Raw genomic sequence first — 72,089 nt, forward strand, 5'->3', positions numbered from 1 at the left:
ATGCACAGACATTCATCGGATCTGCCGAGAGGAGAGTATGGCGGCCAGCATCCCCCAAGGTGGCCTCCAGTGGTGCTGCCTCCAGGTATTCACATCCTGTGTGGTGTCTCCCACACCACTAGGGACGACTTATGTAACCAGTAGGATATTGCTGAAATGATAGAATGTGACTTTTGAAACTAGGTCATTGAAGACACTGCGGCTTCCCCATCCTTTCCCTTTGATCACTCGCGTGTTATGAAGACACTCAAGCAGTCCTGTGGTGGGGTCCTCATGGTGAAGAACCGAGGGCTCCTGCCAAGGACAGTGGCAGTGAGCCATCTTGGAAACAATCTGGTTACAAAGAATATGTTCCCTTTAGGTTTCCCACAAACAATGTCCACCAGCTTCTTTTCAAGGAAATGATACTGTAAGATGCCACTAACAATATGATTTAAGACACTGTGTGCAAAAGTCTGCCTTATTACTTTATAGCCATGCTTCTTGTTTTCCAGGGAAATAGTTTGAGCCTCCTTTTAACTTTTTGTCCCCCATCCCACATTTTTCTATAGATAAAGTTTTATGGCACGGGACAACCCATATAAAATGCATCCACAATAATTCCTTTAAGTGGGTCAATTTGTTCAGGCCACCTGGAATTACTGGATGATGTCCAAATGGCATAAACCTTTTCTGAAAGACAACTGCAGTGTCATCACGTGATCCGAATCTGTTTGACTGAAAAAAAATGGAGGCATGGCTGCATGGCCCTGCCGGAGTTTTCTGACATTCACTTCCTTTGAAGAACAAAACTGTGTGTGGCATTTGCAGGGCGAGCTGAGTTTTCTCTATTAGCTTCGTCCAGACCCAGACCCTCCCTTTGCCTTGTGTTTCCCTGGCTAAATCACATCCCTGATCCACTCTAAGTCATGAATTAATAAAGAATCAACCAACTGCCCTATCTGGAGAAGCCTGTTTAATCTTTCATGGCTGGCGCCAGGAAGGATGCCCTTTGAATCGTTATTTCTTTTCTTTTTATTCCATCCCCCTGAAGAGTTGATCAAAACAAATGCTGTCTCATTTTCTTATTTTGTTTTGTTTTTTTCAGGTAATTTTAAAAATACTTGGTTTTACAAAATGAGAAAGGAGGGGAGGAAAGCAAACATTCAGGGCTGCTGTATAGGTTGTGCACTTTACAAGACTTGCAGTAAAGGAGGGATGTGTGGCTAAAATCCAGACCCCACTCCACTTGTCCAAATGTGGGCCCTGGCCCGGGGCCATGTCCATTGAGAGGAGAGGCACCTATTGGCGAGTCACATGGAAGCCTGTCTCGGGTAACACCGGTCCCACCAACATCATTTCTTTCCTCCTTCTTCTCTTTGTCTTCTCTTCTCTTTTCACCTTAGCAAAAATCCTATATGAAGTCTCTTGTAATTTGTTTTCCTCCCTGAGGAAAGGTTAATTCTTGTAGCCGTAATTCATTTACAGGAAATTAGACACAGGAGCAGTTGGACGTCCGAGATAATTTGAAAAGCCCCTTTGAAGATCTTTCCTTCAGGTTCACTAAAGGCCCTGTCCCCAGCCTGAATTCCTGATGGGGCCTCAAGGCATCACACAAGTGTGTACCCTGTGGCGAGACTGGTATCCAGGGAAGGGTTGACTGGGGCAGGACACCCACGTTGGAATGTCTGGGGGTAACTAGACAGGACTGGGGTTTAGAACTGACTTTTCTCAGTATTCCCTGCTCTTCCCATCCTCAAACTCTTCCTTCCAAGGGTTTTAATGAAGCTTTTTAATGTTTGGTGTCAGCCCAAGATGTTGGGTCATTTTTCATATTCATATAGCATCACTATCTCCAGTTTATCTGTCATTAATAGGGCCAGAGGACAGAAATCCACAGATAATTCAAAAGTTCTTGATAAAGGAAAGTTTTCATTTTCTCGCCTATATTTCTTAGTCAGAGCAGGCACAAGCCATGGAAATGACACATTTGAGTTTTATCCTGGTCCTTCTCCATCTCCTGTCATGGCGAGAGCCGTGGGCTAATTTAGGAAGGTTGCTGTATTTTATTGTCTTCACGACATTATACTTTCTTCTCTTAAGAGCAGCATTATGTAGAATGGTCTGGAGTCGATTCCTCATTTTAATTTTCCTCACAGGCTTGGAAATGTGAAAAGGCTTGACTGTGACCAGGGGCTAGTCATACAGCAGAAATGCAAAGTCTAAACTCCATGCGATGTTGCCGCATTTTGTTTGTCTAGTCCGCCCCCTCCTTCCACTCCCGCCATTTTCCCCTGTGTGATTGGAGTTGCTCGGAGCACAGGAACCACCTTCATGAAATGCTTACTGTCCCGCACAACGTGATGTAGTAGCGATGACAGGTGACTGGTCTCTAAGCCAGTATCTAAGGTTGTGCTGGCTTCAAAACTTTCTTTTCGGCTTAGCAGTATTAGTTCCTCATCTCTTTTCTAAACTCTTTGGCAGGGAAATTATTCTTAAAAGTTCTCAAGGACAGCCAGACATTGGAATATTATTCAACACTGAAAAGATACGCGTTATCAAGCCATGAAAAGACATGGAAAAAACTTAAATGCATATCACTAAGTGAAAGTAGCCCATGTGAGAAGACTACATACTGTATGATTCCAATTATAGGACATTCTGGACAAGGCCAGACTATGGAGACAATAAAAAGATCAGTGGTTTTCAGGGATGGGATGGGGGAGGGATAAATAGGCAGATCAGAGAGGATTTTTAGGGCAGTAAAAATACTCTGTGTGATATAATAATGTATCCATGTCATCGTACATTTGACTAAACCTATGGAGTGTACAATACCAAGAGTGAACCCTAAAGTAAACTTTATGGACTTTGGGTGATTATGATGTATCATTGGTTCATCCTTGGTAAAAAATGTACCATTCTGGTGAGTGGTATTGATAATGGGGGGGGGCGCTAGGCGTGTGTGCAGGAAGGGGGGTATGAGAAATCTTTGCACCTTACTTTCAGTTTTATTGTAAACCTAAAACCACTCTAAAGTGTTGTCGTAAAAAAAAAGTGTTCAAGGAACTAAAGCTAAAGGACATCTACACTGTGGCTCAGGCCACACCTGGGTACATGATGACAGAAGTGAGTGCCTGTGTCCACAAGAATGTCCACAGAAACTTGATTCGTAAGAGCCAAAAGCTGGAAACAACCCAAATGTCCACTGACAACAAGAAATTGTGCTAGATGTGCAATGGAATACTACACAGCAGTGAAAATGAACAGATCATTGCTACAAGCAATACTGTGGAAACACCTTGCAAACACACTGAGCAGATTCCCAGTGGGCTTGTAGCTTTGCCTTTAACCCGGGTCCACTGCTGGAGGCACTGATGCCATACCTTTCTCTCACCAGCATCTTTCCCCCAGGTGCCTGCGTCTCATCTGCCACACCCACAGTCATGGAGCATCATATGGACTGATCTTCTTGAACCATGTTGGTGTGACCTGCCTGAGAAAGCCCACTACCTGGAGCCTCTTATTGTCATGTCCATTGCTTGATGGACCCCCTGATTGCGAGCAGGCCCCTCTGACACCATATATCCATATATTGCACTTCTGGGCCTCTGAGAAACAGCCCTACAGGTGGGTCACTTCACTTACGTACTGGCCTCAGCTTCCTCTCACTCCCCATTGTGTCATGTTGACAAGACCCCAACCACACAGTGCACTCCCCCACCCAGATTGGGACAGTTTACCCCCACCAGCTGCTGTATTTCTGATATGCCCATTATCACTCAGAGTACTAAAGAAAACCCAGATCTTTCGTTAAACACCATAAGACCTAGAGTGTACAATGAAATGTATATTAACACTTTCTTTTGAGCTCTTTCTTGTGGCATTTCTTTGGAGAGGAAAATCTCTTTTGCAACTGCCCATTAACCATTCATGTTTTGAGGCACGGGGAGAAAAAGGAGAAAGGAGAAAAGATAAAGGGATAATGCCCATGAGACAGTCCACTGGACAGGTTCACCACGACGTGAAGCGTTTCAGACATGTTCGATCTGCCTCTACAATTTTGTTATTCATGAGACATAAAGGGAGTGAGAGAGCAAAGTAAACACAGCTACTTAGGAGATGGATGGAGCACACAAAGAGAAACGAAGCCACAAAACACAGCAAAAGAGCAGAGCATTATAGGCAGAAAAATTACATCTGGATTATTCTGCTTAAATAGAAGAAACATAAATCACACCAAGGGGCTCATGCAATGTGCACTGGAGTGATAATGAACAGAACAGCCCTGTCTGCCCTCTCTCTTCCTTGCTGAGTTGAATCTTCCCCCTCCTGTGTGATCTTGCAGAAGTCCTGGGAGCCAGCCACGGTCCCCATTCTCCTGCTCAGTCCTGCCCAGTCCTGTCCCATCCAGCCCTGTCCACTGTGGTCTTGCCCCCGCTCTCCACTCCGTCACTGACTATTTTCTGCCCCTGCTATTATGCTTCCCTACTCATTCCATTAGTTATCTTTGAATATGTTTTCGTCTTTGCTTCTGTCTCAGACTGCAAGCCTCTTGAAGGTCCTTGTGTCTTTGTACCTTTCTTCTGTGCCCTGGGCTAAAAATTCTTCCATCTAGCAGGTACACAGTATATTTGTATACTTAAATGTACTCATGTATTGGTTGGTAAATTAATTTCAAGTGCTAGTGACTACATTTTTCTGCAGTCGGAGCTGTGAGCAGAAATTCTGCATGCACAGCACCTTTGGAGGCAGATGGTTAATGATCACTGAGCCACCTACTACAGGACACTATTTGGGCAAACATGTCCACTTATAGCAGCTGTTACTCTTAAAATACCTTCAGTAGATTGACAAAAACAATGCAACAGGGTCAAAGATTTTCAATAGTAAATATTTTTGTCTAGATTTCACCAATTAAGTATATTTGGAGAGTCACTGAGATTTGAGAACCGATGTCTTTTACCCAATAAGGATATCATAAAATTAGTGATCTGTTTACTCTACTAATCTTTTGAAATGTCTCAATTTCCTTTGAATAAGAAATAGCAGAAAGGCTGAATTGTGTGATTCTATCTGGGTTCTGAAGTCATTGTAAATCAGAAATATCCTATATTCCCCCTCAGCCTACAAAAGTTGCATTCATCCACTTATCTTTTCTAAAAAAATATTTATTTATTTAGGCTGCTCTGGGTCTTAGTTGCAGCACGCAGGATCTTTAGTTGTGGCATGAGGGATCTTTTTTCAGTTGCGGCATGTGGACTTCTTAGTTGCGGCATGCATGCAGGATTGAACCCGGGCCTCCTGCACTGGGAGTGTGGAGTCTTACCCACCAGACCACCAGGGAAGTCCCTCATCCACGTTTCAATTTGAATAGTCAGTGATACCTAGAGGGAAATGTGCATTTTAAAATTCCAGACATGAGTCACACATTGTGTTTATCTCACGTGTATGGGGCAGTGAGTGTAGAACCTTTTCTGTGCCTGCGTTTCGTCATTTATAAAATGAGGATAATAGAACATCGAAGTGTTGTTACGAGGGTTAAATTAGTTAATATTTAATATGTAGTCTTAATGACTGACACGTGGTAAGCACTATATAGGTGTTTGCTGAAGAAATAAAAATAAAATAAATTTAACTCTCATGGCAATGCTTTGTGGTCAGTGCTTTCCAAAGTCCTTCTGCCAAAAATAATTACAAACTTTCATTTATTTTCTATCCTTAGATTTACAAACAGTGGATATCACCAAGCAATCTTCTCTAACCCTTGGTGGTAACTATTTGTACAGCCTAGCTGACTCAACTTTACTTGTTTTGAATAAACAAATATAATTATGTCTGTTCTCAAGGCCCCTAGAAACATTTTTCCAACACCAAGAGTGAACAGATACACTGCCATCTTTTTCTGGAACTGGCTAAGTCAGTTTCACACTTGACAAAGGAGAAGCTTAGTGGAATGGGAAAATGTCTTAAAATATTAATTATATATTACTGAGTTTCATAATTTTTTTAATTTTCTGAAAGGCACTAACAACAAGAACCTGTAATGACTCCAGGGAAATGACACATTTGCATTTTATTAGTTAAAATAGAGCAGTAATACTCTAGTTTTCTGACTGTCACTGAAAAATGGACCATTTAATGTGTATACATTTTTCAGACAACTGTATCTTGGTCCTTCAACTGTAAAAACTGATCATTTTAACTTTTTTTTTTTTAATGATGGGAATAATCACTCACTTTCTATCTTTCAGATCGTATTGGAAAATATAAAAAATGCTGAACATAATGTTAGCTTTTTTTGTATGGGAAGCAAGGGTCAACATTTACTTTACTAAACAGTATTACAGTAACGTCTTCAGATATCTTGAGGCGTGAGAGGACTCTTTGCCTCTGCACTGAATGGCCCCACTGTTGATGCCTTATTAAATGTTGTGCTGGGATTTTATGTTTTTATTAGTTCACAGAACACTTATTGGGTTTCACTTGTGAGGTATCAGTGATTGAAAATAATTAAAACTATTAGTTTCTGGGGATTAAGAAAAAGAAAAAGTAAATCAAGTCGGTGTTATAAGGGTGCATACTTAGGACCACCTGCTCAACAGCAAGAGTAGGTGCTGTTGGTGATTAAAAAGAAGGAAGATAAGAGGGGAAAGGGGGGGAGAGAAGGAAGAGGAGAGGCAAAGGGTATCTGGAAACTTCTCTTTCCCACCTGTGACTGGTACAACACGGAGACTGAACCTGCCCCAGAGCTGGGAGGTCCGATGGAGACGATGGAGGGTGCTGGGTTCTGGAGAACCTGGATCCAGAGGGGCGCCACAACACAGACTCAGCTCCAGAGAACACGTTCTGGCTGCTGGTGGGTGCACCCATGCACCCTTCCTTGGTGACACCATATGGATTAGGAAAATGAAACTGCCTTATCCTTCCATCTGGAAGGGAGTCCAAGCTATTTTAGACATTCTAGAATGTTTTCACCAAAAAGAATAGTCTTGCCCAGAAAAGTCAAATTCTGCCAGCCTTCTAACACATTGCTCACAAAAGCTATTTATTGATCAGGCTGAATTTTAAAAGTTAACGGCAGTGAGTTTTTTGAGTTAGAAAAGAAACAAACAAATGTGTAAACGGCCTTAAATAATATAGGAAAAATTCTGAGCATCTGACCTTGCTGTGTCCCACTTGCAGCATTAGTTAGCAAAGCTGACCTGGTAAGGCTTACCTGGGATGCTCGGCCACGTGGTTCTTCCTGTCTCATACAGTTATCGCTGCATTTCCCCAGGTCTTTGAACTGATCGTGCCAAGTCAGGAGCCCACAGACATTACTGGGCCCCCAAGAGCATCTTGAGAATTGAATAATGACTACAGACATGTCTTTGGGAGAAACACAAATGTAACAGAGTTGGTTTTGACATTCATTTTTATTGGTACTGTGATGATGATCATGGTCTGTCCTTGTATCTGATCTAATTGCTTTCTAAAGCCCTCTCCAGGTGTTAATTTCTTAGCACGGGGCAACTGCTTGGGTTGGAGTCAGCCAAAGTCTTCTCCTCAACCCACTCCTTCTTTAAGGAGAAGGAGGCAGTATATTTTCCTAAGAGAAGATTTTGCTAACTCTATTCCAGATATCTGCTTCTGTGACCACATCAGAACTTCATGACAAAGAAATTTTGCCAGGTATTGAAATCCAATTAACTGTTATAATCATGCTAATGGCTAACATGTGCTGAACACTTATGCAGTAGCAGGCGTGGCTCTGAGCAGCGGAGGTGCATTAATTCACTGAGTGCGGGCTTCCCTGGTGGCGCAGTGGTTGAGAGTCCGCCTGCCGATGCAGGGGACACGGGTTTGTGCCTCGGTCCGGGAGGATCCCACATGCCCCGGAGCGGCTGGGCCCGTGAGCCATGGCCGCTGAGCCTGCGCGACTGGAGCCTGTGCTCTGCAACGGGAGAGGCCACAACAGTGAGAGGCCCGCGTACCGCAAAAAAAAAAAAATTCACTGAGTGCTCCAGCAACTCCATGGTGCTAGTGTCGTCTGGTCCCAGGAGACGAATGGAACCCTGAGCAAGCAAGCAGCTGGCTTGGGGGGGTCACAGACCCTGGACCTGCCCTCCTGCTGCCTCATCATCATGTCTATTAGGAGTTGACCTGTGTCTCAAAATCAAGTCCAAAACAGAGGTGAGAACCCAACTGCAAGTTAAAATTACCTGGGGTGAGGGGAGGGGTGATGTACAGAGTGTATAAAACTTCATACCCTTCGCCCCGTGTCTATAAATCTTGAAACCGTGTGCTTTGCTGAGTCCGGCATGCAAGATAAAGTGGATTGTGGGATGTCCCTACAAGGGCAGGAATTTTGTAGAAATACAACATATACGTGAAAGAAGCCAGTCACAAGGGATCATGTAGTGTATGATTCCATTTGTATGAAATGTCCAGGATAGGAAAATCCATAGCAACAGGAAGTGTATTAGTGGTTGCCAGGGGCTGGAGGGAGGGGATTGGAAATGAGGAGTATTTGCTGGGGGTTGTGAGTTTCTTTGGGGGATGATGAAAATATTCTGTTGATTGTGGTGATGGTTGCACAACTCTGTGACTACTGAAAGCCATTGAAGGGTATGCTTTAAATGGCTGAATCGTATGGGATGTGAATTATATCTTAACAAAGTAGTTATTACTAGTAAAAAACCCTCGAAGTGTTGTCTTCCAAGTATCTCAAGGCAGACGGAGCTCAGGAGAACTCAAGCACATGTGGATTTCATAGAAGTCGCTCATTAGAGGGAGAAATGGCTGATTAATTAAATTTATATAAATAATTTATGTTGATCATAAAAAATTAAAAGCAGCCATAATCTTGACACTTAGAAATAATCATTGTTAACATTTTCAGGTTTATCCTTGAGGATTTTTTTCTGCGCATATATAAGGTACACAGAGACACTGGATCATGCTACCTCCACTCTGTTGTAATTTGCTTTTCTCACTAAGCAACGTGCTATCATGGGGGCCCTCAAAGTGTGATGCCTGGGTCATCAGCATCAAAGTCACCTGGGCACTTAGAAAGCAAATTCTAGAACCCCATCCCAGGTTTGCAGAATGAGAAATTCTGGGGGCAGGGCCACCCATCTTTTTTTAACAAGCCCTCCAGCTCACCCTGATGCACACTCAAGTTTGAGAACCCCTGCCCTACCGTAACTGTGTGCCTGTAAATATATATGGATTTCTGCCATAATTTTTAGTGACTCATATTCCAGTCTTTGGCTACTATAAGTAATGCTGCAAAGATCATCCTTGTACAGTCCTTCTGCACGTGTTTAATTATTTCCTCCACTACACTTCCAGAAATGTATTTACTGGGTCTAAGGTTTAGGATACGTACTTCCAAATTGCCCTCCAAGAGACCTTAATTTATGTTCCTACCTACAATGTATGAGAATGCCTATATGTTGTCTTACATTTTTGACAACTCTGCCTATTCTTTTTTAAAATTGATAATAATACAATAAGTAAAAAAGGTAGACCGTTGTGTTTTAGCTTATATTTCTTTGACTACTGGTGATATTGAACATTTGTATGTGGTTATTGACTATTTCTTCACTTGTGAATATCTTGTTTATGTCCTTTATCCAAATTTCTATTGGACTTTTTATACACATATTTCTGGTGAAATTTAATATATTTTTAAATAGTAAGGATACTAGCCCCTGAATAGCACAAAAATTGAAAATATATCTTCTGTTTTTTTCCTTATAACTCTTTTTGCCATTTAGAATAAGTTTTAAATTTTAATGTCATAAAATTTTATTTTGGTGCCATTCTTTCGAAGCAGTTTCTCATCAAGTTTTATAAAAATATTTATGTATCTTTTTGTTAGTACTTTTACATTAAATTGCTTAAGCCATGTGGAATTTATGTTGGTGTAAATTGTCTTTTTTCCCCAAATGGTTACCCCTAGATCCTTTATTGAATAGTCTTGGCTTTCCTGCTTGGTCTGAAATTCTAACCTTATTATGTATAATTTTTTTTTTATATGTTTGGGTCTGCTTCTGAATTTTCCAGTCTATTTAATTAATCTGTCTCTTTTGGAGTCGGTTTTGATTATCAGAATTTTAATACATTTTAGTAAATGCTTACTCATTAGTATTTTTCTTTTTCCAGATTTTTTTCCTGGTTCTTCTCACACACCACAGTCTTCAAATAGACTTTAGTCAGGTTTGAAAAGAAGTATTGGAATTTTGACTTGGATTATGTTAAATTCATAGCATGATTTGTCAGTATGAATATCTTTAAATATTAGGTCTTTCCATCATGAAACATGGTATGTCTTCTGCGGTCATCCAGCTATCCTTTTGTATTTCTGAGTAGAGGTTTATGGTTCTTATCATACAGATTGTAGTCAGTTTTTGATAAGTTCCTTTCAGGCATTATATTTTTATGACAGTTATAAAGCATGTCTTTTCTAAGTGGTTATAGACACATTGTTGATTTCTGTAAACTAAGTTTATAACCACCAACCTCATTGAAGCCTCTTATTAGTTCTAATATTTCCTCATGGGTTTTCCAAGTAGACAGTGATGCTAATTTTTGTCTGCAGTTTCCAGCCTTTATTCCTGCTGTTTCATGTTATTTTCTATCAGTTGGTACTCCTAGAACAACGTTAAGCAGTCATAATGAGTAGGTATCTTTGTTTTGTTCCTTTTAATGGCAGTGTCTTCCATTTTAAAGTTAATCGTGATACTGGCTGTTAGTTTGAAAAAACAAATTATAGATATATGTATATGTATACATATAGGCACACCCATGTACATATACACACACATACACACATCCATCCATTCATCATATCTGCTACTAGCTTATATTCTTGGTTGACTAAGAGTTTATTCTGGAAAAACATTAAAGTGTTATGGACATTACAGTTATCAAAAGTCCTTCAGGATCTATCGAGATGATAATGTGTTTTGCTCTCATTGCCCTATTTAACACATTTTCAATTCAACATTTGTTGAGCATCTACTATGTTATTAGTCATTTTAATAAAAAACAGACACACACTATAAACTATAAACCAGAAAAGCTAAGTTATCTGGGTTTCCACTCTTAGCAAATTAGAAGCTGCCAGACGGAAAGCAGGTTGGCCGTCCAGGAAATGCCAGTGGACCCGCACGAAACATGGATTTCTGTGGTTCACACTCTGGCCACTCACTGGTATCATTTGGAGGATCTCTTAAAAAAAACAAACAAAAAACTGTGCCTCAGCCCCCTAAATCAGTTTGTGTGTGTATATGTGTTCCGGGGGTGGAGTGTAAATCAGGCATCTGATTGATAAACACAGTAGTGAAAATGATGGTGCAATTTAACTGACTGATGTCCTCAGGTTTCCTGCAGTGGATGCTGTGATTTTTATTATTGCTGTCATTATTACAATTAGGCTATCCCTATGAAACTCAATTTTATAGGTAAAATATGGTCACATGTCAGCAATTTCACGTGATCCAACCTAACATTATTATTTATAATGACCATTTATTGTCTCTTATATACCAGCAACAGTATTAGTATTTTCTACAGGCCATATAATTTTATTTCCATAACAACAACTCCATGAAGTAGGGACTATCATTCCAATCTTCAGATGAGATGACAAGCTCAGAGAGGGTAAGGAAGTCAATAAAGTCACACAGCTAGTAAGTAGTAGAGCCTAGAGGCAGATTCAGGTCTGTCTGACCCCAAGTCTTATGTTTTTCTCTTTGATAAAGGACAGTCTTGGGTCTGCTTTGCTCACTGGTTTTCACTGGTGGGAAACTGACCCAAGAAGGGGAGTGAAGTTTGCTCAGTGCTCGTTTTAAGGGACAGTCCCGGGCTGCAGAGGGCGTGCACACCCCCCTGTACATGGTGGTAATTTCAGAGTTTCCACTCCATAGAGCAGGGGCTGTCAAAATGTGGTCCGCAGACCAGCAGCATCACTTGGGAACTTGTTAGAGAGTATATCCTCACCCCACCCCAGACCTACTGAATCAGAGATCTAGCAGGGTGGGCCAGCAATCTGTGGTTTAAGCAGCCCTCCAGGTAATTGGAATGCAGTTTAGCAGTTGTGAACCACTGCCCTGCGAAACAGTAATGACTGCTAACTTGTACGAGCTCTCGCTCTGCACAGATCTGAACCCATCCACTGCGGGTTCCTACAGGTAGGGGTTTATAATCATCTTAATTCCAGTTTGTACAGAAGCAGCTTTGGAGCCCGACAGAGGGTGAATGGCTTACCTGAGGCTCTGCGGGGAGCAGCTGGCTGGGTCTGGGTTTGAACTTGGCTCTGAAGGATGAGTCAGTGGCCTTAACCACTATGCTAAACCGCCTTCTGCTCATCCCGTCTGGAAGTCTGGGATGTCTCATTCTCTGTAGAATGTCTCCAATAAAGGCTGGAGGGAGAAGAGACGATACTGATGGCAGAACAGGGCTTTGGAGGAGATGAAGCAGCTCATCTACCATGGAGCGCCCTCAGGATGGGGAAGAAAGGGAGCCATGGTTTTGGTATAAAAGTTTTCATCTAGGAGGCTGGGGCATTCCAGATAAGCTGCCCTTGTTTTCTTTCCCACAGGCCAGATGCCTTTATTCAGGCAGCTTTCAGTGACCGCACTTCGTCTGCAGAATGCCCAGTGTGAGTCGGGGGCTTTGTATGTTGAGGGTTTTACTGGGGATTATTGCAAGGCAAGAATAATGGTGATATTGTTTGCAGAGCCAAGGTGGAAAATCAGACCAGGGGGCAGGATTTATTTTTCTGCCGTAAAGCTGACGGGGGGCTCTTCAAAAGTTCACTGACTGTGGCGCTGAAGTCTGTCCATTTGGAAGCACTCCTGGATGACGTGGGCAGATTCCCAGCTAATACTGTGCACACCCCTCTATCACCAGGCATCCAATTCCCAGCGAATTTTGCAATATAGTGACAGTAATGGAAAGCAAAATGATCTCTAAATAATGGTTTAAGATGGCTACTTGATAAAGGGCACTGCAATAATTATGATCAATGGAGCATGGATTCAATATATATTGCCCATTTAGATGCACCAGATTAGCTTAACAGCTTTCTTTAATGTTCTGAGTATTTTGCGTGCATGTGTGTGTGTGTGTGTGTGTGTAAGTGTGTGTGTGTGTAAGAGAAGGGGGAGGGAGAAGAGAGGCAGGGGGAGGGAAAGAAGAGGCAGCCTGCAAGGTGCTGTGAACGTTGCTGGGCTTCATAGTGGTCAGTGTGGTTGAGGAGACGCAGAGCTGAGAGAGGAAACAGATTCCGAAGTTGTGTGATCCATTACCACACTCAAGTGTCCTGTGTTTCAGATGGGGGCTTTGCGGAGGGAGGAGGGAACAGGGGAAGGGGCAGAGGAGAGATACCTGATATGAGTTTTGTCATTTTGCAGAGGACACTTTCTGGACGACGAGTTGGTGTATTCACGGAAATTAGGCAGGCAGCTGGCCAAAAGAATCACTCAACGTCCCCGAAAGCGAGCGCCATCAACTAAGTGAGCCGGACGGGACTTGTTTGGGAAAAGCCAGGCTAGCCATGGAAATACGTTTTACCAGGAGGTGGGTGGGAAATGATTTGCTTGACGTTGGTCCTAACCCTCCCCTCCCCAGCACCCCCAGGAGGGAAATTTTCCGTGACAGCCTGTCTAAAAATCTGGGTCCATTCCTTACCTTTTATGTTTCTGGGTTGATCCCAGGTAACACACAGGGTCTGTGATCAGTGTGTAATGATGAGGGCAGTGTGCCATATGTGCTGAAATTCCTTGGGATAATGAGGATAAAATGATTGCAGTCTAGTCCTGACTTGCCAGTTAAAATGAAGGCCCCCGTCTCCACCCTTTCATGAAAGGACATCGGGAGGAAGGGTCACTGTTCACAGGAGGAGAAGCCAGTCCCCTAAACCCGATAATCTCCACTGATGTCCCTGCTGATTGTGAGCAGGTGAGGGGCTAATTGACTTGATGGTTTTTAAGCCTGGAAAGGCAGCTGGCGTTTAGATGATAACAGTAACAGCTAATGTTCACTGAGCATTTACTCTGTATTGGGTGCTTTGGTGCATTGCTTCCGAAACTTTGCAAACTCACATCACCCAGGGAGCTCGTTAAAATGCAGATTCTGATTCAGTATGTCCGGGGTGGAGCCTGAGGGTCCACATTTCTGATAGGTTCTCAGATGATGCCCGTGATACTGACCAGCAGACCACACTTTGCATCACTTCATTTGATTCTCCCATGAGCCCCATGAGGTGGGTGCTGTGATGAATTCCGCTTTACAGAGGAAGAAACCAAGTTGACACTTAAGAGGTCAAGGGTCTTGCAGAATGTGGCACAGCTCTCCCAGGACAGGTCTTGAGATTCGAAACTAGGCTTTCCATCCTTCCCACCTTCCATCCTTCCCTTCCCTCAGCAACAGCCATGGGGATACACTAAGCGTGATACATGGCGGGGTGGGGAGATGGGAGCAGCCCGGATTCCTGACTGGTTAGAGGGGAGACGCCTTGCAGAATTATCCGACCCAGATGGCATGAGGAAGAAATACGCTTAGTGGTAGGAAGCCACTGAGATTCCAGGGCTCCGTTGCAGCAGCTAGTGTTCATTATCCTGACAAAGCAGCATCAGATTCTTAACCACTCACAGTGCCTTTCACAATTCCCATCTGCCCCTGGCCGTCAGGCATCCAGGTTTGTCCAGAGCATCACACTGTGAAAGAACCATCCAAATGGTGTCATGATGAAAATGGATGGAAGGGAGGCCCCCCACCCCGGAGTCCTGGGAAGGGGAAAGTTGATGGCTGTGTTACTTTTGAGCCTTCAGAATGGCAACTCCAGGGCTGGGCTGTAGGGCTTCACTCAGAGCTCATCAACACCTCGGCCAATTTTCAAATGCTTCAGGCTTGATTAAACCTCAGGCACAGTTTGCCAAGTGCTTCCTCCCCCACCTTAATTGTTTAGATTGCGTAGAATTTGAGTAAAATTTAATCCAGATGTTTCTGATTCGTTTACGTTTAAATCACCAGAAAATGCTCTTAAGTTGCTATTTGATGTCGAAGAGGTTTTTTAAGCATTTTCCCCCATCTTAATAGGAGAGGTCACATTTGGCTAGGGGTAGAGAAGTCCCATGCACCTAGAGGTTTCATCTGATTTGATTTGAAAACCCATTCTTGTGAAATCTGCATCAGAACTCAGTTTTGTTTTGACCTCCTCTTCAAAACCCTATGGTGAACATCTTAGAGAGAGAGCTAGAGTAATTTGCACGCAGTTGATATCAGGGATTCTTGTTTGAAAAAATAATACCCCTGACCCTGGCTTCTCCATCCTCGTGACCTGATTGGAGCTGGCAAGTTGCCACTCCCTTCTTGAACGACAGGAGAAGCAACTGGGCCAGGTAAGCGCACTGATTTCACTTTACTTCACTACCTGGGCACTCGCTAAGCTGAAGTCAGTCCGTCCGGCACCAAGTGTCTGAGAGCTGATAGATGAGAGCTTATGCAAGGTCATCAACCATAGTCTAGGGCAGGGGTTCTCAAACTGTGGTCCCTGACCACAGGTATCAGCATCACGTTGTTAGAAACGTGCATTTGTGAGCTGCGTCCTAGACATACCAAATCGGAAACTCCAGAGGGGGGGCCCAGAGGTTGTGTTGAAGAGGTTTTCCAGGTGATTCCGATGCACCCTGAAATTTGAGAATTGCTAGTCTAGGCCCTCAGTAATACTTCTCATCTTACCCTTAGGACTTTGTAGGGATTAATGAGATAACATTGTCACATGACTCAAGACACTCAGACCCAGGCTGTATTTACCCAGGGCTCTAAGAGTGACCTTTGTGATTGAGCTGGAAAGCCAGAAAAGCAAACAACCCCTGAGTTGACGTTTTCCGCCTCTGAATTAACTTTGTTTTGAGCTGTGTCTGCATTGAATGGTTGTTTAGGGGGCAGTGCGGATACAGCCAAAAGGCGTGTTTTAAATAGCGGCACCCTCCAAGTAAAAACTCTTTGGGGAACCACTGTCAGTTTCTGGAGCTTGAAAAATGCAATTCCCTGAATATGTAGGCTTTTAGGACGTGCGCTTAGAGGGCTCTCTGGAGTTGGCAGATTGATATGATGGGATCCCCCCACCTGCCGAGTTCATGCATCCAGTCTTATATTTGTCAAACGTTAATCGAGTTTCTGCTATATTCTGGTGCTGTCCTGGGAGGTCTTGGGGATTCCCACCAGAGATCAAGCTCTTAATCACTGCTTAACCAAAAGAATTCCCAGACTAGAGGTTGACTAGAAGAAGTAAACTAAAGCTCTGTAAGGAGCATTTCCCAGCAACAGTGGCAGTGGAGGGCAGCCTGGGGTGAGTGGAGGGGTCAGCATGCGGGACTGCCCGGAGAAGGTGATGCCTGGGTCTTAGCGGGAAAGATGCTCTGGGTAGGTTGGGGGGTGCGCAAAGAGGCGAGGAGCCAGGAGGGCGACTGCAAGTGTTTCAGAATGTTTCGGGCTTGCGGGGGGAGGGGAGCGAGAGACCAGTGAAGCTGGAGACGGTGGGGCCAGTGTACGAAGCATCTCCCATGACGTAGTAAGTTCCTCCTATTCCTTGGAATCCTGTTTAAATCTATCTTGCAAAGAGCATCCGCGGTGTCTGCATTTTTCTTGGGCTCTCCCAGCACTCTTGGTACCTGGAAAGGCGATGAGGTGTGGTAGAAAGTAACAGGGTCCAGAGTCAGGGACCCGAGGATGAGAAGTGCCCTGTAAGAATCGTCCACTGTGGTGTTGGGGTGCTGCCACTGCTGCTGCCCGCACCCTATTCAGCCACCCACAGGGTCGAGGCCCAGATCCTTTGCTTCATATCTGAATCACTGGTATTCATTTCAGCCGTCTCCTGCTGGCATCACCTCTTGCCGACAGATTGACTGTTCCTCTCTGCTCCTGTGTTCATTTCCACCCTGCCCCCTGTTCATGTCACCCCGCCTACCCATCTCAGAACATGTCACCTCCATCAACCTTCTTGGGCCACCTCAGTCCAAGTTCAAGCCATCCATCCCATGGACTTCCAGAACTTGCTGTCTGCCCTTTAATCATATGGGACCTCAGGGGTCTTATGTTTATGTGGATCCTATTGGCTTATCTATTTCTCTCCAGCTTGAGGGAAGGGTCCTTCCCATAGACTCTAAGGAAGGTGTGTGCCCTGCATGAACATTCGAATCCGTGAATGGTAGCCTGAGAAGGTTAGTGCCCCACTGCTGCTTTGGCAAGAACTGTACAAACGGTTCAGTTTTATTTTTCTCAGGGAAAATAAATCATCAATCATGGGGCTGCAGTAACCATATGAACCATAAATCCATTAGGACCTAAAAAATTTTTTGTTGGTATAGTAGAGAGAGGGCTTTGTGGGAAGTGTTATATGTTCTTGCAGAATGTAAATCTGATCACGTGACTCCTCTGATCAAAACCTTCTCTGTCTCCACGTTCGTCCCAGGATGAAGTTCAAACTCCTTCTTATGGCTTCAAGCCCTGCACACTGTCCAGCCCGTCCGCCCTCTAACTTCCTCTTCCAGCTCTTGGCCCTTATGGTCCAGGATCCTACCATCCTTAAGGGCTCCTAGGGCCTGGGGTGGGCATTTTCTGTCGCCACTGCACCTTCAAGCAAGGTCTTCTCTTCAGCTTTCAGCTCCTGTTCTCTCAGTAACGCGGGAGCTTATGCATCACCTCCTGCAGAAAGCAGCTTCCCTGATCCTCTTCATCTGAGTTCAGTGCCTCTGATGGGATCTTACAAGACATGGTCCTCCCCTCTCATTGCACCCAACCCATTTTTATTGCATTTGCCCTTATTCTTCCTAGATGATACGCTCCCCGAGGGCAGGGACCATTTCTAGCTTGTGGTGGATGGATTAGAGGCTCTGAATTTTTGGTTCTACAAAGGAGTGAATGAATGAATGGATACTTTGCTGAAAGTGTGGGAGCCGAGGGCTGCAGGTCAGAATAGGGTTAATTGTGCAACACTTGTAAGTCACATCCCTGCTGGGGATGTGGGAGCTAGAGCCCAGAGCACCGCTGTTTGTACCCATCATCAAAACATCGTTTACTGAGGGTTCCAGCAAATCCTCTTAAATGACTCCATTTCTCTGCCTTTATTGATGTATATTTCTTCTCCTGAAAACGTGTCATGACAATTTCACATTTCAAAGTGCTGAAAGAATGTGCCTAGGTTGAAACTTTCTGCCATTTGCAAGGATGTCAAATTTTATTCCTGGATGCATTTTTTTCCCAGCCGGCTTTTCTCGACCTGATAATAGAGGGTTATAATGGAAATGCTGCCAGACCCATCAGCTGCAGTGTGGTGAGCATCGCCCTTATAATGCAGCCAGCGATAGTTACCTGAAGCCCACGGAATGACTCCTGCCTGAACAGAAGCCGCAATTTGGAGGGGGTGATAACACCTGCCACGCCGCTGAAGGACTGCATCGTTCCCCCTACACAAGAGTGGAAGAATTATGATAGAGAAGCGGGGCCACATCATTCTTTCTTTCCAAGTGCCTCTAAACAGCCCTAATACTGTGGTATCTGAACTTCTAATGACGCTGCAAAAGGGCTTTCTGTTGTTGTTGTGAAGTTTTGTGAAAGCACATGGAGACAAAAATTCCCAAAGAATTTGCCGCAAGATAACCTGCCAGCACATCATTTGCCAAAGACACTAATTAGTCACATTTACAATACCACTCTCTGGCTAAGAAATGGGATGAGGATTTTTGAGATGATAGAAGGGGCGATATACAAATATTTTGGGCGAGCCATAATCAGTTAATTGGTTTATTAAATTATAAAACCATTGTTTGCCCTAAAGAGCAAAAAAACGAACTAAATGAATAGTCACCTCTTTGAAGACTTCTTACATTAATTATGTTTATGCATCAGTAGCAGCAGCCGTGTTAGACAAAGGGCTCTTTATCTTTACACGCCGTAGCTACAGTGTATTGTGGTTCAAATGATGGCCCCGACTTTATGTCTACATAATTACAGAAATCTTATCCCTTTTGTGTTTGCACATCATTTTCGGTTTTTTGGAATAGTTAAACTCCATTTTACTTTTTAATAACATTTTAGAAATCATTGTGATTCAGGTAAACAGAATTTGATTGCTTTGATGGATTGAAAATGGTTAGCTCAGCCCCAGTTTATTTGATTTGTTTCTTCAGGGATTACAAAGAATAGGATTTTATCTCCAGGCTGACAAAAGAGACAAACTCTGCATTTTTGCCTACGTAGTGGCAGGGCTGCTAAGCTACACAGCTCCTCCGAGAGGAAAATGCGTTAGGCAGGAGCTGGATTTGTATCCGCAATCTGAGTTTTCATTCCATCAGACGTCGGTGGTGGTGGGGGTGGGGTGAAGAAGGGGAGGCATGCTTTATTCTTATTTTACTTAGGATTTTTTAGTCAGAGGAAACCTGACTAAAAACCTGACCAGGGTTGTGGCCTGGCCCTAAATACAGCAGATCCCACAGAGGTAACCTGGCAAAGCAACGCCTGTCCTTCTCAGCCATAGTCACCTTAGGCCAAGGTCCCTCTGCTAATCGAACGCGTTTTGGAAGGCAATGTGCCGATTCCTTGCCGGGTTCACCTGAGACACGTCCCTGGGGATTTCCTGCACGCTCTAATCCGAGACCCAGGCAGACTGAGTGGTGTTTCTGACACTGCTCTTTCATTTTATCCAGCGTGACCTGACATTTGTGTGACAGGAAGAGACCAGGAAAATGTCAACGGACAATGCAGAGAAAAGCAACAACATGTTGCAAAATAGCCGTTCTCGACCCAGCCCTCTTCCTCAGCCTTTAATTACTGGTTCTTAATTACTCAGTAATTAAGAACCAGCCCTTAATTACTGGTTCTTCAGGAGAGCACGATCTTGTTTCTTTCCCCAAACTTCTTTAAGTCCCAACTTCTTGGGGGACGGGGGGCTAGACAACTTTGAGTTGTTGTGTTTCAGAGACCTGTGCAAACCCTACTGTGGGCAGTAACAAAGTGCTGGGAGAAAAAGGAGTAGGGATTTGTAAGAAAACCTGGATCCAGATATCTGTCCTGTCTCATCACCTGTGGACCTTGGACAGATTTCCAAACCTCATTCATTTTAGTTTTCTCCGAGGGTCACCGAAAGGATTAAGTTAGTTCAAACAAGCCCCTGGCACAGGGCTTGGCGTGGCGTAGATGTCCAGGGAAAGCTCATTGATACTCCTAAGTGTCTATGGAAAGCATGGCCATTGCCTCGAGGTACTTGCTATATGGTTGAGAAGGCCGTACACAGATGAGGGACAAATATTTCAAACACAATGGCACTGTTTTGCCCTAAGGGTCCCTAATGAGGGATAACATTTTAAAACAACCCATTTAGGGTTACAGGAAATCTTGTCACGCCACAATGGGGTCTTTTGATTGTGACTGAAACAGACCAATTTCGTACAGATTCCATGCTATGAACAATCGCAAATGTTCAGCAAACAACCACATGCAAATACCCACCAGGTCAAATCTTATTACAACAAATCTAACTTACAAAAAGCAAAGAACAACCACTTAAAGTGTCATTAATGGCACTAAAACGTTCCCTGGCCTTATTTGCTGGTTAATTGATTTAAGAAAGGAACTGATGCAATAAAAATAATACCTTGGGTAATGCTTTGAAATTTTATACAATGACATTTGGTTTTAATATAAACCTAATCCTGGAAATATGCAGAGTAAACTCATAATCAGAATTAGGAGATGTTAATCAGAGAAGGCTCTCAGGTGGAGGTGTTTTTTTTTTTTTTTTTTTGCGGTACGCGGGCCTCTCACTGTTGTGGCCTCTCCCGTTGCGGAGCACAGGCTCCGCGGCCATGGCTCACGGGCCCAGCCGCTCCGCGGCATGTGGGATCTTCCTGGACCGGGGCACGAACCCGCGTCTCCTGCATCGGCAGGCGGACTCTCAACCACTGCGCCACCAGGGAAGCCCCTGTTTTTTGGGTTTTTTTTTAGTTTGTTTCCTGTTTGTTTTCTGAAAGGCAAGGAAAATTGAAGCTGAGAAAATTGTCTCTACAAAAGGCAGGAATAATCGAAGTCATGGTGAAAAGAGAGGCCAGCAATCTGACAGGGAAGGAGAAAGGCTGGCTGGGGGTTAAAGAAATGACTCCCAGGCCAAAGACTCCAAGAGACGGGGTGAGATTTTGGGCTGAGAAATAAGAATTGTATTGGAGTAAAATCAGGATTTACTGAACACTCAGGAAACTGGCTGCTCAAATGATTTTCCACAGCCTTGAACGCTTTTAATAAACCACAGGCCCCTAAATCTCCCAGATAAGATGATCTCTTTTAGCATCACTTGCAAGGAGTTGAAAACTGTCTTGCAGATATTGGCACATAGAACCAAATTCTCTCTTTTACTGTTTGCCCCACAATGTGTCTGCCTTGGGGTTGAGGCTGTACGTGTGGGTGAGTCCATCTTGGCATGGGAACAATCTCTCTCCTCTAATCTCCTTTTCTCCACTGGGAGTTCTTTGGGAATACCAACAAGCAGCCAGACCCTTGGTGAAGGCAGGACTGGGCAGGGGAGTGAGGGAATGGGGTGAGGCTTGGGCTGGGGAGGGACCACATCAAGCAGCACTGGAATTGACAACAGAGCTTTCCAGTCTCCGTGGCCACAAAGGGCATCTCTGAACATGTCTCCAGGTGATAACATGACAATCCTAAGTTCTAAGGATTGAACTGTAAGACAAAGCTTCTGTGCTAGAAGCCAAAGAGAGTCTGCAAAGAACAGATGGGTCGGAGCCCTGGGCAGGCAGGTTTGTGAGGTCAAGGCCAGGAGGGGTCTGCACTGAAGGCGACAGATGTCCCAGATGTGAAGATATGCCACCCAGACCCACCTTGAGGAAGGATTTGCTGCCCAGCCACAGGGAGTGGGGTCAGAAGACAGTCTCCATGTGTGAACGTCTCCAGGGCTCCCTCAGCCGAGACAGTGCCTTGCCCAGGATCCCACCCTTCTTTGGGGAAGCTCACATCCAGTGTCTGCATCTTCCAGGCAGGTGTATAATGGCCCAGCCATTTTGCCTCAATACGGGATGACTTTAAGGGTCAATATTCCTTCCAGAGCTCCTAGCCATCTTGGTGGAGTGTGTCAGGCCCGCATGACTTACCCTTCGGCCCAATCCTAATTCCTCCCTTTCCTTTCACAGGTGTTGATCTCAATAAACATCTTGCAGCCCGAACTCCGTCACACATCAGCTTCCAGAAAACTCAACCCATGCCATAGGAAAGGACTGTGAACATGCCAAGAGGGAGAGCAAGAGAGTTTTGCAGACGACAGGTGCTCACAGTTTGGTGGCAGCAGAATTAAGGAGCCCACAGGCAACTGCTGGGCGGGAGAGCAGGCAGAATTCAGGAGAGTCAGGAAGACAGGACAGGCATGGGTAACCGGATGGAACGATGAGCCTGGTTCGACACCACGAGGCGCCCCTAACATGCTCCCTGGTGCAGGATGTCAGGTCGAGTGGGCAGCCTGGAGCCAGTAGGTGAGAGGGCAGGTGAGTAGTTTCACCTGGCGAGAAAGAGGGACGTGTGAAGGATGAACCTGTGGAAGGTAAGTTCCGGTGATATCCTGAGCATCCCCTTCCTTCTGAAGCCAAAGCATCTCGTGGCAGGTGCCATATCTATGTGCTTGCATATATGGCCGGAGTATAAACCCATTAACAAGTCACTGGTGAAGAGTGCCTGCAGCCTGACCAGGGAGCAGTGGAGGTTGGCACAGCCCGGGTTCTTGGGGACTGTGCCTACTGGTTGCTGTGGAAAAAGTGGATTTGTTTTGCGGCGCCTGGTCTTGTCTACGGCTCTGAGTACCTTTCAGCATTCAGGCCTCTGGTACAGAAAGTGACGGCTGACAGGCACATTTCCAGCCAATTTACATATATGTAAAGTTATTTAACTTGGTACCGATTTCTTTGCTTGTCAAACATTCCCGTTAGAGTTGGCATGTGGTGTAAAATTCTACATTCTTTTTGTCAATCTGCTCTTACAATCTACTCCACCAACTGTCCGGAAATGTATTTCAGAAACAGTGACCAATGGTACAGAAGGGTGTCTTTGTTTGTAGAGGGATGGATACCTTGAGCGTCGATCCTCCACTGGGATAACCTTGTGTCTGAACCTTGCTGGAAGGGAAAATATGCATTTAGGTTTTGAGGAAGAAAAATGACTTCCCTTCAAGGACAACGTTCTGGAATTTTTATGCCTTAGCACCCAAGGCAATCACAGCTGATGATTAATCCCTAATGAAAGCTAAACAGAGCAATTCTGCTTGACGTTTCCATTTCTCATTTGCCTTCACTGTAATTTTAAAGGGGTAGCGAACATTTGGGAAACCCGGAGAAAGTATCTCATGTAAAATATTATTAGGTTCAGTTTATTCCCCAGGAAAGAGAGGTAGAAAGGTCCTCTAATTATCATTTCATATGTAAATATAGCTGTGATTTGTAGAGGGAAAATTCTTTACAGAGTGTAAAGTATATATATTTCATTATGTTATTTCTGTGTAGCTTTCAAATTCTGAGAAGCGTTTGAGCTATGACCTCTGAGGATAGCTACAGACAAGCAAAAACAAAGACAGTGGCGTAGGTTGTTTTATGTCAGTTTAGCAGATTGATTCTAAAAGAGCCTTAGCTTACTGCAGATAATGTGACCAAAAGAATTTTACTTGCCTTTCCCCGCACTGGCCTCTGCATCTTAACTGAGATGTATTCGATGACGGGAAACCTCATTCTCCATTTTAAACAAAGTCCTTTTCTGACTTCAGTCTTATTTCTTTGAATCTGGCCTACCATTCTTCAAATTTCAAGCCCGTGGGCAGGTGCCAGCCCAAGAACTTCAGGAGGTACATTTGAATTCTTAGTCTTCCCTTGGGCCAGGTCAGAGATTGAGCATCGAGACAAAGTAAATGTCGTATTTCTTTCCTTGGTGAGTAATGGGATGCCTCGCAAGCTTACTGCAGGTATTTTATTGACAATCAGAAGCCAAGCCTGTCAATGAGTGAGAAAGTATGATGAGTTGCCATGTTCCACTGGTCTCCACTGCTAAGGAGAGGGGTCTGCAATGGCTCCAGTAGGATGATAATTTGGTGTTGCTAAGATTCTTGGGTTTGTCATCTAATGGGTGGTAAAACTGTTCACACAGCTCTGGTTATTTTCCCAATGAAATGTTCTGACTGCCCTAAGAATATATCATTGAACGTTCTTTCTTGATACCTGTCTTCCTAACCAGAAAAGATAATTTCTCCTTAGTCAGAAATGATTGCTCCCCAGTGTCAGTAGTCACAATAATGAAAACAATAGCAACCATTTATTGAGCATCTACTATGTGCAAAAAATCGTATAGATCTGTCATTTCATTTCCCCAATAATTTTAAGGATAGAGACATTACTATCCCCACTGACAATTGAGGAAGCGGGGGTCTAGATAGATTATACAATTGCTGGAGTTCACAAGGCATAAAAGCCCCCAGGTTTGTGTGATCCCCAAACCCATGCTTCTGTCACAAGCATGATGGGACCTCTGGGGTACCGGGGAGTTGATTGTGCAATGATGTCCTATCAGTCTCATTACTGCCAGCTCCTGGTGCGTGTGTGCAAAAATTCGTTAGATCCAGAGAGCTTGGCTGTAAAGAATATGTGTCACTAGCTCGATTAGCTATTACTTAGATGTTAATGCATGTAAATTATACACTTATTAGATATTCATCAATTATTATTCAATGTCAATCAGATATTAATTGGGTATTTATAATTAATCAGTTATTTATTAAATATTACATAGCAACTGTGCCAATTTCAACTTCCACCAGCAAGGTAGAGAATCTACACCTTCTCCACATCCTTGTCTACATCTGGATCTGGTATTGCCAGCTTTTAAGAAAAACGTCCAATATACTGGGTGGTGAAATTCCATCTCATTGAAATTTTGATCTGCATTTCCTTCATTACTAATAGGTTGTGTATTTTATTGGTCGTTTGGGTTTCCTCTTCTGTGAATTGCCAGTTCACGTATTTTTCTTTTTCCTATTGGGTATTTATCTGTTAAAAATTGATTTACAGGAATTCTTTATATAGCCTGGGTACTAAGATTTCATTGATCGTGTGATATGTGCTGCAGATATTTCCTTCTAATCTTCTCTGTTAACTTTAAGGTGACTTTTACAAAAGTTTTATGCAGTATAATTGTATGCATCTATTTTTGCTTTTGGCTTTTTTATGGCTAGGTATTTTTGTATATCACCTACAGTCTCCTGTATTTTTTTCCTAAACTCTATTTTTTTCACACTTAGACATATATTACATCTGAAATGTATTATTTTTTCTTTAGTTTGAGGTGTTATCTAAGTTTATTTTGCACAGAAGAGTAACCAATTCTCCCGGTAGCATTTATTATGAGTGCATCTTTTCTACTCTGATTTATAATACCCTTCTCTCCTATATCAAGTTTCCATGCCTATGTGGATTTGTTTCTGAATTTTGTCTATCCTTGTGCCAGTACTGATGACGTTAGTATATCTTTATAAAAAACAAGTCATGCTTCTTTATTCTTCTTCAAATGGCTTATTGTTATTCTTAGTCATATGAATTTTAGCCTCAGCGTGCCAATAATCTACTAAAAGATGAACTTCTTGTCTGATGAACTAAATACACCGATCTTTGAGGAGTTCAAGGGCTTGGTCATATAGTGTGCTGGCTTTCACCCACCAGGTTAATTCATTTATCAAAAAAAATTCAGCTGCAGCTCACCTGAACTAGCTTAAACCTGAATGTGGAGACATTTTAAAACACCCATTCTATGTTTAATTAAATAAAAGTCAGAGTTTCAGCCAATTTAATTAGAAAACTGAATCTGACGTCTACAGGTCAGAAGACAGCGGCTTTGGAACACTGTAATTGTAGATAAGAATTACGTGAAATCATATGAAAAAGGAAGAAAGTCATTCCTGCTTACGATGTAGCTTTTCCGTTGCATTTTATTAAACCAGCCACCAGAGGGCAGAATGAGCATGAGAGTCCTACTTGCTTCCCCTGGAAAAAGGAAGATGAGTCCTCATTAGTTCCCACTAGGACTATGCCATGTTCAGTGTGTCGAGAGGTTAGAACGTTCTTTGGGAGGGAGATGTTTTTCAACTGCTATTCAAGATGGCGTTTCCTGCTGGTCTTATCTCAGCTGAAGTATTTTTTTTCCCCAGCACGGTGAAAGAGAAGCTTACTTCCTAATTGTTGAGATCAAACCTTTGACTTTTGTCACAAGGAAATGCTGTTTAATGAAATTTAAAAGGAAAAACCCCACTCCAACCACTTATCAGAATCTCAAACACCCTAATGCAAAGTCCAGTGTCCCACCAAATAAAATAGGGTAATATTTCCTACCGGGCTATTTTCTAGCTGACCACAGTATTCCGTTTCTACTGATAAAGGGTCCAGTTTATTTAATTGAAAGTTGATGGGTATATATTTCATGGCCTGGGCATTTTTTTTGGTGGCAACCAGTACACCTTTACTTGTAGTGCCAACACAAATAGCATGCTTTTCTAGAGTACTGATTTTCCATAAATAGAATAACACATGTTATAATTCTCTTTGCCAAAGGAAACAAGCCAAGAGATGAATGTAGTTTTTCCATTCAAGCTAAGCAGAAGGAAAGAGGTGCTGAGCCTTCTGTGGGGTGTACCTTCAGTTCAGCGTGGCTTGCTGAATGCCTGTTAGGTGTTCTTCTTTGTTTGAGGCATCATGGGCGCCACTGTCTTGCCTTTAATTAACTGAATCTCATTTGAGAGCAATGTCTTCAAATTGGGGAGGTCATTCAGACAGCTAGAAGATAAGGTCATTTAAATGAAAAAAAATGATGTCTAATATAGATCTTGAATTTGACTAAATACATGGTACTTAAGATGATTATGATGATGATTATGATTGTTATTTAGTTCAAAAATTCTTATTGGTTCCCCAAGAAATGCTTCCATATTTGTCTTCAGGGTAAACCCTAGCTGGAACCTCAGCTCCAGTGCTCCCTCCTCTGGCAGGCTTCACCAGGTAGCATCAGCTCTTCTTTCCCTAGGTTTCCCTCACCCTTACGTCGCTGGTAAGGTCAATCCTGGTTTGCGTATTCACGTCCCTGTTGGACCACAAGGCCATTGACATCAGAGACCATGGGGTGCTGGTCACCTTTGGGTCCCAAGCACCGGCATAGATTTGTACACACAGCATAACCCAACCAATATTTGCTGAATTGAAGGCAAGGTCACTCCTCTCTCCCTAGCCCTCGTGCATAATCTTTGGAAGGCACCGACAAGCTTTCACTTAACCATCACAGTGGAATCCAGCACGCTGCTTTGATGCTAGAGCTTCAGCCACATGGCTCAGCTCTGTGCTGGCGTCCTGGTTGTGCGTGTTCTCCAGAGTTCTGCAATATCTGAAAATTGATTTACACTAGCTTAAATCCAAAGCTTTTGACACTTCAAAAAGTTGAATTTTTCTCATTCAACATAATAAATGACTTTCCTGTGCCCAGGAGTTTAAGGTTTATGTCCTGGGAGGGAAATGAAGGGTAATGAAAAGAACATGGCCTTCTGGGTCTGTTAATAGGCACTCGTATTTGCTGCATGAATGAAAAAAAAGAATGAATGATTCATAGGGTTGGAAATATTGAATACACTAAGAATAATGCATGCAATAAGTGCTTACGATATGCTGGGATCTTTGCAAGTGGTTGCTTTAAAGGTTTATCTCATTTAATCTTCAAAACTCTTTGAAGTAAGTACTCTTAACTCCATTTTATAGATAAGGAAACTGAAGCTCAGAGAGGATAAGTAAGTCTCCCAGTGCCACACAGCTAGTAATTATCTGAGCCATGATTTGAACTCAGGCCCTTTTGACTCCAGAGCCTGTGCTTTTAACCCCTGCATGTATAGCAGAATTCCTGGCACATGGAACACATTAGATAAATAATAGATGGGCTCCCCTTTCCTGATCCTACTGCGCTGCCTCCTAAAGCTTTAAACAAAACTTTATGGAATAATGAAGGTCTGAAGAGTGTTATATACATTTCTCTTCAACTCCTGGCTCTTTTGATCTTTCTCTAGTAAGGAAATGTCTGGAAGTTACTGTATTAGATGAAGACAGGACCCTGAGTTTCCAAGGCAGTGGGCCTCCTGAAGCTGAGACAAGATTCCAAAGCAAACGGGTCTTTTAAGGAGAGACCCATGGTGCAGCCGTCACAGTGACTTTCCTCTCCTCTCCTCCCAATAGCATCAGACTTCCCTTTAAGAGCCCCAGTTGGGAACAACTTCAACAAGGGCAGGAGTCCCAGGGGATGGGACGGAAGCCGAGATTTGCCCTCCTAAATCTGGCCTGAGCGATAGAAGGCATCTTTGGCCTGAAGAAGTGTAATACAAAGGAAATCCTAATTGCTACAGCTAAGTAATTAGAAGATCCAACCTATAAATCATAGTGCGGGCAACGGCTTTAATTATGTGCACGATTAAATAGGTGACTAGTGCACATTCTTCCCTAGATGAGCATATTTAATATCCTGTAATGGCAACAAGTTTCGAGCTGATTTATCATTATTTTGTTTGGTCAGATGATTTTTCTGCATTTTAATGTGTTTTGTGGTTACATATTTGCTGTGAACAAACAATGCTTTTCCCAGGTAGCGTGCTGTAAAGGACTAGCTGCATGATGTGTTTACAGTTCTTTTAGGCGTCTCAGAACTCAAACAACATTATGTACTTATTTTTAAGTAGCTGCACTAAAATCTTAAACAGCCTCCTTAGAGTCTTTCTTTGCCAGTTTGTACACACACGATAATACAATATTTGAAAAATGGTCAGTTTCCTTGAGTCTCATTTTTGACACGTGGATGTGCAGTTTTGATATGAAATTAATAACTGTCCTATCAGAAGCATCTATGAACTCCAAAATGGTATCTTAATTCAAAGGAGCTAAAGACAACCCAGGCGCATGCACATGGTGTTACATTAGGCACGTCACTGAAATTTGCAAGGGTGATAATAATACGACAGGAAATTTTAAACCTGCCCTCTAAAAGCTTGTGTTCAGATTCACTGGAATGGTGGAAAGATTCCAGGCATTGGAATCAGATAGATTTGGGTTCCAGTCCCAACTCTGCCTCTCATCGGCCTGATGAAGTTATTTGTCTTCATTGGAACTAAGTTCCAGGAAAGAAGGAATAATCCCACGGGCCTTGCAGAGTTGCTGTGAGAATTGGAGACACTGCATGTGGGGCTCCAGCGTGGCACCTGGGGTCTGGTCGGTACTCAGTAAATGCTAGCTGCTGTTGCAATTGGAAACCGAATAAATTTGGGCCTTCCTGCTCACAGGATCCAAAAGGAACTCAAATCAGACTCCAGAAGCCTTAATGATAATTTGTACGTCCCTACAGGACTCTTTCTTGCCCTCAGGTAGCAGAGGGAAGACTGTAGACACAGCACAGCTAAACTTCTTAAATACCTTCTTTATTCATCTTTCTCCCCAAAGTGCCCCAAATCATCTTTCTCCCTTTTCCCCCACAAACTTCAGCCCATACCAGTTTTTTGCCACCCCTCTGCTCCCTTGGGGTCCCTCTCCCAGCCTCCTGGACCCTTTCTTTTCTCCAGGTGAAGCTCTGAGCCTCCCTGAGTCAGGGAAGTCCTTGTGCCCTTAGCTTTCTCTCTCCTCCTTAAAAGAGAGGAGGAGAGCTAAAAAATTCTCACGCTGTTCTGTTTGTCTTTGCCCGTGAAACACTGTCAAGTTGTTATGCTTGACGGACATCCTTTATAGCAAGTAGGTTAGGATATTAGAGTTTATGCTTTTGGTGGGGGGGGATGGAAGAGAATGAGTTGGAAGTATAAGAAAATTGTAGGCTAGGAGAGAAGGTGGGAGAAGCTGACGAGGATGATATTAGAAGGGCTGGGGCAGCAAAGGGCAGAAGAGAGGGAGGCTTTTATCAGCCTAGGAGCCCATAGCTGTGCCTTCTGCAGTTGCAATACACAGCTAATGTGTGTGGAGAATTCATCACTGTTCTTGATCCCGATATGTGTATTGATGAATTCTTATAACCCTCAGAGGTAGGAACCTTAGTAGCCCGTACTACAGATGAGTCAACTGACTCACAGTAGGTCTAAGTGACTTGTTTGAGGTCACAAAGCCAGAGGTCAAATGCAGGCATCCTGGCTCCGGAGCCCAGGCTCTTACCCCCATGATATCCAGCTCCGTGGTTGCACAGAGGGGGACCCAGGGAAACTTCAACCCTGCCGATTAATCTGCATCGAACAAAGTCTTTTAGAAGAAAAGACCGGAGGCCTTTGGCCGCACAGTGGTGTCCCCAGTGCCTAAAAGTCTGCTGGAGCGTGGTTGATAAACATCTGGACACGGGTGTCTACTGGGTAGGGAATAAACACTCTCCCTCTTTCAGTAGGGGAGAGAGGTGGGGATCTCTCTGCAACCATGCAGTTGAGAAATTTCCCACCAAAAGATTCCAGACTTAGGTGGCCATTACTAACATTTCATGTCACAAACTAACCAGAGATCCAGAGAGACACAGAGCTATTAAAAGTTTGAAAAACTGCCATGATGGTGTGGATGGGGGTAAGCAGAAATTGCTATTTTGTTTTTTCCTTTAAAAATCTGGCGTGGCGGTCCAGTGGTTAAGACTCTGCACTTTCACTGCCGAAGGCGTGGTTTCAATCCCTGGTGAGGGAACTAAGATCCTGTAAGCCACGTGGCGCAGCCCAAAAAAAAAAAAAAAAAAAAATCTGGCCTGGAAGCATAAGGAGTATATCCTTAGAATAAGCCCTCCTCCCAGCAGTATGAAAGGATGTGAGTGGAGGTGTCAGGAATGGCACCTGGCAAAGAAACAATATCCCCCCAGCAGAACACGGCAGAGAAAAGAGCAGGGATGTCTAGATGCTGTTGTTTGGCTTTTGTTTTAAGACAGTTCATCAAGGATAAGGAGGACTTTTCTAGGGTTCTGGCTTAGAGGTTCCATTTAAGCAAATGAAACCCAGTAATACTAACCCTAAGTCGGCTGCAGCCTCGAGGGACCCCTTTGCCCCCTTGGACATGGGAATTGTCACTGTGTTTCTTGATGGGACTGGAAATAAAAGCAGAGGAATCAATGCAGAAGGTCGATTTTAAAAAGCTTTTCTAATGCGGTTTTTCATACTCAGTGCGAGGCTTTGGATTAGCATCAAAAAATGAAGGTTATTCCTTTCTACCCAGCTCTAATTCTGAGTCCGTTGAGGGCTACCCGTCCTATTTAGTGCGGAGAATTTCACAGGAGGTAAACAGCATCTGGGCATCACTTACCTCCTTTGATGTTTAACACAATTTACAATGAAAGCTTTGAGAGACATTTAAAATCGTGCAAGGTCCTAAATCATTAAAGGAATGTGGTGCTAGACTTAAAAAAATGATAATTGAATGCATTCAACAGTAAAGCTGCCAAATGTTAGTGGCCTGTTTGCTAGAGGCTCTTTTGGAGAAACTGAGCTAGATTAAAAAAAAAAAATCACACGGCAGAGTTTCTCAAATAAGAAATTATTGTTACACAAGTTGAACGTGGATTGATGCAGGTAAAAATGAAAATAAAAATAGATTAGCTAAAGGTATAAAAAATGCGAAATGGTCAGAATATAATCATACTGGACACTTTTTGGGGTGTTTGACAGGTCTGTCGCCTACATCTCTGGGCCCCTGTAACCATGTTTGGACCATTTGCCTGGGACAGTCCCAATTTATGTCTGCAATCCTGATATAAAAATTAAAAAAAACTTTTCTTATGGAAAACTTTCAAAATATACAAAAATATGCAGAACAGAATACTAAAGCTCCATGCATCCTCACTTCCTCTCCTGTAATATTTTTAAACAAATTCCAGTCATCATAATTATAAAAGATAAGAGCTTAAAAAAAGGCCTAACCACAATACCATTATCACACCTAAAATAAAGAACTGTAATTCCCTAATACAGTCAAGTATCAAGTCAGTGATAAAATTTCTACTTTTTTTCCCCAGTTTTTGTTTGTTTGAACTGGGATTCGACTAATCACACGCATTGCAGTATTTTGATAAGCCTATTAAGGCTCTTTCCATCTATAGTTTCCCTTTTTCCTTCAATTGATTATTTTTAGATCATTATTAATTCATGGATTTAAGTATATTTTATGTGTTTCAATTCATTATGGTTATTATATTATTGGTGCTCAAGTTGTCCTATGTTTGTCCAGTGGGAACTTCTTCAAGGTGGCTCTTGAGTTCTTTGACAAGATCCTAGTAGTCTTTGATAACATCCTTGCTTCTCATATAACAAGAGGTTCCAGGTTCACCTTGTACACCTCCTGCTCCAGTACCAGGATCAGCTATTGCTCCAAGAAGCCCTGTTTCCTTTTAATAGGACATAGTATTTAGAAATCACAATCTGGTCACTGGGGTGCTCCGTCCTGTCATTTGGTCATGGTTTCTGGGCATTTTCAGTGGATACAGCTAGGAAAAATTTAAAGATAGAGCACATCATGAGTTTATACTGATACTTCCAATTCAAGTTTGGGGATTACAGGATTTTTGCTTAAAACTTTTGTCTTACATTTGTGTCTGCATGTTTGCATGCCAAGAATACTGAGTCACCCGTCCTCATGTTAATGCCTCTCCTGCCATTTTGATCATATAAAGCTTGTTATCTGATAGATTCCTCAGGAAGAGGTCCTGACAAAACTTCTTTGGGTTCTTCCATGTTTGTAACAGTTTATCTGCAGTATTTATACTTTAATGTAAATTTGACTAGCTAAAAATATATAAAGTCACATTTTTTACCCTCAATTATGTTAAAGATATCATTCCATTTTCTTCTGGCATAAAGCATTGCTATGGAGCGATCTGATGATAATCTTTTTTTTTAAATTTTATTTTTAATTTTTTTTATTTTTGCGGTACGTGGGCCTCTCACTGCTGTGGCCTCCGGACGCGCAGGCTCAGCGGCCATGGATCACGGGCCCAGCTGCTCCGTGGCATGTGGGATCCTCCCGGACCGGGTCACGAATCCGTGTCCCCTGCATCGGCAGGCGGACTCTCAACCACTGCGCCACCAGGGAAGCTGCTGATGATAATCCTAGTTTCTTTCTAAGTGACTTGGCCCCAAAGATTTTCTTTTTCTTAAAGTCCAGTCATTTTTCAAGACTACATTGCAATGTTGGTCTTTCTGGGTTTTCCTTCTTTGCTTTCCTTCTTTCTTTCCTCCTTCCTTCCTTCCTCCCTCTTTCCCATCCTTTTTCTTCCTTCCTTCCTTCCTTCCTTCCTTCCTTTCTTTCTTTCTTTCTCTCTTTCTTCCCTAGCTCCCTCCCTTTCTTTCTTTCTCTCTCTCTCTTCCCTAGCTCCCTCCCTCCCCTCCTTCCTTTCTTTCTTTCTTTCTTTCTTTCTTTCCTTCTTTCCTTCTTTCTTTCTTTCTTTCTTTCTTTCTTTCTTTCTTTCTTTCTTTCTTTCTTTCTTTCTTTATTTCTTTCTTTCCTTCTTTCTTTCTTTCTTTCTTTCCTTCTTTCTTTCTTTCTTTCTTTCTTTCTTTATCTTTTTCTTTCTTTCTCTCTCTCTTCCCTAGCTCCCTCCCTTCCTTCCTTCCTTCGTTTTTCTTGTCCATGGTAAATCCTTTCAATATATATTTTCAAGTGACTTTCAGGAAACATTTCTTGAATTCTAATTTTCAGTACTTGATCTGCTCTACAACTTTGGTTTCCTTCTTTGAGTGGGAGGGGGACCTCCTATTATATGTATGTTGCTTCTCCTTCTTCTTTTTTTGACCTATCTCATGTATCTGCCATTTTCTTTTGAATCCTTTTTATCTCTTTATTTCTTTTTAATTAAATTTTTTTGTCATTTTTCATTTATTTTGTAAGGCATTATATGATATTTACTCATTTGTTTATTTCCTACAACTTGGTCTTCATTTATGAAATGATCTATTGTTTTATTTCTAAATTTTTCCTGAGTCCTATAACCTCATGTCTGAGTTTTAAAAATTCTGACTTTTGATTTTCTTCTATATTTTCCATAACTTTATATCATCTTTTTTACTTCTTTTAGCTCATTTTGAAATATTGTTTGCATTTCATATGTATTTTCTGGGCATGTCTTTCTTTCTTCTTCTTTTTTTTTTCTTTTTGCTGTGTTGGGTCTTAGTTGCAGCATGTGGGGTCTTTGTGGAGGTGCGCGGGCTCTTCGTTGTGGCACATGGGCTCTTTATTGTGGCCCGCGGACTTTTCTCTAGTTGTGGCATGTGGGTTTTCTCTCTCTGGTTGTGGCGTGAGGGCTCCAGGGCTCCAGGGCTCTGTAGTTGTGGTGTGTGGGGTCCAGAGCACATGGGCTCTGTAGTTTGCCGCACGAAGGCTCTCTCGTTGAGGCATGCGAGCTCAGTAGTTGTGACGCGTGGGCTTATTTGCCCCACAGCATGCGAGTTCTTAGTCCCCTGACCAGGGATCAAACCCGCATCCCCCTGCATTGGAAGGCGATTCTTTACTACTGGACCACCAGGGAAGTCCCTGGGCATGTCTTTCTGACATCCTACTTATTCTCTTTTTAAAAAATGATAACTTTGTATAGGATTCAACTGCAATCGTATTTTGTTGGTTATTATCATGTAAAATGAGTTTTCCTTTACTTTTAGGTGAGGGGGAGTTAGAACATTTTTTTCTAACTCTAGAACTCTCTTATTTTTTTCTACAGAGTGATACAAAATATGGCTTCATACTTTGGAAAACTGCCCCCTTCATTGCCTACCCACAGTTTTATCTTGATCTTACTTTTTTCTTTGCTGTCCCTGTCCTTCTCTGGATTATACTCCCAGAGAAGAGATTCCTCCTGGAAGCAAACTTTGGTTTGTTTCTTTGCGAGTTCATAGGGCCCAGACTACTGCAGTCCCTTATGATATTTTCATAAGCCTTTGCACTCACCTGAGAATTGGACTGTGCAAAAATCTCTCAGTTTCACTTGTTGTTTTCAGACTGACCTGCCACATTTCTAGTATGAACTTATTGGGGATTTGGGGGATTCTCCTGTTCTCAAGTCCATTCAATGTCCCCTAGCTTCCCTTTGCTTCCTCCTACACAGCTGATAAGTACATAGATCTTGTAGCTCCTACATATTTAATTGCTTTTTGGAGTTTATGGGGATATCCACCGCTTAGTTTTTGTGGTAGATATTATTCATGAGTTTTGCTTTTGCTGTCTTAGTTTGCTCTGACTGTAATTGTGAGAGGGTTGCAGAGATTGCAAACTGACACTTCCACACTGCATATGCTCAGCATTCCTGTCCTGTGCAATTCCTAATAGCATTCCCTTTACTCTCAGAAGTGAAGTTTGGACGATAAATTACCTGGTTACCCTACTTATCCTCAATCAGAAATCCAAATGACTCTGGAAATTGAAAGATTTTCCAACTTATTTGGGGCAGATTCAAACCTGGCCTGAATTCATTTGATAGCAAAAGCTGACCTGGTCTGACCTAGAGCTGTTCATAATTTTTATATGTTCCATTTATTATGAATATCCATACTTTTTTTTGCAGAAATGTTCATGTCTTTGATTTTAGAATATGGCTGCAGACCCAGTGATGATGTTATGTAATATACAGTGTATGAATCACATTACCATTTTAAACTATGAAAAGCTGTAAAATCTGAAACATTTTTGGACCTACAAATTTCAGATAAGGAATTACAGACCTGTAAAGCACTCACCCCCACTGCCACTGAGGACTGCAGCAGGGTGAACTTCTGTCCCAGTCAGCTGCATTTTTCTCCCCACTGGAGTTAGGTATGATTGACTAAATCATTGGTGATTGATTTAACCTCCAGCCCCACTCCCCTCCCAGGAGGTTTTGGGGTGGGACTGAAAGTTCCAACCCTCTAATCACTTGGTTGGTTCCCCTGGCAACCAGTGCCCTGTCCTTAGGTGCTGTCCAAAAGTTACCTCATTAGCATAATAAAAGACACCTTTGTGGATCTCCTCAGGAAATTCCAAGGGTTTTAGGAGCTCTGTGACAGAAATGGGGACAAAGACCAAATATTTATTTCTTATTATAAATCACAATAGCACAGAAAGCAGGGTGGGATCAGGGAGAATCTGGGGGAGGCATTTCAGAAACTCAAGGAGAGGAAATAGTGGCTGGCCCTGGCAGGTGGATTGGAGGTAGTGTTTTTTTTGTTTTTTTTGTGGTACGCAGGCCTCTCACTGCCGTGGCCTCTCCCATTGCGGAGCACAGGCTCTGGACGCGCAGGCCCAGCGGCCATGGCTTACGGGCCCAGCTGCTCCGTGGCATGTGGGATCCTCCCGGACTGGGGCACAAACCCGTGTCCCCTGAATCGGCAGGCGGACTCTCAACCACTGCGCCACCAGGGAAGCCCTGGAGGTAGTGTTTTTTGCTCAGGACCATGTGTGTTCCAATTCCATCAAATATGCCACATATTCTTCTGGAATTTTTAAGTTTGCTATTTTTACGATAATTACGAGTTGCAGGTTTATAGGCGTCCCATGTTTGATGCAGTGATTTATGAAACAATGACACCATTTCATACCTGTCATCCTAGGGTTTTGAAGAGGATGACACATTTTGTGTTATGAGGAAGCCAATTAATTAACCTGATTCCACCCTTCCCACAGAGGAGGGTGTTACACGCCCATTTCAGAGCTGTTAAACTGAGGCCTCGCTGTACTGGGAAACCCCCTTAGCTCTCAGTTCTTCCCTGTGCACTTAGGGAACAGAATTTCGATTTCAGAATATCCTTCTCCAAACTTTTTTGAACCTTTGGAACTTACGTGTAGGTAGAAACGAGAATTATTCTGGAATAATTCTAGAATCTTCTCGGTGAAGAAAGGGGCAAGAATTCTAAATAGGAAGTTGAGCCCCCTTCCCAGCTATATTTGAAATGAAGATTCATTCCCAAACATGGGCAAATTCAGCTCTGGGCTTGGAGAGAAAATGCGGGAGAGAGGAGTGCGGGCAGAAGGACATTCCCAGGGAAATCGAGTCATGTTGGTGTCCTCCTGCTTTTGCGGTTCTGTGCCCCACTGTACTCGTGGGCATCTGCCTGAGGGACACTCTGTCCTCAATGGGTCCCAGTCCCACATTCTAGCTTCTTGCTTCTCTGAGGCTAAGTCTTGTGTTAAAAGATTTGCATTTTGTGTTCCTTAATGCAAGCCAAATACTTCATCTGGTGTTCCACCAAAGTGCTGGTGATTTGTTCCAGTGCTGGGGGAGAAACGCCTGTACTAAATGGGCTGACGAGCCCCAGGGCCTTCAGGGGAGGTCTGATACAGTGCTGTACTGATGGGGGACTTTAGGCATCTTCAAGAGTAATAGGCCTTTACACTATTTCCATGGTCCACGTTGACCATAGGGCCTAACCTCTGTGTGCCCCTCTCCTTCCTACTTCTCTGCTGTGTGTTCTGAGGCTGAGTCAGGACCCTTCTGAGTGGATCTAAGAAAGCACTGGGCGCTCAAGGAGAGAGTGACCCATTGTCTGTAACTGGAACTGACTGTACTGCCAAGAGGCGGTCAAGTTTACCTTGGCATTTTTCTTCCAAAGTCATGTTCGTATGTGACTTTGTGGGCTGATGCACCTCTAGGAACTTAAGAACTCAGGGTAGTCAAGAATTCTTTGGATTCAGGGCACATTTAATCATCTTTCCTTACTACGTGTGAGAAACTGTATCCCCTGTCTTTCTTGGTGGAGGAGAGAGCAAGGCAGTAAAAGCCACATATGCGTGTGTGTCTTTTCTGATTGGTTTTGGTTTCAGCAACAAGCCAGCTGGCTGTTTAGGAAAAAATAGAGAGCTCAGTGCACATGGCTTGCATCGGTCTGAATTCTACCGCTCTGCCAATGGCTTAGAAGGGGCAGCATCTGCAGCCACGGCTGTCATGGGCATTCAGGCTCTTGGATAACAAGACAAAGGGCAAAAGCTGAATTTTCTTGTGCCAAGAGAAGGAAGAGTATCAGAGCCAAGAAGATCAAACCAATGCTGCCAAGAGTGGCTAAATGGTACCCATTAACCTCTGTCAGTGACGGAGCTCAGCAATGGGAATTTTGCCAGAAATCATCCCAGAGTGAAAAACGAGGTTTGGCTGGCTCCATATTACCCTAGGATGGAGGCATGGGAATTTCCAGGAAGAGAAGCTAAGTTGTTCCATCCCCAGTCTGCAAGGAGGAACCTGGGGCTGGAATCAAGCATTTGGTGAACTGATGGGATGCAGGTCGGTGCCTTTTCCGGTGGAGGAAGTGGACAAAGGGAGTTCCTGCTCGTTGTGGTCACACCCCTGGCGAGCAGCCACTTCACACGCGGAGCGTGCGTCTCATCCTGGGCCAGGAGTTGGCCTGTGTTGAATGTCTGTCTTTTGAGAAATGCTTCCATGTTTCCCGTTTCTGGCATCCGGGGGCCTTGCAGTTTTCTGCCGCCGCTCAGATTCCTTGGCTGTGTTCTTCACCCTGGCAAGGAGTAAAGACTACTCGGCACATGTTAAACGATGGACGTATCGAAACTAGGATTTCATGCACTTTGCTAGAGAGAAGATGGGAGGCACTGATCACCTGAGAGCATCATTGGAAAACCTGCAAGCAAATATCGAAAAACCACTCCGGAGACTTCTCCTCCTCGTTCTTTGATAGGTTAGCAGCCTGGCTTAGTTTCTTAGCAAAAACCACCTTTCCCCCAACTAATGAAACTGGATTAATGAATTTAGGTGTTTACCACAGTCACCCAAATAAGCCAAAACTCTGCACTCAGTTTTATGGAACAGTTATTAACAAAAGCCATTTATTCCCAGGCAAAGAGACCTAAAATTTGGCCAAAATTCTGAATGAGCGTCTCTGCAGAGCAGCGCCCTCCTATGATTCAAACAACGCACATTTCAGTTGTTGCTGATCAGAGTTGCTGCTTTTGAACTCTTCTGGATCTTGTGTTATTTGGGTTTTCTTTTTCCAGCCATTTAAGCTTTTCCAGTCACTAATATTAAGGAAAAACTGACAACTTACTGCAGGAGATATTTTGTTTCTGTCAAATGTAGCAGGTCGGCAGAATTCTAGGCTTGGATGAGAAATCTCCTTCTACTGTCTCTTGGACAGGGAGGTAGAACAAGAGCTTATTTGTAGAAAGTCCTTATTAAAGGAAATCCAAGAAGCCATTAAAAAAAATTATTTATTTATTTATTTATTTATTTTTGGCTGCTGTTGGGTCTTCGTTGCTGCACGCTGGCTTTCTCTAGTTGCGGTGAGCGGGGGCTACTCTTCGTGGCGGTGCGCGGGCTTCTCATTGCGGTGGCTTCTCTTGTTGCGGAGCATGGGCTCTAGGCGCACGGGCTTCAGTAGTTGTGGCACACGGGCTCAATAGTTGTGGCTTGTGGGCTCTAGAGCGCAGGCTCAGTAGTTGTGGCACACGGGCTTAGTTGCTCCACGGCATGTGGGATCTTCCCAGACCAGGGCTCGAACCCGTGTCCCCTGCATTGGCAGGCGGATTCTTAACCACTGCGCCACCAGGGAAACCCCAAGAAGCCATTTTTAAGAAAATGTATTCTAGAACAGCGATTTAAAACCGTAGGTTATGGCCAAAAGTATTTCACGAACAGTGTTAAAAAAAAAAAAGTAAGTGAAACAGAATGGAAAAGAATGGATCAGAGCACATCACACATAACAAGGGTAGGAATTATTTCTTGAAATTTTGTTTCAATTGCTTGGATGTAACTGTGACTGCATTTCAATGGAAAATATGTTGCGCACAGTGGTTCATAGTCAAGAAAGTTTGAAAGTCACTGTTGGGTATACGAGTCCTTGGGTTCTAGTTCCAGTTCTGCTGCTGCCGCTATGATTGGGCAGGATATTTTTCTCTAATGGGTCTCAGTTTCTTATCTGAAAAATGACAATCGTCTATAAAGTCACCTCAGTTCTGAAATCCAATGATTAAGCAAAATTCCCAAAGGAATCAATTTTAGCATTCAGCAATTATCCATTAAAAAATTCTCCTGCATAGTCAACCTCTGTCTTCCTTGTTTTGGAAAGGCATGATTTCCCAAAGAGCTCTGAAGAGCACAGACCATGGAGAAGAACATAGCCCATTCCGTTGGAAGCTACTTCAATAAACTGGTTTGGCTCGAGGACAATCTCTTTGATTTTCCAACAGATTTTTTGTACCAGATTTCGCTGGTTACCCTACAATTATGTTTCGGTTACATCTGAAAAGACCTACAAATCCTGTTTTGGATGGTGGGGGAGGATGGATGGGGAAGGACAACTAACTGCTCAGGAAATGCTGAACTTGGTTAATTTGGAAACCACTCCCAGCTAACCATGAGCCTTGGGCCACTTACAGTTCCTGCTTTATATTATGACTAATGGGACGTCATAAGAGCAACCAAGGAGACCCAGAGCAAGCCAGGCCTCGGGGGGGCGGGGTACAGCAGTGATTGAGAACTTATTTCTGGGCTGAGGTTCTTTCAAAACAGTCCTTTAAGCTATTGATCCCTTCACTCATAAATTCATGAGAGCCTACTTTGGAAGGCATCTCACACTGTGACTTGCATCTCGTTACGCTTGTTGGGTATTAATCCTCCAAGTTAATATCCCCCTAAATTCACATAGAGAAAAACCAAGGCATCTCAGGCACAACCGGAAGTCAGCTGTTTTCTGGGAGTTAAAATGTATAACTTTAGGAAGGGGTTCTACTATAGAGCTGGTATATAGGTTCCAGGAATGAAGGGCTCCTTCAGGTTCTTAAATCTTGAATCTGAACCTAACTTGTTTTCAGCAAGGAGGCAGCACAGGGTCATTGCTGTCATCTGCAGTCATTGTACTTTAATTGCCCCAGTGAATTTTGAAGCCTCACCAAAACGTCGGAACCGGAAGGAAGCCTGCAGCCCATCTCGTTCAATGTCTTTATTTTCAGCAGAGGAAAACAAGGCACTCATTTCTAGCTATCTTTTCTGTGTGAGGTGGCATTCAATGCTTTTGTCTCTTTACATAGATTTTAAGGAGATATTATTTTGCTTTTGAAGGTTGACTATCAGTAACCAATTGGCTAAATTGTGGGTGTAGCTTTGTTTCACATTGACTTTTGAGATACTGAATTTCAGTAATTGGTAAACATGGTGCCTACTTACACCATACAACAATCTGACAACCTCTATTCACGGCCCAGTTCTCTTAGAACTCAAAGCCAGAGATGCCTTGACATGTACAAGAAAAGTTGGGGAGGCTTTTATTAGCTTTGATTTTGACCCCATTCTCATAAATTATGCAAAATGTGTCACTTATATGAACAGCCCAGAAGAGTAGTTGCCAGTTGTAATATAAAAAATGATACCACGGAAACTGAGACCTGGTTGTGGCAGATACCCTGTCAAAAGAATGATTTATAATCTGGAAATACAAGCAGCAAGAGAGGCCCACCAGCTAGGGCTGTATCATCTGAAGCAATCAAATCCCGCAAATATAAAGCAATTTTGTATTCCCATTTCCAAGTGCTCCCCACAATAAGGACTCTTGTATGCCCAAGTTTAATATTCAGAGCAGAAACCACAAACTCTAGCAGCCGCTCCTGGTCAAGACAGTTAATAACAGTTCCCAGGCAAAGGCAGGCTGTGATAGCATGGCTCCAAGCAGCTGGGGATTTGCTTGTATGTCAGCCTCTCTCTCTGAGAACTAGAAAACGATGGTAGGTCAGACATCCATTTGCTTTATATATTGATATAATTTCATCAGAATTTATGATGTGGGAATTATTGCACAGGCAAGAAATGTAATCTAACCTTCATCTCACACAATGCAGAAAAGATATTATGTTTTTGAGAAAAATACACTGACTTGTTGAATCAGATTACGCACGTGCAATCCTAATGGATTTCAATATTTCCTTGGACGAGTCATTGCTATTTGCATCATATGTATTGAATTGGCTTGGGTAGAAGATGTTTTTACAAATAAGAAAGAATTCTACTGCCGTTTCTTCTTTCATTTTCTCAAGTTCTGGCATGTGAATTCATTACTGGTAAATTTTAAACATCTGTGTGTGTGTAATAGTTTATCCTAATTTCTCTAGACTATATTTAGATTTTTAACATCCAAATATTGCAATAACGTGTATGATTCTCTTTCATCCTTATGAAGAGTTCCTTGAGCTTCAATTGTCAAATGTAGTAAATGTTGATAGCCTTCAAGGGCCATCTTATAAATGATCATCATAGTGAGTCCATATGTCATGTTCTTTGGTCCTTGAAACCATTGTGATTACCTTGAGTGCTATAGTTTTCTTCGAGTGGAAAACAACATCAAATATGTTTTAAAATGAAGGGCTTTCAAGATGGCACTTGTCTCATTTAAGAACTAAACATTCCTCGAATCAAAAAGTCCTTTTCATGTATTTTTTAGAAAGAAATGACAACTTATAAATTTCAGAGTAATGCCCCAAACCTGTATGTCTAAAAGGGTCTCTCTGTAATACTTTTTGATATCTGCTGAAGACATGAGTATGGAGATAAAAGACCGTGCTTAATCCAGACAAGCCAAAGCGCCTGTTTTAGTTGTTCTATAATGGTTCTGTTGGATTGCAAATACATTGTAGCATTAAAATGTACACACTCCAGAACTTAATTTTTGAAAATGTGTACTTAATAGAAGGCATATTTTATCCAAATAGGAAAAAAACCCCGTGTTTAATTGGCTGGTGTCTCCAAATAATAATAACTCTTCATTTTGTACATACTGCCACAAACTGTAGCAAGTGCCTAATGTATATTATCTCTGATCTTCACCTCCGCTCCCATTCTGAGGTCACCGTTATTGCTCTCATCCTTCAAATGAGAAAATGGGCATTGAGAAAGGTTAACTGCCTTTGCTCAAGGACGCATGCGTAATGAGGGGTAGGGCCTGCATTTGAACCAAGGTTTGTTGGATTTCGGAGCCTGGATTCTTTTCAGTGCTGCCTGGAGCTGTTCCTTCCAGAAGGCAGGCCAGGTTACAGACTCCTTTCAACTGTTTTTTGACAACCCCCAAGCCACTCCCACTTTCTTCTTCCTAGTTATCTCCCACTAGAGAGAGTGGGCTCAAAAGTCTTTTATGAGATATAACCAAAAGTCTGCTGAGGTGGGCAGGGTTCAGGAAGCCATTTGTTTCCTTTAGAAAAGCAGAATAGGTTCAGAGGCAGAAACTGAGGGCATTTCAGGTACGTGGGCTTGATGATGCTAAGCAACTAAACCAGTGTGGACAGCGTTCTATCTCCAAATGCCTTGTTGTGTAAGGAAAACAAACTCCTGTTTAAGATGTCTTAAGTAAAGGTTTTGTAGCCAAACGTCCCCTTCGGTACACCCACCCCACCATGTGGAAAATTTATTCAGTCCCTTGTTTCTCACAGGGAAAGTTCTTTCCCCTGAGCCTCTAGAAGGTAGAATCTGGTGACTGGATCCTGGACAGAAGCCACAGGTGGGATGTTTATAAGTTCTGGTGAACCCTTGGGCACAGGTGTGAAAGTCTCCGGAGGGGCAAAAACCCAACAATACTTGCTATTACTGGAAATCATCTTATTATCTTACTAAATCCATTCTTATCTTTTGAGAGACTTCTTGATGACCTAATAATGTTTGAATAAAATTGCCGAGTGGGGCTTCCCTGGTGGCGCAGTGGTTGAGAGTCTGCCCGCCGATGCAGGGGACGCGGGTTCGTGTCCCGGTCCGGGAAGATGCCACATGCCGCGGAGCGGCTGGGCCCGTGAGCCATGGCCGCTGAGCCTGCGCATCTGGAGCCTGTGCTCCGCAACGGGAGAGGCCACAGCAGTGAGAGGCCTGCGTACCGAAAAAAAAAAAAAATTGCCGAGTGAAGCCTCATGGAGTTTAACTTTCCACAATCTCGTTGCACTAGACTTGTCTGCCCTTATTTCTATCCTGGTTGTTCCAATAGCATGGCCAGATTTACGAAATAAAAAAGTTAAATTTGAGTTTCTGAAAAAGTGAATATTTTTTTAGTATACATTTCATGGAGTATTTGGTATAAGATGTCCCATGGACTATTTGGGACATAATTTATCTGGCAAATCTAAGACTCTGTCTTCAGCCCAAAGAGTTTGTACCAGGCCACCCCATAAAGCCCTTTGTAATTCATGTACTCAGTCACCCCAAGTCATCTGCTTGCCTTATTTTATTTTCCCATCTTCACCACCCTTTATTGTTTTTTTTATTCCTACCTTTGCTCAGTCCCTCCAGTCCTGATGCCTGATTGATGACTTGTAGCTTTCAACCTTTGGCTCTTACCGGAGGACAGATGCATCAGAAATTCCCCTTACACACAGACAGACAGACAGACACACGCACACACAGACACACATACACACACATCTTTCAAGCCCTTCTCTGGCAGGCATTGTCCTCATAGAAGTTCCCAGTACCATGGGGGAAGGAAACCAATCTCTCCTATGTTAATGGACATGGCAGATTTATTCCCACTTTGATGATGAAATGTTCATTCACTTATTTATTGGACACTGATGGAGCATATACTATATGCTGGGTGCAGTGGGGAAAAATGAGTAAGACATGGTGCCCAACTTTGAAGAGCCCGCAATGAGTTGTAGAGATGGCCTAAAAGCAAATGATTATAATGCGGTACTATCCATGCTAGTAGACAAATGGGTAATGGATCACGGGACCAGAGAATGAGGGCCGTCTGCATTTACCAGGGACATGAATGTCAGCGTCTCACATGGCTCTCTTCTTCCTGTCCCCTATCCAAATCCACTCTGTCCTATTGGCTCTGTTTTCTACCATTCCCGCTGGCCCATCACCTGCCTTGTGCATTCATGATGTCGGCCTGGCCCCTAATCTGTGAATTCCCTGAAGACAGGCACCGGGTCCTTCATATTTGCCTGTCTCGGCATCTCTGGCACAATGAAGGGCCTCAAAAATATTTACAGGGTAAGACACTGATGTGATTTTTAAAGCAGGGTTTTTAAAAAATAGAGGAAGTGAGAAATTTTGCAGCTTGTATAGGGCTATAGCACAATTCAGTTGCTGAGCACCATTTAGAAGTCACAGCTTTGGAATTTATGGTCACTTGTCAAATTGGTAGAGTCAGGCAAAAGTGGCATAAACATAATGCCCAATTCCATCTGAAGTAGAATATCTTGGGACCTTTTCCTTCTAGTTACCCTCAAACAGACCTGATGTATTGCATTGAAGCATTCCTACACAATACTTGTATAAATAATTGCAACATGGAAAGCCTTCTTCTCTTCTGCAGTGTGTCATCACATAACTTTAGGGTCCCTGTTGGGATTCTTTTCGCTGGCCAAGGCCTCTGCATACTGTATGTATTTGGAGAATCCCTTCTGCCTTTTTGACTGTTTGGTGGGTCTGTTTTTACTTAAGGGCACGTAGGAATGGAAATGTAGCTGCTAAATTAATCTGGCCTTGGTGAAATATATCTGCTTCACTAGTGAGATGACTGAAATTTACATTTTTGTCACTCTTCAGAGCAGGCAGGCCTTTAACTCCTCTTTGCAAAATCTTTCCTGAACACATCTCAGGGGACCCAACTACTCCAATAATGATGTCAGTAATGTTGGGGCAATGTGAAATGAAGAATTAACTCTATTATTGTAGTTTACTTTTAACAATCAAGTAGGGATGAGGGGTGAATGGTGGGCTTGCAGTAGACTGGGGCTGGGAAGTGTGGGTGCCTCACTTTCCTGCAGCTCAAGCCCTAATCAGGTTGTCATGTTGTGTTGTGCTATCTGGATGACGGGATGCTTACACAGAGAGAGCTGATGAAAAGGCAGCTCTTAGAGATTTTCTTTGGGGGAAATGTATTCTCCTTACTTGCGTTCAAAACCAATACTTGACTGTCATTACTGCCCAAGAGAACTGAGAGCTGTTAGTCAGCATTTTGAATTTGTTCAATATCAAATGGGTTGCATGACAGAATGATCCATTTATTTAGTTCGTGCTGCAGCACATCTGATTTGAATGAAATCAATTAGAATGTATCTCATGGCCAGCTTTTTTTTTTGTCTATTCCATTGTTATCCTAATCTAAACTCATATTGCTATAGACACAGTTCATTGCAAAGCTTCCTAACTGTTCTTGCTGCCCATCACTCCTCCTTTTCCAGACTATACTTTAACTCCTAACCAGCCCTTACGTATCTCCTTTACAGGGAAAGATTTGGAATGATGATCGAACAGGAACAACGGGAATCTTCTCTTTTAAGTTCCATCAACAAATCGTTAACATTATCTGAAATATAGACCATTTTCAGAAGTTTCAACAAACTTTGGTGGGTGAAAGTTAAAAATGCATAAATAAACAGGTTTAAAAATAGCTTTGAGAACAGGTTTGCAATGTCAAAGAAGACTACATCTGAAATGAAAGTTCATCGAAAGAACCAAAATATTTCTGAGAGTAGCTGGAATTTATATTCAGAGGGATTACGGAAGATGCAGAGTTATTAAAGGTGCACAGCCTGATATGGGAAGAAAGAAAGACAGGGAGGGAAGGAAGGAGGGAGGGAGAAAAGGAGAAGGAAAAGAAAGAAACTGAAAAAAAAGAAAGCAGAGCACTAGCTTATCATTGGAAGTAATAAAAATCAGGATGAAAAGACTAAAATTAGATCATTAATTTGGAAGATAAACATACGTCATATAAGCTTAATATGTAACTAAAAAATGACAGAACTGGAGGATAGAGGTTAGAACCAACAGGTGAGTAACAGAAATTCCTGAGGAAGGTAGACAATATATACACGCATGAGATTGGAAACTGAGAAGGCTCATAGAGTTGATGTGATATAGACCCAAATCAACATCCGGGTATAGCCTCATGCAAAGAAAAGGGTATTGCTAGTTCACAGGTCAAACATTGAGGTTGCTTACAAGAGTGAACCATCTGAAGAGGCTTTTTGTCCTTTCCCTTTTAAATGATCAAAGCCAGAAACAATGGAACAACATTTCAAGGAGAAAGAATAAGACTAAAGAATGCTTTTCATTCGCATATCAGTTTAGTAATTCATTTATTCCTTTAACCGCTCTCCCCCAAATCTGCACATTTATGTATCTATCTACCTGTCTACTTATTTATGGGGCACTCGGTACTCTAAGGAAACGTGGAAGGTTTCTGGGTGGTGGAAGTGCTGGCAGCTACCCAGTGGCCTGCCTAGTCACTTCAGGCCTAAGAATTATGTTTGGCAGAGATAGTTACCTACCAAATAGTCTTCTCTTTCAAAGTAATAAAACCCAATTTTAGCTGGACCCATTGCTGCTGAGTAAAAAGATTGCAACTTCCATGCTAGATGTGATCATGTGCCTAGGTTGTGGCCAATGAGCTCTGAAACTTCTGGGAAGTCTCATTAAAATGGGGAGGTGTACCTTTCTTTCCTCCTTCTTTCCCTTCATCCTGCGACTTGGAATGAGGTTATGATGGCTGGTGCTCCAACAACCATTTTGGAGCATGCAGATGAAGGCATATATCCTTGTGGCTTGGGGCAGAAATCTATTCCATCATGTTCTCAGCTTCAAGAAGCCTCGGCCTTGAGGACTGTGAGACTTATGAATCTGTGAGACTAACTTGTTTTAGCCATGATTTTCTGGGTCTCTGTTACACCCAGATCTATCCTAAGTGATAATATTCTAAGAAACAGTTTTGAATTGGCTCCAGTATATAGGTATATAAGTGATCTAGGTCCCAAAGTCCATGACCATCATAATTTTAGCTTAGTTAATTTTTAAAGGAGTATAATCTTTTTTTTTTAATTTTTAAATTAAATTAAATTAATTTATTTTTGGCTGCGTTGGGTCTTCATTGCTGCACGTGGGCTTTCTCTAGTTGCCGTGAGCAGGGGCTACTCTTCGTTGCGGTGCATGGGCTTCTCATTGCGGCGCCTTCTCTTGTTGCAGAGCACAGATTCTAGGTGCACGGGCTTCAGTAGTTGTGGCTCATGGGCTCTAGAGTGCAGGCTCAGTAGTCGTGGCACATGGGCTTAGTTGCTCTGTGGCATGTGTGATCTTCCCGGACCAGGGCTTGAACCCGTGTCCCCTACATTGGCAGGTGGATTCTTTACCACTGTGCCACCAGAGAAGCCCCTCTTTTTTTTTTTTTAAATTGAAGTATAGTTGATTTACAATGTTGTGCTAATTAAAGGAGTAGAATCTTAACATCCACATTGGCTAATTAAAAACTAATTCTCTATTTTCAAAATCAGATAACTAAGTAAGATAACTTGCTATGGGAGACTTCTGGCTATAAATAAGTTAAAGATGAGGAATGCTCATTGAGATGATGGCTGAGGTTAAGGTTTTATAATAGTTAATCTATAATCTTTCTTTCTGGCAAAAACTACATATATATAAAATATATAACATATGTACTATATACTGTATATATCTACTATATATATATATATATATTGCTAAATACAAATTAAACATACAAAATAAATTATACTCTTTTATTCCAACAAAAAGTAATTAGAAATTACACAGGGATCTTGTTGATAATAACATTAAAAAATATAAAAACTTAAGAAATAGTACAATAAAAGGTATGAATGACTTACATAAAGAAGTCTTTATTGGGAAGTACAAAAAGGTAAAATAAATGATCTAGAAAGGTTAGAATAAATGAGACACAATAGTGCTAATTTGTCCTAAGGTTACATATAGGCTAAAGCAATCTCACTGGAAATTCCAGATTATTTTAGAAAAAAACAAAAAATTTACAACTTTATTTGGAAAAAGTAAACTAAAAATACTCTCAAAAAGTAAATTTTGCAAGTGTGGCTCCCAAAAATGTTGTTTAAAAATGCCAGTCCTATCAAATATAAAACCACGTTATAAAACAACAGTAGTAAAAAAGGAGAGTAGAATACTAGCAAATAAAATAGCTCAGTGGAACAGGATAGAAGCCCATAAATTAAACAGAAAAATGTAGTAAGTAATAAAGTGTCATAAGCAAGAAGGAAATGAAGAATTATTTAATAAATATTGAGAGTGAGGAAAATTGCTGTATTCCTTCCTTCCTACAGAGCAAAAATAATCCCCATGTGGGAAAAAGATTAAGTTGAAAAATCAAATCAATGAAAATCGGCCATAAATAAAATGGAATCTCAGATATTTGGAAGGGTGAGAACTTTCTAAAGGTTGAAGCAATTGAAGAATACAAAGTCATAGATTGTGAAGAAATTTCAAAATGCCTCTGCAGTGAAAATATAGAAACTAAAAATAAGTCAAAGCAGCCTGTTAGAAAATATATTCATGTCAAAAATGACAAATTGTAGTACAGTTATTTATAGTATTTAAAGATCTCAATCAACTTTGTCAGAAAAATATTAAGATTTCAATAAGGATATGGGCCAAAGCCTCACTCAGAGAGTTTAAGTCTGAAGAGATACATAGAATCTGTTTTTAAAATGTTTAAATTAGCTAGTAACAAAAAGGCAAACAAAAAGTACCTTTTCGTTTTATTAAGTAAAAATTGAACCATCTAATAGCAGATGACTGTGGGAGATTTAGTAAAATTGGCAAATAATAATTGTTGGTCTTAGTAGGAGTTAGTACAACCCACTTGGAAAACCATTTGGCAATACAATTCAGGACCTACATAATATTCATACTCTTTGACATAGTGCAATCACTCTTGGGAATTAATTCAAAGGAAATAATTAGAAAGCAAAATATGATATGTGGAGAAAAATGTTTACTGAAGCATTATTTATAATACCAAAAAAACCCAACACACAACAGCAACAGGAACTAAACAAAAATAATTACAAATTATAGTGCTAAATATTATGTAACAACAGAGAAAAGTTTTACTTGATAACTCTAAGTTAAAAAAAATAACAAAACTGTGTAATAGCTGCAGTTACAATTATACAGAATGATGACAGCAGCTCCCCCCCTCCAAAGTAAGAAGAAATTATAAGAGTGGTATTATGCTGGAATTATGGGTAATTTTCCCTGTTAAAGTATTATTTAATTTTGTTAGGAAAACCTTTTCAATCAGTATGTGTGTGTGTGTGTGTGTGTGTGTGGGTGGTGTGGAGGTATATAGTGTAGTGGTGAGTAATTATGTGACCTTGAACAGATCACAGGAGATCTTTAAGCTTCAGTGTGTCTGTTTGTAAAAAGGAGATAATAACAGGATCCACTTTATAGAGTTGAATGAGGTAATGCAGGTAAAACACAAAGTACTACTGCCTGGCACTGAGGAAAAGCTCATTAATGTTATGGAAAGTAACACTGACTTTGGAAGTGCTGATGTTGAGAACAATGTTGTCACCGTATCCTTGCTGGTGTATTTTCAGTGGTTCTCCACTGTTCACAGAAAATTGTTCAAATTTCTAATCTTGATCATTAAAGGCCTCCATCATTTTTCCCATCTTATCTATCTAATTTCATCTTCAACTCCCTAAGATGAGTTTTCTGCTTTAGTCAGGCTAATCTGAGATTTTTATGTACAGTTACTTAAACATTCAGCCACTAAATAAATACTTGCTGAGAAACAGTCATGCTCGGGCACTACTTCTGGTGCTGCGGGTACATTTACATTATAGAGGGGGGAGACAGACAATGGACAAGTGAACAAACAGAAAAATGTGAACCGTCCCAAGCCAGGCTGATGCTCAGCTGGTCTGCACTGTTATGGTTGTGATGGTTGCTGATGGCAAGTGGTGCCCTCTCTGATTGACTGGTATCTGTATCATATCTACTGTTAAAGAGTTTTAATATCACCTGCTGTTAAATACCTTAAATACTACTCAGGCAAAGTGGCATCATGTTCATACTTTGGCTTGGTTATTATTATTGTTCAAAATGCTTTCCCGGTGATCTTCACCAACCCAAACTTTCAGCGTCCTCAGGGCTCAACCCAAACTCTACCCTCTGCAAGATACCTCCTCCAGCTATCCCACGCACTTCTCTTTCTCTAAACATTGTTATCTGTTTCTACTCATATTTCTCTAACTTGATAGCAAGATCCCCAGGGCAGAAAACTTGCTGTGTTGTCTGTTGATTGGTTGGTGGTGTTTTTCTTCTACTCTTAAGAATTTCTCACAATATTTATTACAATGCTGAACATGGGATAAGCACATTATTAAATATATGTTTGAATCAGCAAAAACTTTTAAGTCAGAAAAGACCACTTGTTTGTCATTATTCCGGGTAACTTCAAGAGGAAGTATCAAAACTGCCTCATTAATAACTCAGTATTTCTGAGGTTATTTTCCCTGGGTCTGAGACCGGTTCTGAGAGCTAACTGTTGTCTTGATTTATACCCTGGCCAGAAAAAGTGACCAATGTATAGTTAGGATACATTAGGTGATTTTCTTGCAACTAGGTCACTTAAAACTAACCTATAGGTGAGCAATAGCTAAAATCTTGGCGCTGTCTTGCCTAATTGAAGGGCCTTCTTTCTAAGGTAGTTGCCCCGTTGCCAGTTCCTAGACATCCAGCTCAGGGGGAAACACAAGACTAGCGGCGATAGCTTAGTGTTCAGCTCGGATCGAGATTCTAACTTAGAGAAAAAGCTGTGTCCTCACCTTGAAAGTGCCCTGTTGTAAAGAAATCAGTCAGCTTTAGGCTGGCAATGCCCCAGCTCTGTATTAACTATCCAGATTAATGTCAGATCATAGCCCAGGAATTATTCATGAAGCCCCTCTGTACAATATAATTGCAGATTTTGGCATCCAGAGTGAAGCCTCATTGTTTTATAGATTAGCTTCTCTTCCTGAACTACGGAAGAGACAATGATCTGAAACAACTTAGTCTAGGGGGAAAAGGAGTTCATGTATTTCACATGAAAAAGCATTTGTCAAATGGGAGATCCCAGGTCTCACTTACATTCCACCTTAAGAGTGGGGACCTGCAGCCACACTGAGAAGGAGATGGCTGATGTCTGTTCCAGGGCCATGAATGGCTACTTTCATTGTGGATCTTTCCTGAGTGAATGGCATGGCTCTTTATCTTTGCCTAAGAATTAGTTTTACCAAACCGTAGCTCTACTAATCTCTACTACAACATCACCAAATGTAATTTATGCATGTGGATGAAGAAACGTAGGTTTCAGTGCCATGGAAGGGCACTGATCAGCCAACTACCTGGCTGCAATGACTCATTAGAGAATATTCAATGCGATCAAAATATTAATACACCTCCCAAGAGGTTTAATATTTTAGTGCAAATGTCAGGTTACCCTAGTAATCAGCACACCTTAATTGTGAGATTGTAGACTCTAAGATATTTCAGACTGTGACTTTTAAAGGTGAGGAAGAGCAGCTTGTTTCTTGCTGAAGTGGAGTGGGCTTATTTTCTTACGTTTACATCAAAGGTAATGGTCTTGAGCCATTTTCCATGGGTCTATTTGGTACATGGGTATCTTGCTTTCTACGGGATAAGTGCATCTGTGTGTGTGTGTGTTCATGCATGTATATCTACAGATATATGTGTGCATGTGTGTATAATACATATGTATACTATATAATAAGTTTTATATAAAAATAAATATCTTATTTTGGTTCTAATTAAAACCTCTTCTGGGGAAATTTAACAAAACGTTAACCAAAATAGGTGGTGTACAAACCTAGCATGAACTTATATTTTTCTCCTCATTAAATTACATTAAATTAAAGCTGTCAAGTAACCCATTTATCCTAGGTTATCCGCCAGGATTAGCAGGTTAATAGTTTTGCCTAATTATAAGGTTTTCCAATTCTGTAAAATTTTTCTGTAAGAATAAGTCTCTGAAATAGATTTTCTTTGAATTTGAATCAATTTTCTCCCTGTTGTTTCCACATACCACACCAATCATCAGACCAAGCACTTTTTTCATTTAGCTGTTTGTTTGAGATTTTATATATCTGTATATATAAGACTATATATGCATATATATATGCAGAGCACAGGGAAAGCCTCTGGATCATTTAATCCAATGGTTTAGATGCTTGAGCAATAATCTTCTCATATGTATCTCATCTCGACTTGACTGTAGGTTTATAGCTTTGACCTGAAGATGATTAATTATTGAGGCAGGAGATTAAGGGAGTGAGAAAAGTCAGCAAGAGCAGAAGGTGGGTTACTAAAAATAGGGGTTTCACGCACACTGATGAAAAATAGGCCATCATCATGGGCTTATTCTGTGACACAAGAATGCTAACCACAGGTTGATTCCTTCCGTGGAAATTCATTAAATAAAGAAAAACACAATCTAATATATGGTAGATTCCAGTAATAATTTAACTTGTCGTTCCATGCAGCTATGATTTATCTTGGCCTGATGAACCATAGGCAATTAATTTCCCTCTTATATTCAGTTATTTGGAAGTTTTGATAAGAGAGGGGATTCACTGTATACAGTGTATACATCTGTGTCTTATACCTACAGATGCTCCACTTCTTAGCAAAGAAAAATATCTCCTGGCGGATCTACAATATCCCCAGTTACTCTTCAGCAACACTTAATAGTGTTTGAATTAGCACCTGCGCTAGCCTGCCAGCCCACTTTAATTCTGAGAACTCTTAAGAATATCCCACAATGCAGCAGCATGCAGTTTTATCAAACACTGAGAATGCAGTTCTACTTCGTATAGATGAAGCACCTTGAGCATAAGGATGCAATGTTTTGCTCTGGTGTATTCCTGAATTGGTGTTGCAAATCCCATGTTATTTTTTGCAGGCAAATATGTCCTTCCAACTACTGGTTTTCCTGAATATAAAATCTGCCTCCCCCCCCCCCAATAATGAGGATTTATAGCTCTTCTATCACTTTTTAAGAACATTATGACATTTTCCTGCATAGAGATCTCTCCATGCAAAGGAATCTCATGTAAAATTAGAAAGTGGGCGTCCAGGTGAGGTTGTGTACTCCATGGGTCCCAGTCTTTCTCCTTTTAGACCATTCACATTGAATCACTTGTTTACTATCTGTATTTCCCATCAGTCTGTAATGTCCATATTTTGGGGTCTGTGCCTGTCTTATTTATATCTATATCCTCTCTACTTAGCCCAGGGTTTATAGGCACACAGTAGACACCTGATAAATATTTGTTGAGTAAGTGAATGGATGGATAGTCTACTCTTTAACGTGTGCTTAATACCTTAATACATAAAAGTCATTTCAACTTCTAACCTTCCTTTACAAAGTCCCGCAAAGAGGAGATCAGCAATTCCTGAGAAGCTATCCCTTTTACTCAAGACTTAGAATCTAAAGAGTGTTGTCAGTTGCATACGTCACTTTCTTACTTGCAGGGAAGGCAAAGAAGACACTTCTCTGAGTGAAGTTTCACTGAAAGTTCTATTTCTTTTCTTGGGGATGTGTCTATTTTCAATTTAGGAGCTATGGCACTCATCCCCTTGGAGTAAAGGTAAAAAGAAAATCCTCAAAACAAAGATCTGGAAAAGCTCTACTCCTCTCTATTCTGCTATGAACGTTGAACTTAGAATTCTTACGTTGTGCCATGCATGTGACACTATTCAACAGTTACGCAGTGCTTTCTATGTGCCAAGCACTAGTGTAAGTTTTTTATACGCATTGACTCCTGACAACTACCATGGAAGGCAAATATTATTATAACTTCATATTACGGAGGAGGACTTGGAAGCTGGGAGAGGTTATTTAACTTGGCTAATGTCATGCAGGTAATAAATAACAGAGGAGGATTTGCAGTCCGTCCCATGATCTTAACTCCCATGGTATTCCACTTTTTTGTGTGTGTGATTCTTTTCTCTTTTTTAAAAAGGTAATTCATTAAGTTTTAGCTGCGTTGGGACTTAATTGTTGCACGCGGGCTTTCTCTAGTTGCCGCGAGCGGGGCTGCTCTTCGTTGTGGTGCACAGGCTTCCCATTGGCTTCTCTTGTTGCGGAGCACGGGCTCTAGAGCGCAGGCTCAGTAGTTTTTGAGCACGGGCTTAGTTGCTCCGCAGCATGTGGGATCCTCCTGGACCAGGGCTCGAACCTGTGTTCTGCATTGGCAGGCAGATTCTTAACCACTGCGCCACCAGGGAAGCCCTCCACTACTTAATGCTGTGAGAACACTATTAAAATGCCTCTGTTTGGTATTGCTTTTTTCCTCATTGCCAGATGGTTGGTGCCTGAATGGGGGCTCACAGAACACTTGCATGTCAGAGATTGATGTGAGAATTCCTCAAGGTTTTCACTCTAATTATCTACATGTTAAAAAAAAAATGCAGCTATGCTTCAAAATGGAAGAAGCAGAATAAAGTGATGTACCAGCACAACTAGATAGAGAACATTTCTAAGATGCTCTAGCGGGAAAGACCGTTTTATTTCTTAAGACACCTAATTGTTTCACCGTAGCTTAGTGAAAACCACAGCCGCCTTAATAGGAAGGGTGGGTGTCAGGCTCCTGTGTGAGCAGTGGCGGATCCGTCCAGCAGAGGGCGACAAGGTAACAAAACTCTGCCGGTTTCCACCTGTGCTGCCTGGGTTTTGGGCAACTCTGGTGCCCTCAAAGTCACAGTCTGAGAACGCCGTGTACGATGGTTGTTGCCAGGCCCTTGGTACAGGAATAAAAATTCCTATGTGTACAGAAAAAAATAGAAAATGAAAAACCCTTGAAAGAAGGACTTGGCACGTCTCTAGCGTAGTCTGGACGTTGTGCATGTGAGAAAATTTGGTGCTAGTGTGTTAAATTTGGAATCAAAACAGAGTTTACCCCAAGGACGCTCTGATTCCATTTTCATTAAAGAAACTGAGAGCAGGAAGGGAGGGAGGAGCTGACATGAAATCACAGAGTTTAGACGTGAAGGGACCCAGAGGAAGTTTCTACTTTTTGGCAACACACTTAAGCCATCCTGGACGAAAAAAATTTTTTTTTGCTTGTTAGTTTGTTTATTTATCACCCTTTTTGCCATTTCACAATACATGGTGGGAAGGCCAGGGGCCCTTCTCTGCCGTTTTCTACATTAGTGCCCCAGGGTTAATTCACTCTTTCCTCATGTTCTTGCCTCCTGATGCTGTTGTGAGATCTAATGAGAGGCCGGATCCCTTAATCCAGCATCTACTATATTCACAGAAGACAGTCTTCAGAACCGTGCATTCTGTGCTGGGAGTGTACAGTGTTGTCATCTGGGAACTCTTTGGAACTCCAGGTTATTTGGAAAACATGGGGTATGTGTCCTGTGAGACAAAACTAGAAATTCAAAATGTTCTGGCGAACTGGCAGGGATGAAGCAGGAAAGCCGGGGTAACTGCGCACAGGCGCGGGCTGGCGGACTCCACAGAGCCAGGCCACATGCCCTTTCTTCTCCAGTGTCCCTTTGAGTATGTCCTGGATAATGTGGACCTTCAGGCTTCAGAAGTTACATCCAGAACAGGATGACGATACCATCTGCCTATTGGTGGCCTTTTCCCTCACTATATTTTATGTTTGCCATTGAACGATGTGGAACGGGCAAAAGGCTGTTGTTTTTCTCATTTTGACAATAACGTGGTAATAGTAACAATAATAAATAAATAAAATACACTCTCGACTAGAAATTCGTGGGCTTAATTTCAGAGCCACGCCCGTTTCCATGGCTGGGTTATCAGCAGTGCAGATTTATCATGAAATTTCCAGCAGTTTCTTCAGCGCGGTGGCTGCCTTTACAAAACACACAGAACTGGGATGTGACAGTCCAGGGTCTCTGGTCCCTGATGTCATGAGTTTTGCTTTCTTCACCGGGGCAGGTTGGATGCACCCAGGGGCCGATCTGTCCCTCAAAGGGCCTGCTTCCTTTCTGTGCAGAAAAACAGAAGCAGCGTCCAGAAACTTCAATCAGTGCTTTTAGATTCCAAAACTATGACACTGTCACACTGGTGTCATTAAAGCTAACTAACCATATTAAACGAATATTAAAATATGGGCTCCTTTGCATAATGTAATGAGCAAAACCGCTTTTAAGTTTCTCCCTGTGCTTTGAGGTGAGGTGGCATTTACATTCCCAAACTTTGAAGTCGGGACAAAATGTACAGGTAGAGGGTACTAGATCAAATAATAATCAACTTCAAAAAGCATTTTGGCCGTTGGATGTCCCAGGGCTAATTTCCTCTAGACATTTTAAATGTAAATGTCTAAACTCATTTAAAAATGGTAAATTGGTCTAGGTTCAATCAAAAAGCATCCTGATGCAGAACAGGGAGACCAGGCTAATTGTCATTTGTTTGTCAAATGAATTCCATTTGGAAAGCAATGAAACCTCCAAGCTAATTCTTTTAAGGTGAGCTGGTAGTTGTATTATCAGTTAAGTGCAGTAAAATGCATAATCATACGATGATAATGAAAACTGAACCTGTGTTAGCGGCTGGGGCTTTGCCCGCCACGGGGCATGGAGTGATGAAACTTAAGTACTGTAATGTTGCCTTGGCCACAATGGCACCAAGTCTGGTCTTTAGCCTTACAGACACTTTCTTTGCATTTTAAAAAATTTTATCAAAGCACCGTGGCAATATAGAAAATGTCAAAGTGAAACGCACTGTAGGCAAATTGAGATTTCATTAAGTTTAAATTTATTGCTTTTGACTGATGTATTACCATGCTTGTTAAGAACTAGCAATTTGGAATATCTGTCCACTTGGTAAAATAGCTTTGTCTCCTTGCATATTACTTTGCATAGACTTTGAAAGACCACAGGAATTCAGATCAAGTGTGGCTGTTTTTCAGTAGTGTTTTGAAGATTGGAAGGCCTTTGGCCTTGTGCTCTGATAAACTTCCACACCCTTCCTGAATGTCTTGTCGAGGTATTGGGGCTAATTGTAGAGCTCATCTTACTAGGACTTCTGTGAGTTTGGCCAAATGGTGTGATGGGCTCCAGATTGGAGAATTGAACGTGACTCTTCTGCTGGAGCTGTCTCTTCTTCACAGGCACGAAGTAGGCATGGGTGAGGGATGACAGGTGAGGACCGATGGGAGATACACCGTGTGCAGTCAATAGAGACACAGAACTGCAGCGGTTCAGGCAAGGAAGATGGTGTAGTTCAACCCCGATGTCGTACAATCAAGGAAAGGGAGGCCCAGAGGGCCCACAGCTGGTGCGAGCAGAAGTAGCTGGTCTCAGCTCGCATGTCAAGTCATCAGAGAGGCCTCCCCTCATTGTTTTGCCCCCCCGCCACCGCTCTCCTCCCCGCCCCTGGCCCCGCAGTTGGTTTCTAACACATCAGTCAGCAAGACTTTTTTTTAAGCTTTATTGTGGTGTAATGAATACACAAAATACTGCAAATTTTTAATGTTCACATTCTGATGAGTTTGGACATATGCATATGCCAGTGAAGCCATCATCACCATCGAGGCACTTAATGTATCTGAAATGCCCTTGTGTTCTTTTGTGTGTGTGGGGTTTTCTTTTTGGTAAGAACACTTAACATGAGAACTATCCTCCTAACATGAAGTGCACGATGACACACTGTTAACTCTATAGACACTCTGTGGTACAGCAGCTCTCTAGAACCTGCTCATCCTGCATGATTCAAACTTGAGTACAATATTTTGTAATGTAGGTCTACTTATGAGAAGAATGGAATTCTTTTGGGGGAGGATAGCATTTCACTTAATTGGGATTCAAATGTAAAAACTATTCTCAGCTCGCGGGCCTAATAACCACAGGCGATGGGCTGGTTTGGCCTGCAGGTCACAGTTTGCAGGCTCAGGCTCTAGTACGTGGTAATTTTAATTTTCTCCACTGGACAAAGCAGTCTCTAGAACCACCTTCTGATTGTTTGCTGTTTAATTATCAGTCTGTCTGCCCGAGAAAAGCAAGGCCTGTTAGAACAGAGGCCTTGTCTGTTGGGTTTTCCTCTGCATCTCTGGCTCCCAGATAGCAGGTATGATAGATATAGGGCTGGCACGTGGTAAATGTTCCCTGGATGTTTGGTGACAAACAGCGAATCCAGATCCTATCCGCAAGTCGAGTAGATGAGAAGATACATAACCTACCAAAGGGATAGGGAAGGCTCAGTTGTTCATCAGTACATCTTGTTTACCTTATAGCAAAGGTATTACTGAAATAAATAACAAACTTCAGGTTATTTCTGATTTTGTCATTAGTTCAGTCCCTTGATTCCTTCCTGACTTTGCTATTACAAGGAAATGATAATGAACCAGAACATGGCATATTTTAAATACCCTCACTATTCTGTAGTCTTTGGCTGTGTGTAAATACCCCAGTACGCCTTTGGTCATGATCATAAATGCACTGAACTCTGTGTCCAGCTGCCCTGCCACTTCTTTACCCGCCAAGTCCAGGCTTCTCTGCAGGTGAGAGCAGCACCTGTGCAGCCATTCACATGAGCATCTAATCAGGTGAGGTTGGCCTGGACTGTGCTCGGTAGAAATGTGAGCCTTTCAGAAATCTAGTGTCAAAAAATATTGAAGAGATATTTATTTCCTAAGTGACTAGCTCTAAAAGCTCTACCATAAATATGTCTGCTATAAGAGGCATAGGTCCATTCCATAAGACTCTATGCTTTGCTTGTCCAGTCAGAAAAACTAGTAGGGGACTTCCCTGGTGATGCAGTGGTTAAGAATCCGCCTGCCAGTGCAGGGACACAGGTTCGATTCCTGGTCTGGGAAGATCCCACATGCCGCAGAGCAGCTAAGCCCGTGTGTGCCACAACTACTGAGGTGGCGCTCTAGAGCCCGCGAGCCACAACTACTGAAGCCCACGTACCTTAGAGCCCGTGCTCCGCAACAAGAGAAGCCACCGCAATGAGAAGCCCATGTACCGCAACGAAGGGTGGCCCCCACTCGCCACAACCAGAGAAAGCCTGCATGCAGCAATGAAGACCCAACGCAGCCAAAAATAAATAAGTGAATAAATAAATTTATTTTAAAAACCCCCAAAAACTAGTAGGAAGAGAGGAAGGACCAGACTCTCAGAGGAGTCTCTGGTCATTTCCACACCAATTAACAGAGGAAACAGCAGGGAAAGAATGTCCCATTTTTATTCAAACCCAGGGCTGGCCTTTAAGGCCGTGTTTCTCAACTGGGGGGTTCAATTTTGTACCCCAGGAGACAGGTAGCAATGTCTAGAGACATTTTTGATTGTCTCGACTTGAGAAGAGGGATGCTGCTGACATCTTGTGGGTAGAGGCCAGGGATCCTGCTAACATCCTTCAATACACAGGACGGTCCCCACTACAAAGAATCATCTGGCCCTAAATGTCAATACAGCCACTGTTGAGTACGCCCTTTTTTCGGGCAGCCTCCAAAGTGCAGATGGGGATCTAGGGCTTCTTGACTTGACATTTGGATCATACATCGTGGAGAGCAAATAATCCCAACTATGAAGAGCTCAAGGGAACCTGAACTTGGTCATGGAGAGCTGCATCCAACAGTGTCTGTCTTTGAAGCACATGGGGTGATGGATTTGGAGGAAGAGGTGCACCGCTTCTTCCCTGAGCAGCATGACTGTCCATTGCTTGAACCACCCATTTATCTTTTTTTTTTTAACATTTTTAAATTGAAGTCTAGTTGATTTACAATGTTGTGCCCATCTCTGCTGTACAGCAAAGTGACTCGGTTATACACATACAGACATTCTTTTTTTTTTTTAATATTCTTCTCCATTATGGTTGAATCCCAGGAGATTGGATATAGTTCCCTGTGCTCTACAGTAGGACCTTGTTGTTTATCCATCCTAAATGTTTATCCACCCACCAACCCCAAACTCCCAGTCCATCCCTACCCCTCTCCCCCATCCCTCCCAGCCCTGCAACCACAAGTCTGATCTCTATGTCTGTGAGTCTATTTCTGTTCTGTAGATAGGTTCATTTGTGCCATATTTTAGATTCCACATGCAGTACGTCCCCTACATACGAACCTTCAAGTTGCAAACCTTCAAAGATGCAAATGTGCATCTGGTTCCAGCAAGGAACCAGAACCTTTGCCATCAATGTCAGGCGTGAGCGAAATGGCAGCTCGCCCTCCGTCTCTTATTGCTGACGATCCTTCAGCTCTACCATCTCCCACCTCCCCTCCTTCCTCCAGTCAGTAACTCTTCTTGCCTGTTCGCTCGATGCCAGCCTCTGTATGCCAGCTGTTGTACTGTACTACTGTACTTTTCAAGGTACTGTACTGTAAGGTTAAAAATGTTTTATTTTTTGTGTTAGTTTTTATGAATTATTTGTGTGAAAAGAATTATAATCCTATTACAGTACAGCACTATATAGCCAATTGTGTTAGTTGGGTACCTAGGCTGGCTTTGTTGGACTTACGAACAAATTGCACTTATGAATGTGCTCTTGGAAAGGAACTCATTAGTACATAGGGGACTTACTGTATAAGTGATATCATATGGTATTTGTCTTTCTCTTTCTGACTTACTTCACTTAGTATGATAATATCTAGTTGCTGCAAATGGCATTATTCCATTCTTTTAAAAAATATTTATTTTATTTATTTATTTGGTTGCACCGGGTCTTAGTTGTGGCAGGTGGGCTCCTTAGTTGTGGCAGGCGGGCTCCTTAGTTGTGGCATGCATGTGGGATCTAGTTCCCTGACCAGGAATCGAACCTGGGCCCCCTCCATTGGGAGCACAGAGTCTTATCCACTGGACCACCGGGGAAGCCCCTCGTTCTTTTTTATGGTTGAGCAGTTTTCCATTGTATATATGTACCATATCTTTTTTATCCATTCATCTGTCAAAGGACATTTAGGTTGTTTCCATGCATTGGCTATTGTGAATAGTGCTGCTATGAACATAGGGGTGCATGTATCTTTCTGAATTATAGTTTTATCTGACAACCCATATATCTTAGTCGAACTGCACCTTCTGTGCTCCTCCAACACCCTATGAAATATTATACATTATCAATTTTCTAAGCCCTAACTAAATCACTTACTTACTAGAAGTTTTTCTGTGCTCTAGATTTTTTGTGTGTGTGTGTGTGTGTGGTGAGGAAGGCATTCACAAGAGGTCTACTTTATAATAGGAATTATATATATATTTTATTTTATTTTTATTTTATTTTATTTTTTGCAGTACGTGGGCCTCTCACTGTTGTGGCCTCTCCCATTGCGGAACACAGGTTCCGGACGCGCAGGCTCAGCGGCCGTGGCTCACGGGCCTAGCCGCTCCGCGGCATGTGGGATCTTCCCGGACTGGGGCACGAACCCGTGTCCCCTGCATCGGCAGGCGGACTCTCAACCACTGCTCCACCAGGGAAGGCCCTATATGTATATTTTAAAATCCAGCTTATATTCTAGAATCACAGCTCAGTGTACGTTCCATTATGTTCTTTGACTATGCTGTCAGTTTGATGTACATGATGACTCTGAAGGGTTATATGACCTTAACTCAGCAAGGAAAGATTATTTGAAGATATACATTGCTTCATAAGACAGAAGAGTTAAAAGGAATTTCAACCAGGGTGGAAGAGAGAAATTTTGAAAAACTTCTGTTAATTAGAAAAGTAAGTCAGCCTTCATATTCTAATTACCCAATACTTCATGCAATGTTGTAATAGTACCTAATAAGGAGTTGTATCTTTGTAGCAAACTCCATGGCTTTCTCTGAGTTATCTGTGGTTCTCCAAGTTGTCTTTAGTTCTCTAAAGTTATTAGAATTGTACGGAATTGAATGTTTTGAAATGAGTTGATAATATATTGCAACTGTGCTAGGTGCACCAAATAGGGGCTTTGTATTTACAGTTTTCACAGCAATCCATTGGGGTTTGTATTATTACTCCCATTTTATAGATCTGAGGACTGAGGTTTAGAGCTATTAAATGACTTGGGCAGAGTTATATAGTGGAAAAGACACAGCTATATATAAATCCAAGTCTATCTGGCTTAAATGCTTCGTGGATACATATGTCAGCGCAAACGTTCTTTGTCGGGGGTGAAATTTTTATGACTCCATATTAAGGTGGTTCAAAATAAAATAAAAATCTGTTAATCTGATCAGTCTGGCCAACCTACGTTTCTGAGGGCACAAAAAGGATATCTATGGACGGAATTATTTGAATTTACATTAACTTGATCAAGTTAACTGAGAAACAGACAAACAAGCAAATAAACCTTCCCTTGACTCCAGAGCAATGTGTCTCAAAATGTGGCCCCCAGACCAGCAGCATCAGCTGGGAATTCGTTAGAATGCAAATTCTTGGACCCCACCCCAAACCGACTAAATCAGAATCCCTGAAGGTGGAGCCCATACTCTTTCAACAAGGCTCCTCTTATTCTCTATGCCTGTTTGAGACCCTCCGCTCTGGATATAACCTCTGTTACCTGCTTGTGCTCATTCACACGACTACGTCTCCAGGACTTTAATTAGATTTTTTTCACATTCTATGCTCCATTTTTATTGGAAAAAACCCCACAACACAACAGTTGACAACAATAAACTAAAATCTTAGACTTGTTTAAAAGGCCACCTCCCTCAGGTATGTCCTAATACATTCAACATGTGGTCAGCACAATCTCATATATTTTCTACAGCTATAGAATTATGGGATGTTAATGGGTTGACTCAGCATTAAGCTGGCAGTACTGCACATTCCTTAATTTAGGTAAATTTTATCCTGGATAATTTTAGAATTTGATGTTGTTTAGTTTACTAAAGTTCTTTTAAAAGTTGGTACTCCATATTTGATATACATGATAAGTCTTTATATGGAATAAACACTCTTAAGCCATCCTGAATAAGTGGGAGCTTGCCGTTTATTTTTTTGCTCTGGAGCTATAGCCAAATTTTTAATAGAAACCAAAGTGCCTTCTCTGAGTGGTCATTATAAAAAGGAAAAAACTGGCTGAATCTTGGAGAATTCCTGTTTCATAGACACAACTTCTAAATTCAATAAATTGTAGCACCATAAGTGGCTCAAAAATTATTATAGCTTCTGTTTTCAATAGAGAGTCCTCATTTTGATCCTTTTCTTCCCTTCTAAGATGTCTCTTGGGAACTATCCCAGGTTGGGAGGCTGGTGAAAGAAAACTAATGTTCTTCTCAGCAGGCTACAGTCACTCCCTCTGCAGGGACATTAAACACTTGCCTTGAATGTATTTGCCAAAGATCATACTTATTAACTTAATTCTATTGGATTTGTAAGATCCAACATGCAAATTCATGTATGTCAGTATACTCATTCATGGGAATGTGTATTTCTGGGTAGCAACCAGTCAAGGTTGCCAAGAAAAGAAGTGAGAGCCCTGTTGTAAGTTATCCACCTGGCACCCTACTTGCTGGGTCCCACTGAGATGATCTTAATGTAGGATTAAAAAGTACTATTTAAAAAGGGAAATTACTTCAGTCCAATTTAGAACACGTGAAACTGTGAGTATAAAAATATATTTACCAGGATTGCTATTAAGGTTGCCATAGGAAGGAGTCAGGAAAAACGCGTCATCTTGAATAAGTTTTACCTTTTTCACCTTCTCTCTTAGTACGTCACTGAATAATGAATGGTTTGTGGACCATGTTTATTTCAGCTCTGGAAATAAGGTCGGCAACTCAGAAGGAGAAAAAAGATAGAGGTTTCCAAGCACTAGCAGTGATAAGTGGCCCTGCGCGAATAAATTTGAAAGAAGGAGGCTCTACAAATCCTTCTCATTAGCATCCTGACACCTTACAAGAGAAAACTTGTAGTGGAGAAAAAAGTTGGGAGCAGTGTGACACTTAAGAGGAAAAAACCCTAACCGACTGCCCCCACCCCTCACACACGCGCGCGCACACACACACACACACACACACACACACACACACACACACACACAGACCCAGGTCCTTCATGGTGTAGAAGCAACAGAAGCACAGGCCCCATTTGCCTCAGGCTGTAGGTCCCGAGAAACCGAAGTCAGACAGCCATGGGAGGGTAGCCTGCAGGACAGTATCCCGTGGATCCGTACGAAATAGCACCTCTCGGACAAAGATATTGGAAGCATTTGCAGAGCAGCCTCGGGAGTGTGAAATCACTTCTGGTGGAGGCAGACATCTGGAAACAGATAAAGCCCATGAAGAATGCCTCTTTTTGACTTCAGAGATTAATGTAGATGTGAACACATTAGTTCTGTTTTAGGGAGACTCTTCTCTGTTACAGATCATGGGGATTGGGGCGATTGGATTACTTAATAATGGGTCGCTTTAGTTCTGCCATCATCACTTATCAGGTACATTAGTTTAAAACCTGCAATTTTGAACTTAGCATTATTGAGCTTTCCAAAGATTAAATTACCGAACTTTTGTTGGTGAGTGTCTCTGTGAAATTTCCTGAAAAGGATAGTCCTCCTTCTTTGTGTGAAAGTGAAGCCAAGTCACATACTTTATTGATATTTAGAGACATACAAATGATAGTGCTAATGTACTTTAATGTCTGTCTACTTGACTGGAAAAGCTGTGGGCTGTGCTTTGGGACTTTTGTTTTTCTTAAGATAACGTGGAGTACTGTAGTCTCTTTGTGAGCTTAATCGGCGTAGGTAGCCTTTTTTTTCCTTCTTGTTTTTCCCAAAGCATTATTTTAGAAGAAGGCTAGCACCAAAAGTCTTTTTCAAAAAAGCTCCGTGTTTGTCCCTGATATGGGTACAGTCTCTACCATGTTCTGGGACCAAAAATATATCCCTATACCTGTTTGTCCTCTGAATAGCTTAGGTGGAAAATGTAGGAACACTGATGCTTTAACAAAAGCAAGTCGCTTTTAACACCCTGTACTTGAAAATGCCTGCACTAAGGGGGAGAGTCTTAATCTCCAAGCCATGAAGATTTAATGTTTTCAGAGTAATTTTACAGACATTTCTGCCTGCCAGTGCCCAGTAGGGTTTAGAGTTCTTGAGTCACCACAGGCTTAACAAGCATCCAGGCATGAACCAACTTTTGAGCGAGAGTAATAAATGTTGATCCGTGGTGACTGAGCAGAATTAAGAGATAATTTACCTGCCCTCTCTTTAGGGAGTTGGCATACACCTTCTGCCCATCACAGATGAATTATAAGCTAACTTCTGGCAAAGATAGGAATGGAACCAGAATATCTCAGCCAAAATGGTTGATGGCATCTTCAATTTCTCTCAGAAAGAAATGAATATGCAAGGATAGTGTAAGTGATCTGCACATATTGCTAAGATACTGGAGAAAGAGGTAGGATTTGTTTAAACCCAAACCAAAATACAAATCCAGCACACATCCAAGTCCATGTCTGTTCTGGGACAAAGCTTGGGTTTCTGGTAGTCGTTGTTAAAATGAGCTAACAACGACTAGTCACTCGTGTGTGATGTGATAGTCATGGTTAAATTATATTTTTTACCTGTATAGCCTCTAGGGTTTGGTACTATATTGATTTAAAAAATGAACTTACTGAAAAGTTGGTAAGGAATACAAACAGCAGGCCAAGATGGATATGTTGCTTTATTCCTAAATTTTTATGCTGCAAAAATGGCAGAGCTCAAGCTATTTCATGTCATTATCATAATCCATAAGTATTTAGCAACCTATGTAAGTGATATTTGCCAGTCCGGTAACACAAAGAAATGTATCTTAATTAGTCAGAAAACTGTAGCCTGTTCCTGTAAAGTTCCTGATGTCTTGGTAGAGGGCTCAGTGTCCAATTAAATGAGAAGATATTTTTAGTGGTGAATTGCTTTAAATGGTGAATCTAAACGTAATACTCATAGTATCCTACTGGCATTAGAACATTCTGAAACACCTCTCTCTGTTGTTGATTCTGAATCCTACATTTGGACATAGAAAACTTTCTAGGAGACTCTGTTCTCCTGGCCTGAATTAGAATTCAGAGTGGGCTGAGCTGTTTCCCCCCATCTTTCTAGACACCCCTAAGTTTGTATCGCTCACTGGTCTATTTCAGGGTGTTTATTACACACATTCACTCCCAAGTGTGGGAATGCGTGCGAATGCCAGTATCTCCAATCTTATAAATGGCTCTTCAGGTCTGGCCAAATTCTCTGTAGGGGCTCTGGCCGCAAGAGGAGCTTTAAGCAAATAGTTTATTTCATTTTTAATTGAAGTATCGGGAGACCATCTACCAAGGCTTTTTCCCTAGCCATTTAAATCATATATGAATTGAGATATCAAAAGAAATTGAGTATTTCTCTTTAAACAAGATATACTGTTTTCAACTGCAGAATAACACCAGGCATTAGATTATGCCTGGAGGCTGAATTCTCCTGGAGCACAAAGGGACTCAGAGGACAAATGAGTGCGGGGTACACTCATGGAACACAGAGTTCCACAGTTGCTTCTCAGAGGCAGCTCCAGAGAGACGAAGAAAGGAGAAGCCAGGAGTGAGAGGTCACCCCCGATAAGTACAAAGAAGTTGCTTCCAGTGCCTTCTCCCATTGTGCCGGTTACACTTATGGGTGTGAATAATGTTGTTTTGTTTTCAGAAAGACAGTCATGAGCAAAAAAAAGAGTGGTGAGTGATAAGCCGAACTCAGGGAATTTGAGAATGACACATTTGTGATAATATATGTTAATTTAGTTGGATGGATGTGAATATTTTCATAGAGAACAAAGAGAAAGACGGACTGTAGCTTAGATTCATCCATTTAGACTTTTATAGAGGCATTACCCGTGTTCAAAATGCACCAATCTCTTGGAAACATTTTTTTTTAAAATGCATTTTGTTGTGGTGGTTTATTTATTTAAAATTACCATATTTTTCTTGCTTTGGAGATAAAAACTCTAGTGGAGCCAGACTTCAAATAGATGATGTTCTGAGCACATCAAAACAAAGAAAGTGTTTCTGAAACCAAATAAAAGCATTTTTTGAATGACTCCCTCATCCATTCAAGGCTCCTTTCAGCTTAGCGGCACTGGCTCAGATAAAGTCCCGAACACCTCACAGCCTATTCAAAAGTATCAGATTCAACTGAAGGTGAAGAAAATGGGCTATCTGCAATATTCATGAGTTGGGAACATCCCAAGTTTGACCATTGTCTGAATGACTTTACAACTGCTTGGGGTATGTATTACATAACAGATATTCACAGGCACCCAGCGCTCCTATCAAGCCAAACCTTGTAAGTGAGTCCAAAGCATCACCACCCCCCAACCCCACCCCATTCTTTTCTAATTCAGGTCCTAAGGAAAATAGTGCTCAGGCTTTGAAGTGTGCTATCCTACTCCTTGGTTTACCAGACTGAACTAAAGGCCTTGATAACCCTTCTTCAAGTGAACTAACTGAACGAAAATGTTTTGTTTTCGTCCATTGGGGTAGTTTTTTTTCTCTCATTGGAGCAAAGCACAATTTAACACAGCAAACATTTCTGAAATGAGGTGATAGATTCATTTTACTGGGACAAGCTGAATCCTCAGCATGAAAGTCCTAAGCAATCCGAATAGCCCTGGAAGGAAGGATGGAAGGAAGGGAGGGAGGGAGGGAGGGAGTCTGGTTATGCTCTGCCCAACAGGAGTGGAATTTTCAAGGTTCTGCTACTGGATAAGGAGTTGCAACGTGAATGATACTTACTTTTACTATTTCCTCCTCAAAGGAACTGCCCTCTGCCAAATACACAGCCTTTAACAGAGGTCAAACATAAACACCTAGAATCTTATACCTCAGAGCATAGGGTGTTGGAAACAGCACCTGGATTTGGGTCCTAGCTCTGCCTTTAACCGTGACCTTGGACAAGCAATGGGATTTTTCTGGCCAGTTTTTCCATCTAAATATGAGGGTATTGACTCTCATCTCTAAAACCACACCATTTTGTTATCTCCACCGTTCTCCTTCTACTCCAAAGCAACTTCCTAGCTGGATGACAGGCCAAGTGTGACATCTAAGGCTGCCCTCAAAGCTGGTGGAGACAATTGGGAACAGAGACCTTGGGAACACCAAGGCAAGTGATGAAGCATCTGTAGTAGGTTGAATTATGACCCACCCCAAATATATGTTCACATTCTAACCCCCAGAAACTACGACTATGACCTTATTTAGAAAAAAGTTCTTAGCAGGTGTAATTAAATTATGAATCTTGGTATGCGATCATCCTGGATTATCTAAGTGGGCCCTAAAGCCAACGACACATGTCCTCATAGGAGACAGAAAAGGAGAAAACACAAACACCAAGGAGAAGGCGAGGTGGAGGCAGAGACTGGAGTGATGCAGCCACGAGCTGAAGAGCATCTGGAACCACATCCGGGGCTGGAAGACGCAGGAGAAAATCCTGCCCTAGAACTGGGGACAAGCTGAGACCCAAGCGAGAAAGTCCTAAGAGTAGACATCTTGATTTAGGACTGCTGACTTCCAGAACTCTCAGAGAATAAGCTTCTGTCATCCTAAGCCACCTGTTTGTAGCACTTCGTCACGGGAGCCCCGGGATACTAGTGCAGTGCCAGCGAGAACGCCCCACATTTTCCCTCGAGGGCCACAGGCCCGGGCTGTCTGCAGGCTACAGAGGACCTGCCAGGCACACAGCACCACAACTCATCTCTTCGGATGCCAGCTTTTGACTCAAAAAAGAGCAGCTGTAAGACATACAGGAAAGTGGTCAGGGCTGCGGGGCACGTATGAGGTGCTACTTCAGGGGAAGGCAGCTCTTGCTCCTGTCTTGACTCTGTGTTTCCCTCCATGGGACTTGAAGGAATGATTGGTCCACTTGTAAATTTTCAGAGAGGTTTTAGGCCTCAAGGAGGGGCTGCTTTCTGGGTAGGGGTATTAACCCTAATGATAGTCATTGGCTGATCTCTGTGGAAGGCAGAGAAAAAGGGTGAAGAAAACAATGCCTGCTCTGTCGTCCTTACCTGCATCTTTCTTGGCCACCTGCAGAGAGCGTCCTGGTACCTGGTCGGGTGGGAACGAGTGAAGATGTCCTGGGGGAGGCCAACAGGCCAGACTGTGAGGGAACAATTCCAACTGGTGACCTGACCTTCAGAGATATTTTTCTTAGCCACGTTCACACAATTTTACCAATTCTCCTAGCTCCCAGGGTCTCACTGGAAGAAAGGAGACTGTGAGAGATGCGCTAGGTGGAGGCGCTGCTCCCACACCACTCCGCTCCGCTGCCACCAGCTCACACCTCTTGGGGGTCTGGAGCTCTGACACCCACTTCCTGAAGCAGGAGGCTGGAGGGAGGTGAGGCGCCTTGATATGGCTTGCAAGGACCTTCACAGCCCTTCGGGTCCCCTGCCTTCTAATCTGACCATTGCTACCCACCCTCCAGAGTTCAGCTTAGTCATCATGGCTGTGGGGAGGCCCTCCATGATCTAGACTGGGTTGTGTGTCTTTTTGGGGGGTGCTAAGCCACCTTGAAATGACTCTATCAGAGCCCCTGAGATGCCAATCCTAGTTTTCCTACCTGCATGTATCTGCCACATAAGCCTCTCGAGGAGGGCAGCACATCTGCTTTTGTCTTTTTTTTTTTGCCTTATGTGTCTATAATCACGTGCATGACACAGTAATATGGCGCCATGAGAGTTTCAGGCATTACATGAGCATGATAGTAAGAAGTGAACATCTCCCTCACCTTACCTGTATCCCCAGTTTCTGTCCTAAAGGTAACTTCTGGTAACCATTTGGCAAGTCTTCTGCCAGACCTTTATCTTGGCATTCACAAGCATATGGCTACCTTCCTATCAGCTACCTAGCTAGCTGGCTATCATCTATCTATCTGTCTATCTATCTATCTATCATCCATCTATCTATCATCCATCTATCTATCATCTATTATCTATCTATCTATCTAATCTATCCATCAGTCCATCTAATCTATCTATCATCTATCATTCCATCTAATCTATCATCTATCTATCATCCATTTAATCTTTAATTTTACTCTGTTTTTCCACAACTTGCTTTTTTTCCTTTAACGTCACGTTTTGGAGCTCTTTCCATGTTAGAACATAGTGATCTACATAATTTCATGGAAGCTGCTCGCCCACAGATAGACAGTCAGCTTGCTTTCTCTGTTGTGAGCCAGGCAGCAAGGCCCATTCTCATTCAATTCATATGTACCATTGCACAAATGCAAGCATTTCTTTTAAATAGATACAATTGCTGAGTTACATTTTTAAACACTCTAGTGATTTCTATAAGGACACTTCTTCCTTTTATCCTTTGCCTCTGCACTTGGAGCTTTTCCCAGAATTGATCATATCTTGGGGGCAATTTTTCCCTTTTATTAGCTGTAGTTTCTGGTAGACCCTAAGTTTAGTTCTCCATAGATTTGATCCCTTCTTCCTATCTTTCAGAAATTCCTCAAGGTCTCTCTTATTTCCAGCACTATTATAAACACACACACACACACACACCCCTCTTCTGATGACTTGTGGAGTTAGGGGGGGTGGTAGACCCATGTGCTTAGCCTGCTGTCCTGAGCCACGCTGTGGCAACTACTCTATGTCCCCTGCCCAGTGCTTGACAACTGCTATGCCTGGACAAAGTCTGTGTTGAGAGAAGAAATGAATTTTTGCTTTAGGCAGATACCAACATTTGACCAATGACAAACGTCTCCTTCCAGGGACTGATTTGGCACTGGTTTCTGTGTTGGGGGATTACCCTTCAATTAACCACTCTAAGATATTGTGCAGCTGACTACCCGTGTGGAGGTAACAGTGGGATTGGTTTGTGGGAAAACATTTGCATCTTTAATTTCACATAAATTTACCGTGCAAGGTGATGATTCCGTGTTGTTCACGGAGGTCTTGAAAATTCTTACCAGCCAGCAGCAAGTAAATTTAATGGAGCTCAGTTTGATGACTTGTGTCCGATAAAAGGATGTGTTGGCATATATGTCAGGCACTCAGCTGCTGTTTAAATTTCCTTTAGAGATGTAATACCACTGAAATGTAAAGGGATGCATGATTGTTAATGGGACAGTGTCAAAGGATACTTAGAAACAAGTACATGCCCAGAATACTTGGCTTAAATTTTCGAAGTTTCACTTGAGATTCATGGAAACACTCTAGCAACCTGTATTCTATTGATTGAAGCCAAACCTGGCCCTCCTCTGCAGCCCTGCACCTCCCACGTGCCCCTGCTGACAGGTGCTGCGGATGTGAGCCCTGCTGGGTCTTCCTCGGCAGCCATCTGTCAGTGAGGCCTTCCCTCCTCCAGGCAACAGGCGTGTTGATAAGAATATACACTTTCTGCAGTTGACAGACTTTGCTATTCAAAACACTGTTTA

Source organism: Pseudorca crassidens, chromosome 16 (assembly GCF_039906515.1).
Source record: "Pseudorca crassidens isolate mPseCra1 chromosome 16, mPseCra1.hap1, whole genome shotgun sequence".
Lineage (NCBI taxonomy): Eukaryota > Metazoa > Chordata > Mammalia > Artiodactyla > Delphinidae > Pseudorca > Pseudorca crassidens.